The 72,089-nt window shown below is 43.9% G+C and overlaps 1 protein-coding gene across 6 annotated transcripts; it reads left to right on the forward strand.

Moving 5' to 3' along the window:
• Window positions 1-4,178: 4,178 nt before the first annotated feature.
• On the forward strand, window positions 4,179-39,480 carry TNFAIP3 (TNF alpha induced protein 3). Of its 6 annotated transcripts, none has more exons than XM_073575908.1 (9): window positions 4,179-4,457; window positions 24,058-24,359; window positions 28,533-28,723; window positions 29,665-29,812; window positions 30,350-30,520; window positions 30,640-30,820; window positions 31,576-32,063; window positions 34,180-34,388; window positions 35,381-39,480. In XM_073575908.1, exons 2-9 carry the CDS (start codon window positions 24,062-24,064, stop codon window positions 35,624-35,626), a joined length of 1,932 nt encoding a protein of 643 aa, XP_073432009.1. In that variant the 5' UTR covers window positions 4,179-4,457; window positions 24,058-24,061; the 3' UTR covers window positions 35,627-39,480. The 6 variants fall into 6 exon arrangements, with proteins under 6 accessions (XP_073432009.1, XP_073432004.1, XP_073432006.1 ...); XM_073575903.1 differs by having other exon boundaries at window positions 4,180-4,457; window positions 31,576-32,453; XM_073575905.1 differs by having other exon boundaries at window positions 4,180-4,457; window positions 24,062-24,359; window positions 31,576-32,453.
• Window positions 39,481-72,089: the final 32,609 nt, after the last annotated feature.

Raw genomic sequence — 72,089 nt, forward strand, 5'->3', positions numbered from 1 at the left:
GGTTGCAGGTCTACGTCTTTCTCCTTCTCTTCTCTTTCCCGTGCCAGTTGGCTCAGATCACTGAGGCAGCTGCAGCACTCTTTCTAAACTGAACTCAAACTAACTTCAGAACTGAACTCCTTCTCGCCTGACCTCCTGTCAGACTGACCTACAATTCTCTACTTTCCCCCTCTTTTATTCTAACTCCACCCACCTCCCAGCACATCTCGTGTTACGAAGCAGGGTTCCACGAAGGATGCTCTGCTACCCCCAGCCTGAAGCTGCTAGGCGGAACTACTGAACTATCCTGTGTGTGGGATGCAGGTGTTGGAGTGTGGAAAGGAGTTCCCAACTCACCTAGTCGGTGGGGCACTACACCTTAGGAGAAGGTGCAGTACCTCTGTGGCGACTGAGCCTCAGGGGCGCCACATATATGTATATATATATATATATATATATATAATATATAAAGCTCAATGTGGGTATGTATGTATGTGTGTATGTCCGGGATTGGCTTCCGCACCTTCGCAGCTACAGCCACAAAATTTGGCACAGTCACACGTCTGGACCCCGAGAGCATCATAGGCTATGTTGTGAGGCAAAATTTTAACCCCGCGCGTTCCAATTCCCCAAACAATTTTGCCACCATCTACATAATGGGGAAAAAGTGAAAGGAAAAGTGTTGGAGGCAAATTGACAGCTGCCAGATGTGAACAAGGGGGACTTAAAGAATGAGAGCGATGGCGCCAAAGAGTATATACCGTACAGTTGCTAAGGTCGGGCCCTGACATGGGATACTCACCACACACGGGGATATGAACACACACATAAAATGCGCCACACATTACCATGTGCTTCAACACATTTACCACCCTCAGCACACATTTCACCACACATACACCAACCTTGCCACATAAAAGTCGAAACACAAAAGTCGCCACTCAAAACTCGCCACGCTGTCCCAGAGATGTTTAAAAGATGAAAAATGAGCTGTGATTGGTTGCTATCAGCAACAGTTTTCTTTGTAGACAGTTGTGGTAACTGAGGCCTATTATTCTTATCATTTCTATGGTGTTATTGTCCTTCTGTAAAGCTGGAAATAACACAATTTATTACCATGCCAACACAGACCACCCTCTGACACAGACTGCAGGGGGAGCCCAGTATCACACAGGATAGGATTAGATACACGGCTCAACAGTCAATATCACACAGGATAGGATTAGACACATGGCTCAGCAGTCAGTATCACACAGGATAGGATTAGATACACAGCTCAGCAGTCAGTATCAAACAGGATAGGATTAGATACACAGCTCAGCAGACTGTATCACACAGAATAGGATTAGATACACAGCTCAGCAGTCAGTATCACACAGAATAGGATTAGATACACGGCTCAGCAGTCAGTATCACACAGGAGAGGATTATGATGAATCCAAAGGGAGTTTGTAGCTATATTCCGCGCTGCCGCTTTAGACAAATTCCAGGAGAATGCTGTATGATTGCAGTGGTTTTATTCTACGCGTTTCAGGGGTCTCATGCCCCCTTCATCAGGAAATACCACAAATACATACAGGTATCACAGACATAAATAGGTTTGTAAGGATGCTGGATTTCAAAAAAATGAGCGCCAACAAGTCAGATGATGCAGTGTCAAAGTTCAATGACACCACATGGTTAACAGTTAACCTAAGATATATTACAAAAGAATACGTATTTTAAAAGATTTTTTGATTAAATTTTCGTTTACAAAACAGATAATAAAGTCAAATTTACGATTTAAACAAAAAAAAACAAAAAAAAAAAACAAAAAAAAAAAAAAAAAGGGGAAGGGGGGAGTTTATTCCTGTTTAGAGGTGGATACCTTACAAGTGGACTATCGTATGGAAACAGCAAACCGCTTTTTTTTCATTGAAAGCATAGTCCACTTGTAAGGTATCCACCTCTAAACAGGAATAAACTCCCCCCTTCCCCTTTTTTTTTTTTTTTTGTTTTTTTTTTGTTTTTTTTGTTTAAATCGTAAATTTGACTTTATTATCTGTTTTGTAAACGAAAATTTAATCAAAAAATCTTTTAAAATACGTATTCTTTTGTAATATATCTTAGGTTAACTGTTAACCATGTGGTGTCATTGAACTTTGACACTGCATCATCTGACTTGTTGGCGCTCATTTTTTTGAAATCCAGCATCCTTACAAACCTATTTATGTCTGTGATACCTGTATGTATTTGTGGTATTTCCTGATGAAGGGGGCATGAGACCCCTGAAACACGTAGAATAAAACCACTGCAATCATACAGCATTCTCCTGGAATTTGTCTAAAGCGGCAGCGCGGAATATAGCTACAAACTCCCTTTGGATTCATCATTTCTTTGGTCACTGAAGACCTCTGGATCTGCAGCAGCCGCTACCTACACGCTCTTATCTCATCCTAACCAGGTGAGCATATTTCATGATATACTGTCTTTTGTAACGTGGATAAGACCCTATTGCGCTTTTTTGTCTCCCCCTTTTTTTGCAACAGGAGAGGATTAGACACACAGCTCAGCAGTCAGTATCACACAGGATAGGATTAGATACACAGCTCAGCAGACTGTATCACACAGAATAGGATTAGATACACAGCTCAGCAGTCAGTATCACACAGGATAGGATTAGATACACGGCTCAGCAGTCAGTATCACACAGGAGAGGATTAGACACACAGCTCAGCAGTCAGTATCACACAGGATAGGATTAGATACACAGCTCAGCAGACTGTATCACACAGAATAGGATTAGATACACAGCTCAGCAGTCAGTATCACACAGAATAGGATTAGATACACAGCTCAGCAGACAGTATCACACAGGATAGGATTAGATACACAGCTCAGCAGTCAGTATCACACAGAATAGGATTAGATACACGGCTCAGCAGTCAGTATCACACAGGATAGGATTAGATACACAACTCAGAACACAGTATCACACAGGATAGGATTAGATACACAGCTCAGCACACAGTATCACACAGGATAGGATTAGATACACAGCTCAGCAGTCAGTATCACACAGAATAGGATTAGATACACGGCTCAGCAGTCAGTATCACACAGGATAGGATTAGATACACAGCTCAGCACACAGTATCACACAGGATAGGATTAGATACACAGCTCAGCACACAGTATCACACAGGATAGGATTAGATACACAGCTCAGCACACAGTATCACACAGGATAGGATTAGATACACAGCTCAGCAGTCAGTATCACACAGGATAGGATTAGATACACGGCTCAGCAGTCAGTATCACACAGGATAGGATTAGATACACGGCTCAGCAGTCAGTATCACACAGAATAGGATTAGATACACGGCTCAGCAGTCAGTATCACACAGGATAGGATTAGATACACAACTCAGAACACAGTATCACACAGGATAGGATTAGATACACAGCTCAGCACACAGTATCACACAGGATAGGATTAGATACACAGCTCAGCAGTCAGTATCACACAGAATAGGATTAGATACACGGCTCAGCAGTCAGTATCACACAGGATAGGATTAGATACACAGCTCAGCACACAGTATCACACAGGATAGGATTAGATACACAGCTCAGCACACAGTATCACACAGGATAGGATTAGATACACAGCTCAGCACACAGTATCACACAGGATAGGATTAGATACACAGCTCAGCAGTCAGTATCACACAGGATAGGATTAGATACACGGCTCAGCAGTCAGTATCACACAGGATAGGATTAGATACACGGCTCAGCAGTCAGTATCACACAGGATAGGATTAGATACACAGCTCAGCAGTCAGTATCACACAGGATAGGATTAGATACACGGCTCAGCAGTCAGTATCACACAGGATAGGATTAGATACACAGCTCAGCAGTCAGTATCACACAGGATAGGATTAGATACACGGCTCAGCAGTCAGTATCACACAGGATAGGATTAGATGCACGGTTTTTAAGTGCAATATAATCATTATAATTTGTTATAGCTAACCACAGTTGGTTACTATGCCCAGGCAACGCCGGCTCTTCAGCTAGCATATATATGTCTCTCACATGTGCATAGCTGTGTGTATATCCATAGATGAATAAACCTATAGGCTTGCTATTTCCATCCATAGCGATCGCTGCCTGGCGCGCCCTCTGCTGGTGAACATTACTACTACTGGAAAGTCCCGGGCCTGGGAAATCCCCACAGGGAGGCGGCGCAGGGACTTCGCGTCTAACCCCGAAGTGCAAGAGCTATTCGAGTGCAAACTCTTCGATTGTGACTCTTGTGAGGTGACAGGGCGCACTCAGTATCGGCGCAGGGAGCGGAGAGCAGGCTGCACCGTGTGTCCTCCATGGAGCTGAGAATTCGCTACTCCTTTTCCTGGAAGTAATGTGAGCTCTGCGGCCTCCTGACGGCTGTGGACCCGCCAGTGACCCGCTCGTTTACACTTGTGCAGGTAAGACGGCGCCTGTGTGTGTGTGAAATGCACGATAACTACATGTTGTTTATGGTGGTGTGTGCGCTTATTACTGTACCGTGACTGAGGAGGCCCAGCTGGGCGCCACACACCTGTCCCCGTAGTCATTTGCTACAGATCATGGTGGGGGGTTCCATGCTGTCCAGCCCATGCAGTATGGCCCCTCATTACAGAGAGCTGGGGCTGCTGTGAGATGCCATCTTGCTGGACAGCTCCTTCTGGCCCCTCCCCCATCTCCCCAGCATGCCTTGATTGACAGGTCTCCCCTGTGTGGAGAGAAGCAGGTGAGCTGGGGCCACAGTCTCAGGTAGTCCGTTTCTTTGTGTCCTGGACTTCATGCTGCCATTGTGAAACTGCTGATGTTTTCCCTTAAAGGGGTTGTCCTCTTTCACAAAATCTGGGTCCCTGTGCTCATTTTGTTCTAAAAAGGAATTAAACTGTGCTTTACTCACTGTCCCCGGGTCCAGCTTTGAGTCTCTGCTGTTGCTCCCAGGGTTGGCGGTGGTGCGGACATCATGTTGACAGTGCAGCAGCCAATCAGTGAGCTCAGTCCGCGTAGACGGGAAGCCGCCCTTACAGTAGCTGCGCTCACTGATTGGCTTAGCGCTACAACTAACCGAGAAGAACCGTGGATCGTCAGTGCCGGAGGTGGTAAGTAAAGCGTGGTTTGCTGCACTCGGGGATCAAGATTTTCTGAAAGGGGACGTCCTCCTTTGCTGCGATATAGCCTGCATGGGCAAAGATCGATGTACGCTGCCTCCACGTCTCCGTACAGTGCAAGTGATTGGGCCGGATTAGGTCCCACAAGGTACCGCGATAAGCAACAAAAAATCCAGCTAGTTCTGGCCTTTGTGACTTGTGGTGGTACCATTCCCTTCCACCATACTGTCATACAGCGGTGGTGTACAGTGATCTTTGGCTGTGTGACCAGCTGCTGTTTCCCCATGGCAGATATTGCTTTGTTTGGCAAATAACCTTTAGGGCTATAGGAAGAAATGAAGGCCAGGTTTCTACATAGTGAAAATATTTCATCGGTAAACCAGCCTGCAAATCCAGCCCAAAATCTGCAACAAAGACAGCGTGTGCTACATGTGGACATTCATATGGGTGTGGTGCTGATATTGCCGCGGGTTTTCACACATTGCCCCGAATGAAAGCCATGGTGAAAATCTCGGGCATTTCCCCTACAGACAGGACGTGTGGCATATTTGTAAAATCCACACAATCGGAAAAGGTTATCTCGATGAAGCATGGCCTGTAAATTCCTTTTGGACTTTTAGAATGTTTAATGACGCAGATTAGTGTTACCATTGTCTTTATGTTTATTTTTCTGTTTTTGAGATTTAGGGCTCATACTCATTTGCAAGAAAAACGGACAGGTGCAATCCGATAAAAAATCGGATTGCACGCTGACCAATGTTATTCAATGGGTGACATCTCATCTGCAATTTTTTTCTCTACTGAAATCGGACTGAGAAAAAAATCACAGCGTGCTGCGTATTGCTGCGTTTCTCGGACGAGACTCGGCAATGCAAGTCAATGGGTGTGAGAAAAAAAAATCGCACAGCACTCGGACCATGCAAGTGCTGTCCCATTTTTACGCACCGGTGTTCTTTGAAAAGCCCGCAATTCAAATGTTTTTATATTACATAGATAGATAGAAGAAAAGCCAGTAATAAAGCAGCCACAGTACAGTAAAATCACAGCAGGAGCTGACAGGATAGAAGAGATGGTTTACATACAGTAAATACATACAGAATAGGTAGATATATACATTTGTGTGACAAATACAATTAGTGCAGTACAGTGTCTAATTGACACCTCTCCATTACTAAGTCACCAGACAATACAAAGGTGACAGCAACCCCACTACTATTACTCCACTTGCCTCCACTACAGGGCAAGTAGGATGAGCAAGGTTAAGTGCCAGAACTGACACATCTTATAGATGCGCAAAAGTTTTTAGCCGGGGGGGAGCAAATATCCACGGCCCTTCCTAGGCTATTAATATCAGCCCCCAGTCGCTAGCTTGGAAAATTGCACGGGAGCCCATGCCATTTTTTAACCCAAAATAACCTTTTATTAAATACATGTCCAGTAATTTGTACATACTGTACTAATTGTATTTGTCACTGACATGTATATATCTACCTATTCTGTGTGTATTTACTGTATGTAAACCATCTCTTCTATCCTGTCAGCTCCTGCTGTGATTTTACAGAAGCCAGCAAATAATTACCGGCTTTTCTTCTATCTATCTCTCTATGCAATATAATTACACACACACATATATATGACACTGACATATATACATACATCTTTTCTATGTGTATATATCTATTCTAACTTGTCGCTCTGTGATTACCGTATTTTCCGCTTTGTAAGACGCACTTTTTTTCTCCCAAACTTGGGGGGGAAAATGGGGGTGCGTCTTACAAAGAGGATATACATTACCGGGTGTAGGCCGCAGGGGTGTTCGGCTGTCCGTCGGCGCTGTGGGCGTCTCCGGGTGCCCAGCTGTGTCTCCACGTGCCTAGCGGTGTCTCCGGTTCCAATCCCGGGGCTCTGGCGACATTCTACGACAGGCCAGAGCCCCGGGGCTCCCTCTCGGTTCCCTCTGTTTTGGGCTCCGGCAATATGGCGGCCGCCGCCGGGGGCGGCGCATGCGCTGATGGTGATTTCGGGACAGATCTCGCTGAAATCTCATCTCTCGAGATCTCAGTCCCGAGATCACTATCAGCGCATGCGCCGCTCCCGGGGGCGGCCGCCATATTGCCGGAGCCCAAAACAGAGGGAACCGAGAGGGAGCCCCGGGGCTCTGGCCTGTGGCAAAATGTCGCCAGAGCCCCGGGATTGGAACCGGAGACACCGCTGGGCACGTGGAGGCACAGCTGGGCACCCGGAGACACCCACAGCGCCGATGGACACCCGGTAAATGTGGGCAGAGCCCTGGGCTGCTGCACAGACCCCCCTGGCAGCAGCGCAAGCCCCCCCTGGTAGCAGCATGAGTCCCCCTGGTAGGAGCACGAGCCCCCCTGGTAGCAGCACGAGCCCCCCTGGTAGCAGCACGAGCCCCCCTGGCAGCGTGGCTGAACATCGGAGCACCCTCTCATCCCTTCCTGTGGCCTGCAGTATCACCCCACTCCTGCCTGCCTCCAGCAGCGACCCTGGGACCCCACTTCACTGCAGCCACCATCCCCGGTAAGCAATAAGACACCTGGATTATAAGAGGCACCACCATTTTATTAAAAAAACGTTTTTTCCTATTTTTCTCCTCAAAATTTGTGGTGCGTCTTATAATCCGGAGCGTCTTATAAAGCGAAAAATACGGTATACTGTATGCGGCAGACCATGTTCTATCTACTGATATATACTGTATTTTTCGCTTTGTAAGATGCCCTTTTTTCCCTCAAACTTGGGGGGAAAATGGGGGTGCGCCTTACAATGCATACATGCCTTACCGGGTGTAGGCCGCAGGAGTGTCTGGGTGCCCGGTGGTGCTGTGGGTGTCTCTGGTGCCCAGCGGTGTCTCTGGTGCTCAGCGGTGTCTCCCGCACTACCCGGGGCCCTGCCGACAGTTTGCGACAGGCCAGACCCCTGGGGCACTTTTTCGGTTCCCTCTGCGTGATGGACTCCGAGGGCGGCACATGCGCTGATGGTGATCTCGGGACTAAGATCTCGAGAGATGAGATCTCAACGCTGAAATCTCATCTCTCGAGATCTTAGTCCCGAGATCATCATGTGCGCATGCACCGCTCCCGATGGTGGCTATATTGCCGGAGTCCATCACACAGAAGGAACCGTGAAAGTGCCCCGGGGCTCTGGCCTGTCACAAAATGTAGGCAGAGCCACGGGCAGTGCCGGAGACACCGCTGGGCACCGGAGAGACCGCTGGACACCGGAGACACCCACAGCGCCGCCAGGCACCCGGAGACACCCGCCAGCAGCAAAAACCCCCTGGTAGCAGCACAAGCTCCCCAGCAGAAGCACTGCACATCGGAATACCCCCTCATCCCAGCCTGTGGCCTGCAGCATCACCCCACTCCTGCCTCCTCCAGCAGCAACCTTGGGACCCCGCTTCACCGCAGCCGCCACCCCTGGTAAGCAATAAGACCTATGGATTATAAGAAGCACCACCATTTTTTCTTATTTTTCTCCTCAAAATTTCGGGTGCGTCTTATAATCCGGAGCATCTTATAAAACGAAAAATATGGTGTATATATATATATATATATATATATATATATATATATGTGTGTGTGTGTTTTGAAGCATATTTGAATATTTCATTTTAAAACGATGTGTAAATGACAGAGAACTGCTGTATGTAAAAACTCATGTTAAAATCGCATTGCACTACAATCGCATGGCACTTGTCTGTTATTCGGTCTGGAAAATGGGCCGTTTTTTTCTCGCATATGGGTATGAGCCTGTACTGTGAAATACAAGCCAGGGCTATGAGCAGAATTGTAAGAATTTATTGTTGCATTTTACATCTATTTTTTAACGTCTACTTTTTAACACATTGTCAGGCTGGCCTTTTTTGAGGAGCACTCAGTTGTTTCTTATTTCAGTCTTTCTGTTCCCCGTTGGCTTTTTGCACTACTGCTGTGAGCGCGGTCTTGGGTCTGGTTCTGAGTGTACACAGTCCTGTGATTAGCGGGGGTGAGACAGGATGCGGCTCCTCCGTGTGTCATTCTTTCTGTGCAGCATTCAGGTGACTGAGGAGGCAGAAGACAGAAAGAACTGACAGTGAGGTGCAGACACCAGTGTGAAACCAGTTTTATGTGGGACAGAAGAGTTGTTGCTCCCATGTCTTGCTATGTATATGGCTCATATTTAGGCCTTACACACATTTTCTGTTAGGCAGAGGTATGTTTTATTACATCCTTTTAATAGTGGAGAGTTGATTTTTTTATGCAAGCTCTGAATTCCCTGACTTCAGTCTATGCAGTCAGTGTAAAGAAAACACTTTGTGCCATGATTATTGCAATATCATGTGCGTGGCATGTACTAGTTTTATCATTTAGCGTTTTTACGTAGGCTGTATTACTTCAGTTCACGTAAATAATAAATGAACAATCATTATAAGATGCCATTTTTGGCACTTGTGGAAGTCTTTTATTTTATATTAGTTTAGGTAGCTCCAAGGGTAATAAATAATACACCCTTCATGGTATACCGTACCTATCTTTCAAATGCTCCTCCCAATGTAATGACATCACGTGTCCGCAGTTTGCCATACGGGAAACTTTTCTGCTTAAGACAGTTTTAGGGGTTCTCCAATTGTCAGAAAACCCCCTCAAGTAGCTATTATTATTTCTAAAGCGCTATCATATTCTGTGGCGCAGTACAATATGATACTAAATTCACAAATACAATTTATAAACACAGATAAGGAAATAGATATGGTGATGGCCAGAAGCTTTCTGGTCAAACTCACTTGCCTACCTGGCTGATTTGTCCAGATGTGCTTGTTAGTCTTTACAGGGGGCTAAATGAGTAGGGAACTGCCAGAAACCTTTGGCTCAGGTTATTTTTGTGGAAAACCATAGTAACCGCTAGGAGAATTCATCCTTGGCTATCTAAAAACAGCATGGTGTAATATAAATCCCACCCATCCCTCTCTCACATCTGATGAAGTTCTGCAGGGTTGGTTTACTCCTATGGCATCTGCACTTGACAGTCAAAATTATTTGTTTCTCATGTAGCAAACACTTCAGGAAGACTCTCGTTTTTTTTCAGGAGACTCTCCTTTTTTTTCAGGAGACTCTCCTTTTTTTTCAGGAGACTCTCCTTTTTTTTCAGGAGACTTTCCTTTATTTTCGGCATTTTTTAAACACTTGAAGCATCTTTTTTGTAGTCAGTCCCTAAGCACTTTTTCGACCACCATCGCTTTCTTTAGTGTTTTTCTGGCTTTTTTGCAGTGTTTTTTTTTCCTCTTGACATCTTTATAATCATAATAAACTACTGCTAGCAGTTTCTGAAGCAAAAACACTGACAAAATGCTCAAAAAGCATCGTTTGAGCCGTCCCATTGACTTGTTTTCTTAACTATATAGCATCTTCAATTTGAAAGATGCCAGCAGAACAGCCAGACACTTCTTTTAAGGGCCTGTCACACTAAGCGATATCGCTAGCATTATCGCTATAACTTGTGACGTTATAGCGATATTGCTAGCGATATCGCTATGTCTGATACTTACCTACGACCGGCTCCCCCGCTGGTTATCGCTGATCGCGCGAGAACGTCCTGGACCGCTTCTCGTCGTCAGCTTCCTGCTGGGCTTCCTGTGGAGAGACGAGAGACGAGCGTGGAGCCGGGTGGGAGGACGCAGGATCGCCTAGTGTAACAGGTAAGTAGCGACCCCCGTCCCCTGTGATGTCGCTGGTGAGATCTGTCTATGTGGCAGCTCACTAGCGACCACTTAGCGATGTACCAGCGATCCTGACCACGTCATATCGCTGGTCGGGATCGCTGCTACATCGCTAAGTGTGACAGTACCTTTAGAACATGAAAAGAGAGGAAATCAGAAAGGGTGGCACTCACCAGTCCTTTTAGGTCCATCCAGGACTCGTTGAAGCACAGACAGACGCAAAGTGGCTGTTGCCCTTTCTATGTACCGCACTTGTCCCTGCCACCAGTTTTAATGCGATGTTGAAATAAAACTTTGGATAGTGAGTGATAGCTTTCCTGCTTTCCTCTCATTTCATGGACTAATTCTGGTGGAGCACCCGGTTCCTACTCTTTGGCAATCACATATTCACATTTGATTATGGTTCCAATTTTTTTCCTCTTTTTCATTTCTTTCAGCCGCTTGGCATCTTTGGAAACTTGAAGGAGGTAAATGAGGCTCAGAAGTCTGAACATAAGAGCAGCACGTCTTTTTTTACATAGACATGAATATGTTCATTCTTCAGAGCGTTTTCTTAGCGCTTTTTCTGCCAAGGTTCGTGGTGGTCCTACTCCAAACCCACCTGAAAAAAGCATGGTGTAAACATACACTTAGATGTTATAAGGACTCACATCAACAACAGAAAACCAGCCTATAATATAAAAAAGCACTAATAAAACTGATGCTGTCTAAGGCTGTGTTCACACACAGCGTTTTTTTAGCGGTTTTTACCGCGGTTTTCACTATAAAACCGCTATAAAACCGCTAAAAATAAGCTTCCCAGTCATTTGTATGCATTTTGCACTATTTGTGCACATTGATGCGTTTTTTACCGCGAAAAAAACACATTGCGGTAAAAAACGCAGCATGCACATTAATTTTGCGGATTTTTCCGCGGTTTAGGCTTCTTCCATGCGGTTTGAAAGCGCTGCGGAAAAAACCGCATCAAAACCGCGCAAAAACCGCCGCAGAAAAATAGGTGCGTTTTCTGGGAAGGGATTCAGGTTTTTGAGCAGAAATTTTCTGCAACGTGTGCACTTAGCCTACCTGTTTTATTACCTGCTCTTTCTAGCTGCACAGTTGACTGCTCAGAAACATATTGCACCTCCACCTGCATATATACTTGTATGCAATACAAGCAGCAGGATTCCGGTACATGCAAAGGAAAAAACATAGTCATTGATAGTGTGGTGATTCAGCTGTTTTTAGAGGTTTTATGTGTGAGGAGCTTGTGTGAATAAACAGATTTTTCCCCCCTTTGCCTTACTGGAGTATTATTGTTCTCTTGATATTTGTTAATAGGGCTGGTTTGCTGTGGTCTTTGCGGCTTGTAGGCTGTCTTTCATTGTAATCTCACTCTGCTTGGGTCTTCAGTCTCATATTTACCTGACAGATGATTTATGCCACTCCTGGTTCAGGCACCATCAATCAGCTTTCAGGTTCCATTTACTGGGTTTAACCAAGGCTATGTGCCCACGTTGCAGAAATGCTGCGGAATTGTCCGCAGCATTTCCGCAACTCCCTGCCGCGGGTAAAACACATGCGTAATTCGCATGCATTTTCCCGCTAAACACAAGCAATTTGCAAGTGTTTTTAGCTTGCAGAATGCTTGCGCTTTTCCAAGCGATTTGAAGCATCGCTTGGAAAAGTGATTGACAGGTTGGTCACACTTGTCAAGGATAGAGCTTGACAAGTGTGACCAACTTTTTATTATTGATGCTGCCTATGTGACATCAATAGTAAAAGATAGAATGTTAAAAATAATGAAAAAAAATAGGGATATACTTACCCTCTGTCGGCCCCCTGGAGTCCTCTCATTCCTCATTGGCGCTGGCGGCAGCTTCCGTTCCAAGGGATGCTTTGCGCGAATGACCTGATGACGTAGCGGTTTCACAATACCGCTACGTCATCAGAGGTCGTTAGCGCAAAGCATCCCTTGGAACGGAAGCTGCCGCCAGCGCCAATGACGACTCCAGGGGCTGACAGAGGGTAAGTATATCCCTATTTTTTATTTTAATTCTATTTTTTACAGGAATATGCTACCCAGGGCCTGGAGGAGTGTTTCCTGTCCTTCAGACCCTGGGTACCATCCACACATGAAGCACTCACTTTACGCATGGTGGGCATAGCCACATGCGTAAAGTGAGCATTTCAGTGCAATCCTATGGCGGCAGAATCGCCGCGATTCCGCAGAATTAATGGACATGCGGCGGATTTTACCGCTATGTGATTCCACAGCGCAAAAATCCGCAGCATGGGCACAGCAATTGCGGAATCCCATAGGATTGCATGGGGATGCGTTTTATTTGCCTTTTTTTAAAGGGAATCTGTCACCTATTTTTTCGTATATAAGCTGCAGCCACTGCCATCAGGGGCTTATCTACATTCTGTAATGCTGTAGATAAGCCCCCCGATGTAACCTGAAAGATAAGAAAAATGAGTTATATTATAGCCGCCAGCGCCAATGAGGAATAATTATTTTATTGAGGGACAAGTACTTCTATTGCTATACCACAACTTCCATACATAAAATTCCTTTAAGGGAGGAACTGCTGAGATATTTTCATTTAGTATACCTTTAATGCCTAGCACCTTGTGCAAGATTTTATGCTCAGACAGCCCTCCTTACAGAGTTGCTTGTGCTGCTATCAGAAGTTCACTTCGGATTGCCTGTATTTGAGTTGACCACAATTAGAAGCATATTAACCACATGCACACATAGGAAAAAAGTGAAGATCAGTGATTTCTATGAACTTACAAATGCAAACACTTTACATACTGAAGCATTTTTGCTTTAAGTAATTTTAAAAACTAAATAGGGAGGATTGTAATAATTACAAGATTTCAACTGGCTTGGTGCTCCATTTTTGTATTTTGTAGAGTTGAGCAAAAAGATTTGCAGGAACCTGGTCCAGAATAGAATTGAGTAGTCTATGGACACTGGATAAGAGCACAGCACACCTCCTTCTAGCTACTGCCATCCTTAGTGCCTCTTCTGATCACCCGACCCAACGTGATGTTATTGTTGGAGCGTGACACATGCATGACTTTGAGCCAGGAATACTAATTAAGAGAGACGCCAGCAGACAGGAAGAGGCATGTATTCCACTCCAGTGCTCTATTAATTAAGACAGGGATATGCCGGCCTTATTAAATGTCCCCCATACTGTTTAAAGAGATTGAATTTAAAGAGAACCTGTCATGGGCCTAAATGCTATTAACCTGCAGAGACAGGATTACTGTGCAGGTTAAGAGTATTCCAAAGCCATGCAGCTGAAATACAGCAGGCCACAAGGGGGAAGCAAACTTTATTCCTCCGGCTTTCAGTCATTAGACACGTGTTGGTGAGACTTCAGTCACAGCTCAGTGAGTGGCAGCTCTAAGTGCGCCCTGGAACATTAACTTACAGCTGAGTGCAGAGCTGGCTGTCAGGCAGTGTGCCATAGTGCAATTAGAACCACCGCTCGCTATGTACGGAGTAGTGACTGAAGCCACTCTGGCACAACTCTATAACTGAAAGCCGGAGGAATAAAGCTAATTTCCTCCCAGTAGCCAGGCTTTCAGTTTGGCGGCCATACAGCTTTGCAGTGCTATTATATCTGTAGGTTAATTGCATTTTGGGACATGACAGACTTCCTTTCATAAACTAAAATGTGTCATTTTTTTTCTGCAATATATTTTCTATGTTTTGGAGATGCATAAGTGTTGAATACTATATGATGCTCATAACCGCCAAGATGCTCAGTTAAGGCCCCCATATACAGTGCAGCCATTTGGTAAATTTAAAAAAGTTAATTTTTTTCTCATTAATGTACACTCTGCTGTTATGATTGGGTCACCGAGGAGGAAAGCAAGACCAAGCAAAGCCACAGAAAATTAGAGAGGTTGGTAGCTAAGCGGATTGCAGACCCCTGATCCTATCCACACAACTAGCAGTAGCCGTGGAGCGTACCTACGATGATCCTAGACGCCTCGACACAGCCGGAGAACTAAATAAGCCTAAAGCAAGAAAGGGGAAATCTAAACTGCCCAAGAGCAGACCCCAAAGGAATAGATAGCCCCCAAACATATATTGTCGGTGAGACAAGATGAAAACACAAACGCAGATAGGAAAATAGTCTGAGCAAACGATGGGATCCACACTAACTAGACAGGACAGGAAAGGAAAGACTGCAATCACGCAAAAAACCCTGCAAAAAATGCCCAACACGTCTGATAGAAAAATACTGAAGTCACTAGACTTCGCCCACTATATCAGCACTCTGGTATATTCTGAAAGCATAGCAAAAAAGAGGCCAATCTAATAAGAGACAAAAACAAACTGGCACAAGCAGTAACATAAGGATGGAAATACAGCACAGCCCCTGCCGGAGCTGGCTGAACACACAAAACTGAAATAGACAAAACCAGATCAAATGTCAACAATAGCAAAAGAACACTTAGCTGAGCATGCAGGGACTGAGCTGGAAACTTAAGACCTCAGGAGGCAGGAAAAAATCACCAGCAGTGATAGAGGGAGTCGGCTGTCTTAAATCCAGTCAGAAACTCCAGATCTCCAGTCATCCTCCTCATTATCAGGTGGCAGGCTTCTGTTAAATAGATCAGTTCCATTACCTCCAGTAGCCACCAGAGGGAGCCCGGAAAGAGAACTCGCGACCCCGCTGTCAGTACAACCAGCTCCACAACCTTCACTAGTAACAAGAGGTAGGCCAGAAAGAGAATTCACAACACTCAGCACCCCATCTTGACTGAAAAAAACGGAAATGTAGAAATGTTTTCAAATTTATTGAAAAAAAAAAATATCACATGGTCATAAGTATTCAGATCCTTTGCCCAATATTGAGTAGAAGCACCCTTTTGAGCTAGTACTGCCATGAGTCTTCTTGGGAATGATGCAACAAGTTTTTCACACCTGCATTTGGGGATCCTATGCCATTCTTCCTTGCAGATCCTCTCCAGTTCTGTCAGGTTGGATGGTGAACTTTGGTGCACAGCCATTTTCAGGTCTCTCCAGGGATGCTCAATTGGGTTTATGTCAGAGCTCTGGCTGGGCCAGTCAAGAATGGTCACAGAGTTGTTCTGAAGCCTCTCCTTTGTTATTTTAGCTGTGTGCTTAGGGTCATTGTCTTGTTGGAAGGTGAACCTTCGGCCAAGTCTGAGGTCCAGAGGTTTTCATCCAGGATATCTCTGTACTTAACCGCATTCGTGTGTCCTTCAGTGGCAACCAGTTGTCCTGTCCCTGCAGCTGAAAAACACCCCCATAGCATGATGTTGCCACCACCATGTTTCACTGTTGGTATTGTATTGGGCAGGTGATGAGCAGTGCCTGGTTTTCGCCACACACACTGCTTACAATTAGCATCAGAAAGTTCTATCTTTGTCTCAACAGACCAAAGAATCTTATTTCTCATAGTCTGGGAGTCCTTCGTGTGTTTTTTTAGCAAACTCTATGCAGGCTTTCATACAGTTGTGGCCAAAAGTATTGACACCTTTGCAATTCTGTCAGATAATACTCAATTTCTTCCTGAAAATGATTGCAAACACAAATTCTTTGCTATTATTATCTTCATTTAATTTGTCTTAAATGAAAAAACACAAAAAAAATTGTCCTAAAGCCAAATTGGATATAATTCCACACCAAACATAAAAAAGAGGGTGGACAAAAGTATTGGCACTGTTCGAAAAATCATGTGATGCTTCTCTAATTTGTGTAATTAACAGCACCTGTAACTTACCTGTGGCACCTAACAGGTGTTGGCAATAACTAAATCACACTTGCAGCCAGTTGACATGGATTAAAGTTGACTCAACCTCTGTCCTGTGTCCTTGTGTGTACCACATTGAGCATGGAGAAAAGAAAGAAGACCAAAGAACTGTCTGAGGACTTGAGAAACCAAATTGTGAGGAAGCATGAGCAATCTCAAGGCTACAAGTCAATCTCCAAAGACCTGAATGTTCCTGTGTCTACCGTGCACAGTGTCATCAAGAAGTTTAAAGCCCATGGCACTGTGGCTAACCTCCCTAGATGTGGACGGAAAAGAAAAATTGACAAGAGATTTCAAAGCAAGATTGTGCGGATGTTGGATAAAGAACCTCGACTAACATCCAAACAAGTTCAAGCTGCCCTGCAGTCCGAGTGTACAACAGTGTCAACCTGTACTATCTGTCGGCGTCTGAATGAAAAGGGACTGTGCGGTAGGAGACCCAGAAAGACCTCACTTCTTACCCCGAGACATAAAAAAATCAGGCTGGAGCTTGCCAAAACTTACCTAAAAAAGCCTAAAACGTTTTGGAAGAATGTTCTCTGGTCAGATGAGACAAAAGTAGAGCTTTTTGTGCAAAGGCATCAATATAGAGTATACAGGAGAAAAAAAGAGGCATTCAAAGAAAATAACACGGTCCCTACAGTCAAACATGGCGGAGGTTCCCTGATGTTTTGGGGTTGCTTTGCTGCCTCTGGCACTGGACTGCTTGACCGTGTGCATGGCATTATGAAGTCTGAAGACTACCAACAAATTTTGCAGCATAATATAGGGCCCAGTGTGAGAAAGCTGGGTCTCCCTCAGAGTTCATGGGTCTTCCAGCAGGACAATGACCCAAAACACACTTCAAAAAGCACTAGAAAATGGTTTGAGAGAAAACACTGGAGACTTCTAAGGTGGCCAGAAATTAGTCCAGACCTGAATCCCATAGAACACCTGTGGAGAGATCGAAAAATGGCATTTTGGAGAAGGCACCCTTCTTATATCAGGGACCTGGAGCAGTTTGCCAAAGAAGAATGGTCTAAAATTCCAGCAGAGCATTGTAAGAAACTCATTGATGGTTACCGGAAGCGGTTGGTCGCAGTTATTTTGACTAAAGGTTGTGCAACCAACTATTAGGCTGAGGGTGCCAATACTTTTGTCTGGCCCATTTTTGGAGTTTTGAGTGAAATGATCAATGTTTTCCTTTTTGCTTAATTCTCTTTTGTGTTTTTACATTTAAGACAAATTAAATGAAGATAATAATACCAAAGAATTTGTGTTTGCAATCATTTTCAGGAAGAAACTGAGTATTATCTGACAAAATTGCAGGGGTGTCAATACTTTTGGCCACATCTGGATGTGTGGCACTGAGGAGAGGCTTCCGTCAGGCCATTCTGCCATAAAGCCCCGATTAGTGGAGGGCTGCAGTGATAGTTGACTTTGTGGAACTTTCTCCCATCTCCCTACTGCATCTGTGAATCTCAGCCACAGTGACCTTGGGGTTTTTCTTTACCTTTCACCAAGGCTTTTCTATGATTGCTCAGTTTGGCTGGACGGCCAGGTTTAGGAAGACTTCTGGTCGTCCCAAACTTCTTCCTTTTAAGTACTATGGAGGCCACTGTGGTCTTAGGAACCTTCAGAAATTCTTTTGTAACCTTGGCCAGATCTGTGCCTTGCCACAATTCAGTCTCTGAGCTCCTTGGCCAGTGCCTTTGACCTCATGATTATCATTTGATCTGTCATGCATTGTGAGGTTTTATATAGACCGGTGTGTGCCTTTCCAAATCAAGTCCTATCAGTTTAATTAAACACAGCTGGACTCCAATGAAGGAGTAGAACCATCTCACGTAGGTTCACAAGGAAATGTACAGGATATGACTTAAATATCAGTGTCTGAGCAAAGGGTCTGAATACTTATGACCATGTGATATTTTGGTTTTTATTTTTTAATACATTTGCAAAGATTTCTACATTTCTGTCTTTTTCAGTGAAGATGGGGTGCAGAGTGTACATTATTGAGAAAAAAAAGAACTTTTTTGAATTTACCAAATGGCTGCAATGAAACAATGAGTGAAAAATTTAAAAGGGTCTGAATACTTTCCGTACCCACTGTACATAAGACTGACCAAATATCTTAGTTCCCCGTCACACATAGCGACGCACCAGCGATCCCGACAACGATATGACCTTGTCAGGAACTCTGGTGTGTCGCTACATGATCGCTGGTGAGCTGCCAAACAGGCAGATCACAGCAGCAATCAGGACCAGCGACGACGCGGGTATCAAGCACGCGTGTCGCTTAGTTACCCACGGTGTACCTTAGATACCAGCGTGCTGGTGCAGGGAGCTGGTATCCAAGGTAAACAGCGGATTTCTAAGCGCCACGCGGCGCATAGAAACCCGCTGTTTACCTTGGATACCAGCTCCCAGCGCCAGCACGCTGGTATCTAAGGTACACAGCGGGTAACTAAGTGACGCGCGCGCTTAGTTACCCGCGGTTTACCTTGGATACCAGCTCGCTGATCGCTGGTCTCCCGCCTGTCACGCGATGTGTGCTGGCCAGCGGGAGACTAATGATCAAAAAAATGTCCAGGGCTTTCGAGCACAATCAGTGATACCCGGTGGGGGGGGCCGGTCGCTGATAGGTGTCACACACAGTGAGATCGCTGCTGAGATCGCTGTTGGGTCACAAAACTTGTGACTCAGCAGCGATCTCGCTAGCGATCTCGCTGTGTGTGACGGGGACTTTACACGCAAGAATCTGGCAGATGATTTTTGTGGAAAGAAGGGTTAGGCTGTTGAATTTAATTGGCTATTGTGATAAACCATCAACAGAGATCACTGGCAATGTCTTGCTCCCATCTCCCTATTGGAAACACTTGTATGCTTGTATATGAGGGAGTTGTGAGACATCACTGTGAGACAGCTGAGTTTGAGCACCTTTAGCTGCAGTTAGGCTTTGTACACACCTTGTGGATTTGCTTGTGCAAATTTCTGCACAGTTTCTGCCTCTCTTTGCAGAAAACGCAGTGGAAATTCTGTGCGTTCTTGATGCGCTTTTTCTTGTGGATTTGTATCTGTTTTGGTAAGCTAAATAAAGATATGTTATTTAAAAAAAAAAGAATTGTGATGTCATTTCTCTACTTTTTCATTCTCCATTGAAGACCATAATATCATTACATACCATGTTCAAATTTATAAGGTTTACACACACAGAACAATTTCAGTTGAATATGTACAGTATATGTAACACCACTCCCAAGGTTTAGTAATGAACAGGTGTCAGCCAGGTACCCTCATTAATAAAAAGGTACATAAAGAGTTAAATGAAGACACACACAAAAAAAAATTGCTTAGTCTCCTGCGTAATTTTCATAACCAGCAGAGGGAAAGCCAAAGACTGAGGGCTGATGTTAATATTCTGGGAAGGAGCCAATAGCCATAAAGGTTTCCAGGCTGTTAATATCAGCTCACAAATGTTTGCTTAGCCTTTACTGGCTAGTTTACAGGGGAATCCCAGAAGAAAATTGACATGGGGTCCCCCTATAAAATCGAACCAGCAAAAGCTAGGTAGACAGCTGCTGGCTGATATTAATAACATCAGAAGGAGCCATGTATATTGGCACCCCCCCCAGGCTAACAACATCAGCTCTCTGCCGCCCCAGAAATGGTGCATCTTATAGATGCACCAAGCCTCGCTCTTCCCACTTGCCCTGTAGCAGTAGCAAATGGGGTTCATATTTGTGGGGTTGATGTCACCTTTGTATTGTCATGTGACATCAAGCCCTCTGGTTAGTAATGGAGAGACACCAATCCATTTCTAATGCTATAGTTATATGGTAAATAAAGACAGCCAGAATAAAGTCCTGTATTTGAAATAATCACACGGACTCCTTTATGGAATCTTTATTAACCATGCTTACTGAACGCCCAATCCCTGACACCCTTGTTCTCCTGCAACAAAAATAAAATAATAAACCAACATTTAATACTCCCTGTCCAATATAGTCCATCTAATACCGAGTGTCCCACGACGATCTCACGTGTAGAACAGTCACATCAGGAGATGTGACTGCTCTACCCGGCATCCAGTGATACACTGACAGGAGGTAATCGCTCCCGCACTGTATCACTGTCTTGCCGTGAGAGTTCACCGGAGTTCACCAGCTCTGGTGCTCTCACTTACGGCACTACCACTGTGTGAGAACTTTCTCACACAGCGGTGCCGTAAGTGAGAGCACCAGAGCTGATCAGCTGATGTACTGCGGTGAAGTCTCATGGCGGCTCAGTGATATACTGCTGGAGCCATTACCTCCTTTCAGTGTATCGCCGGCGGCCGGGTGACTTCGACGTGGGCACTCAGTATTAAATGGACTTCGGCAGACGGGGAGAATATGTTGGTTTATTATTTTTGATTGCTTGCAGGAGATGCGGGTGTCAGGGATTAGGTGTTCGGTGAGTATGCATATTGTATGTGATTATGTCAATGTTTTGATATTTTTTTACAACTGAACTCTGGCGCCGGATGATGAGACTTCTCTCCCATCATCGCCTCATGCGGTCTCTGTTATATGTGACAGCAGACATAGCCGGATGGGAGTAGTAGTCCATCAGACGACGCCTAAGTACAATCACTATGGGCTGTTTGTCGCATGGGTACACAGCTGCACACACATACAGACACGCACATAGTCTCTGCTCATTCACAGTCTCCGCCCACACACATTCTGTGCCCACACACTCTTCCTTTTTCTGACATCATTTCCTTTTCTGCAGCGTTTTTGGCTGCAAATCTGCAGCAAATCAGCGAACCTTTTTACACCTGCGGTTTTGCTGCGGATTTGACTGACTCAATGGAAGTCAATGAGTGCAGAAACACTGCAGATCGGCAAAAACAATTGCCATGCTGCGGAACATAAAATGCAAATAAGGACGGAAATTTCTGTAGCATGTGCACACCGATTCAGGAATTCCATTAATTAACATTGCTTTAATTATCCATTGCGGATTTATAGCATTTCCACATGGAAAAAACGCTGCAGAAACGCAACAAATCTGCAACATGTACACCTAGCCTTATAGAACCAATCAAGCTAGATGATTGTTTTTTAAACTGTTCTGAAAAATGAACACTTTCTTGTGATTGATTTGAGTGATTCAAGCCATATAGCAGCGTACCTGAAACAGAAATATCAGCATATAATATACTGTGTAACTTTGTGGGATCCTGCCATTGTAGAAAAGTAAAAGTACAAATGTGGGAAGTTGTGAAACTAGAACCTTATACTTTTAAGGTTTTGCTCTGAATCACAAATAAGTTTTTATGCCCCCTTATAGATTTGTGCAGACAAGGCGCTGGTTGTAGACTTGAAAAAACAAATTGAAGCGTAAATTAGAAACACAACATTAAAGGGCATTTAGATACATCCTTTATGTTACGCCTCAGGCTGTATTCACATGTGCAAGTCCTACAGAATTGCACTCTCATGGTCCCAAAGGACTCAATGGAGTCCTTTGGAGTTGCAGTTTTTTACAGCAAGAATAATGTAACTGCAGAGCACAATATTCTTTTATAAAAAAAAAAAAAACATCAAAAAGCTCATTGTCAGCTATTTCTGGTAGTGTGAACAAAGCCCAGTCTCCGTTTGTCACAGATAAGTAGAAGTAGTAAGCAGTGTACCTCTTCTGTGACATGGGCTTATACTTTGCTTATTGGGGACTCCTTATAGATGAAGGTACACTCTCTTTTTTAGAGTTCTCCCACACTGCAATATAACATAGCCGAGTGCTATTTGATGTTATAACGGATAGCACTCTGCCCAATGTTATACTGTGGGGAAGTGCAGAACTCTTGCTGATTTGACATGAGAAAACAATCACAGCGTGCTGTTTGTGGCTTTGAAATTCTGATCAGGAGCACCCGTACAAGTCTGTAGGTGTGTGTGAAACATCGGCCTGCACTCGGATGTCGTCGCAGTGCAGTCCGATTTACGCACACTGAGACAACTGAGAAGATGGATTAATTACGTTCTTCAACTTTTCTGCAACTGTATCGCGATTCTCTCATGTTAGAGAATCACATCACACTCAGATGACATTATTATCATGCGCACCGATACAAGTCAATGGGTGTGTGTGTGTGTGTGTGTGTGTGTGTGTGTGTGTGTGTGTGGGTGTGTGTGTGTGGGTGTGTGTGTGTAAAACATCGGACTGCTCTTGGATGTCATCCCAGTGCAGTCAGATTTACACAAAAGAGTCAATTGAGAAGATGGAGAAATTAGGTTCTCAATTTTCTCCGCAACTGTGCTGCGAATCTCTCATGCTAGAGAATCAGATCACACGCATATGACACTCGGATCAAACTTTTGAGAGAGTTGGGCATAATTGGCCCAATTCTCTTGCATAGGCCGGGGTCACACATGTGAGAAACTCGCACGAGTCTCGCATCTCAATGCAGCCGCACACTCCTGTCCCGAGTGCCGGCGGCAGTGCCGGTATTGAGATGCGAGACTCGTGCAAGTTTCTCACGTGTGTGACCCCGGCCATAAGAGAAGCTATGCCAGTGAGAGCAAGCCTTATCAATAGCCACCTCAGGCATAATAGCTTTGTAGCTGTATGAGGCATTTGTGTAGCCCTATAGTCTCATTTCACTGTGGGATTTTGGAACCTGATTTTTAGTCAACCAGTTGGAACTTCCAAAGGTCACTAGACAAACCCAGATGTTTAGGTGTATTGGCTACCTGGCTCTTGGGATTTTCCTGATGTGGACTTTCCTGCACCTGGGTGTACCTACAGCTCCATGAATGGCTCATTTTCCATAAACAGCCAGTAGGCTTTTTTTTTTCATTTTGCAGTGCTTTTCGCAACGTGGGTTTTCCTCCTAATTTTGTGTTTTCAGAATCCTCCACACCCCTACCCTTTATTAATAATTTGAGGGAGTAAATGGCTAATTCCCAGGGGATGGACTGTAACACTGGTGCTTACGGCATGTAAAAACATGCTCGACGACGGTGGAAAATCCCTGTATATAGTTCCAGCTTTATATGCAGAGCTGAGTGGAGTTACGGTATTGACTCGTTATCTGTACATGTGAATGTGCGTCTTCGCGGGGCCTGAACTTACGGTCATCATTACAGGCAGCGAGGGTAACTTGTGACTTCATGAATAATTATAGTTGTGGCAGACTATTAATGAACTGTGTGTAAAGCATGTAGTACTTTCCCTCTACATTCTGTCTTATCTGACTGACCTCAGACCCGTATGACTAAGTCTCTTTTTTTTACTTTGTGAAATCTTGGAAACTTATTGTAACTCTTTTGTAATTACGGGGGACTTTTTTTTTTTTAAGCTGTGCCTCATGTAAAAAAGTAACATTTACAGATTCCAGGGGATGATTGGTACAGAATTACAACTATTTTCTTTCCTTATCACCATTCATCAGAAAGATGGCAACACAGCAGGTCCTTCCCCAAGACTTGTACATGAGCAACATGCTGAAAGCTGTGAAAATCCGAGAGAGGATCCCACAGGACATAGTGAAGCCCAGCAATGGCATCATCCACCACTTCCGGACCATGCACCGATTCACTATAGAACTGTTCATGATCTGTCAGTTTTGCACAAGATTTCGAGAGATTCTGCAAAAGACTCTTTTCAATAGATCAATGCAAGTTGCATTGGAAAGTCACAAGAAGCTAAATGCTTGTAAAGAAGTGAAGAAACTTGCCCCCCTACATACAAATGGTAAGAAACTCTCTTTATTACTCTGTTCAGTAGGTGTACCCACTGTCTGTGTCGCTGTGGCGTCTCGGTGGTCTTGGTGTGTGACTACTATTAGATTATACAGTAGAACGGTGTGTTGTGCAGATTGTACTGTAATTTTCATGAATGATATAGGGGGAGTAGTATCCCAGAGGGTCTTAGGCAAAGCAGACAGTGTGTTTGAGCCTTTATTCAGTATCCTCTGTAATTGCAAATATGGTATACTATGTGTATAAAATATTTTAGGAAGTTTTTCCCCATTGCTATTAAATAATGAAGGCTCAACACAAAACCAGATGACACTGGGGGCTTTTTTTTGTACTTTCTCATGATTATTTCCTGCTATCTCCTGGGTTTTCCAAGTCTCATGTTACAAGTGTGTTTTCTGAGGTTCTCGGTGCCAGCAACATTACAAGATAACACACAGCACCTTCCTAACTCATGTTTGGCTACCCTATTACGATATCTGTGTGTTCTTTTTACTGGAACCCTTTCAAATGTCCATCAGGATACATTTATGTCACAATTTTGAACAACTGGATCCTGACAGATCTTTTTTTTTTATAATGTAAATTTATGATTCTAGAGTATAGGGATCCTGTTTGACAACATTTTTTTTCCCTGACAAAATAAGCTTTTTAATAGGATACAAATATGATATGAATTTAGTCTTATACTCTGAATACAAAATTATCTTTATATGTTGTTGCAAAAATATTCTCCTGTGCATAGAAACACACATCCAGGGTTTTTTTTTTCCCAGTTTGATATCCAATACCTGTATATTGAGAAGTTCCACAACTCTCTACTTTCTGTTTCATTCCTCACAGTTTTCAAACAACGGTCGTTCATTGCTGTGAGTGGATAGAAACTTTCTAGTTGACATCCAGATCTTGAAATCAGAGTATTTTATTATTCATGCAGAGCATTTTTCAGCTTTTTTATTTGAAGCCATTTAGTGTGACTTCATTGCCAGGTGACTGGTGAGACGGTGGTTAGTCAGTCTGTGTCCCTTGTGACTATGATCGGTGTTATTTTCTTGCAGTTGTGGGTCTAATAATACGACTGCTGCTTAGTTACAATGCCTAAGGGAGTCTGAGATTGTCTGTGGCATACACCTACCGTGTCATCCAAAGCGCAGGAAATCTATCTGTCCTCCTCATGCTTTAGGTAGCAGAATGCTGGCTGGGTATAAGCACAAGTAATCTACAAGGGAGAAAACAGTTATTTTGTAACAGTTGCATAAATACTGAGCCAAATGAGCCCATGGAAGGGAACCTGGGGATCTGCTTTAGCTCGGGTCGTAGTTTGCGTCCATTTGCTTAACAGACAGCACACCAGCAATTTTACAGACCGCTTGCCACCCTGATAGAAGCCTAAGGGGTCATACTCACAGGCGAGAAACTCGGACGAGTCTCACACATCAATACCCGGCACTCGGATCGGAACGTTCAGCTGCATAGAAATCGGAGCGGGCGGCTCCATGTATCTGAGTGCCGGAGGCAGTGCCAGGTATTGACGTGCGAGACTCGTCTGAGTTTCTCGCATGTGAGTAAGAGCCCTAAGGCTATGTGCACACGCTGCAGTTTTTGCTGCGGATCCGCTGCGGATTTGGCCGCTGCGGATCCGCAGCAGTTCTGCAGACAGTGTACAGTACAATGTAAATCTATGTGACTTACAATCTGCTGTGCACATGCTGCGGATTTTCAACTGCGGAAAAGCTGCGGTTTTGAATCCGCAGAAAGAATTGACTTGTCAATTCTTTCTGCGGATTCCGCTGCGGTTTACCACCTATTCCATTGTCCAGGTGTCAAACCGCAGGGGAAATCCGCTGGTCAATCCGCAGGGAAAACCGCAGGTCATTTTAGCTGCGGTTTTACCTGCGGATCTACAGATACAAATCTGCGGGTGAATCCGCAGCCTGTGCACATAGCCTAAAGGATAGAGTTTTGGCCTCTTTCAGGTCAAGGAAGACCACTGAGTATATTCAGCCTACAATAGGTACTTGCAGTTTTCCCAATGTATACATCGAACATGCCCACCCTGAAGGAAAAGTGAACAAAGCGGACACTATAAACCAGACGTAATGACAGTGTGCAGTTCCCATTTATACGACCAAGTATAAAACAGTTTGTGACCCTTGCATTTACGCTATTTTACACAATGTTTGCTGTTGGCAATGTAATCAGTGAAAACAGCATTGCCAAGTTAGAAAATGTGGGACTGGGAAATATTTCTAAAAGTCCCTGCAATTCTAAGGCCATTTTCCACTTTTTCACAGTTCAAGCCAAGTGAGTGTATTTTTTGGCTATAGGCTTTTATGAAAAAATGCATGTAAAAAAACGCTTTTGCATTTTTAAGTTCAGAATTGCAGCATTTCTGCATTAAAAACACTTTTAAAAAAATAAATAAAATAAAATGATACATTAAATCTACACCAGAAACATATAAAAAAGGTCTAAGCACATTTAAAAAATGCAATAATCAGAACAGATTGCTATCATGTATTTGGGGGCAAACACCTACAGAAAAATCGCAGTGCTTTTACAGGTGGGAACGTGGTTTATCAATGCCTGAATACCTGCCGTATAAGCTGACAGCTTTAAGGCTACGTTCCCACAATAAGATTTTGGTGATTTTTTTTGTTTACTCTGCGTATTTAATAAAAAAATAAGCAAATTGCCTATTTTATTTAATGGGCGCAGAAAATCTGCAATGTCAAAAACCCTCCAAAAACTCATTGTGGGAGCGTAGCCCAAGAGCTGCAGTGGCAGAATACACTGTCTGAGTGATTCACCCCCATATACTTCAGGATATAAGAATGACGGAAATGAGGAAGATGGTCATATCAGAATTGAAACTCGAGAAAAAGAGAGAAGAAAAACTCCGGCATGAATTGGCTGCACTGATTTCACTTGCCTGATGAATATGCAATCCTGCCAGGCTTGTCCCCACCCTTTTGGAAAGTCCTGTCTGCTACAATGTCGAAAGAACAAAAAAGTACAATAGACTTCAGCCAATTGCTTCTCGCAGAGCCTCTCGCTGGGAAATTCCAAGTGACATGGAATTTTATGCTGCTGGTTCTGTGTGCGCAGAACAACTCGTCGCTTTGTTCTTCTTTTGACAATAGGAGGGAAATTTCCCAATTTGCGAACAGTGGGATTTTGCTGAATTTACCATCTATAGTGGTACAAAGATAGAGATTTTTTCCTGTACCACCTACAGTGGGGAAGACTTTATGCATATGGAGAAATCATGTTGCCCTGTGAGTTGTAGACCTTGTTTCTTATGTCCCATTATTTGATAATGCTCACATGTTCATAACGTGGTGCTAATACTATCAGCATTAACCACTTATTTATCCTAGATAATTCCTACCACTTACAAATGGAAAATCTGTCAGTTCACAATTTTATTTTTTTTATAGACTGCCATTTAACTGACTTGAAATAACGGAGCATAGGTAACACACAAACGAAGAAAAAAAACTGCAATAATTGCCCATGGTGATCAGATTTTCCCCCTCGCTTTTCACAACCCCATAGTAAGGGCATGTGCACACGTTGCGGATTGTGCTGCGGATTTTTCCGCTCGGATTTGGCTAAATTCTCAGGTAAATCCGCAGGTCATGGTTTTCCCCTGCATTTTGACACCTGGTCATGGAGCAGCTAATCCGCGCGGAAAAATCCGCAGCATGTGCACTGCGTTTTTCAATTTCCATTGACTATAAAGGTACTGTACAACGCAGCAGAAACTTCTACCGATCCGCAGGGCCAAATCCGCTGCGGATCCACAGCAGAATCCGCAACGTGTGCACATACCCTAAATGAGCACAAGCACCTGTTTCGTTGCATAACTGTACTTAGATCTCCCCCACAAGGCAAACTCAGCCCTGCTGCATCTATAAATGTATAATTATCAGGTAGAAACCCCTGCTCCGAGCATTAGGAAAGATCTCCAGGGTGGCGATCTCCAGCACTCAGTACCGCAGTGCACTTTATTTTTGGTGCAGACACTGCACTGTGCTGTGCTCTTTAGTGTAGAGTATGACAGAATTTTTTTTTATTTTTATGGGTGTAGTAGTTTATATTTCACAATTCTAACTTTATTTAGTTTCACACAATTTATATCTTCTTTATCTTTACCTCTGTGTAGGTGATGGCAACTGTTTAATGCATTCTGTGTCCATGTATATGTGGGGTGTACAGGACACGGATTTAGTGCTCCGGAAAACATTGCACAATGTCCTGAAGACAACAGATACCCGCAACTTTAAATTCCGCTGGCAGCTGGACTGTGTAAAATCCACGGTGTTTCAACAGACAGAACTGCGTTATGACACACGGGTAAGACGTTCCCTCAGTTTTTATTGAGACAGGTTAGCTTCTAGAACTCAGACGCAGACACAGTGTAAATGCCAGTGTAAATGGCAGATTTTAAGTTTCGATCCCCCAGCAATCCCGCAAACTGTGCACTTTGGGGATTCGCTGATTTTTGAGCTGGGACCAAAAGGTATGTATGAGTTACACATACTCCCGGCCAGTGGGTGCGGCCTCGCTGTCATACACTTGTATGAAGCGAGGCTGCGCCCTCCAGTCTACTACGTCCACTGGACGGCCCCATCACTATACCGGGTGTGACCTTGCTCAATACAAGTGGCCAGGAATATGTATAACTCATTCATACCATCCGGTCCTGGCTTAGAAATTGGCGAATTGCAATCACACAGAGTGACCACAGACTTATCAGTTTAGACCAGACAACCCCTTTAAGAATAAATTTAGTTAAAGGGGCATTCTCATCTTAAATATTTATGGAATACTTACAAAACATGTCATAATATATAATAGATGCAAGTCCAGCAGTGGCACAGACCAGAACCCTGTTCTCGAGTGGGAATTTCATTTACTATACATTTTTACCATATCCCATGTATATAGAATAAATGTATGAGATGGCAATACCCCATTAAAACTACATTTCTGAAATTTCGTTATTGTAAATTGGTCTGTTTTTCTTGGACCATTACGAATACTAGAATGAAACGTCTATATAGAAAGATCAAACCCCTTTGAACTTTTCATAACTTTGTTTGACAGATTTCTCCGATCATTGCCATAGGTTTCAGCGTTCTATAGAGGTCTAAGATCACAGACTTTCACACATGCGTCTATCATTTTGGCTGGGTTTCTTTTTTAATGTTTGTCATTTTAAATGGATTGTATAAATATGATTTTTTTTTTCAAAAAATGAAATATAATTAATTGTATATGTTTTTGAACTATAGAACTGGGATGATGAATGGGAGCATCTTGTCAATATGGCGTCCACGGATACCTCGGTAGGCCACAGTGGCCTCCAGTACAATTGCCTTGAAGAGATTCACATATTTGTGTTGGCCAACATCCTTCGGAGGTCAATAATTGTTATTGCAGGTAACAAAACAAAAATTACAGACTTAAAGATTTATACATTACAAATAGTAAGCTAAAGAGAGTAAATGGCATAAAGAGCAAATGTGCTGGGGCTAATATTTGAGAATTCTGGAAAAACCCTTTAGTAGACAATAGTCTACTAAATAGGTGTTGTCCAGCATTAGGCCGGGATCACACATGTGAGAAAGTCACACTGCCGCCGGGCACTCGGGAGCAGAGCGTGTGGCTGCATAGAAATACATGCAGCCGCACGCTCCGCTCCCGAGTGCCGGTGGCAGTGCCGGGAATTAACATGCGAGACTCGTCCGAATTTCTCACATGTTTGATCACGGTCTCGGAGGGAGAATCTGCTTTACTCACAAAAACAGTGCCACCTCTGCTCAAAGGTTGAAATTGCACTAAGTGATCAACACTGCCAGATACAACCCATCTTAGACGTGGCCCTGTTCTGCATATGAAGCAGAGCCCTAGTCCTTTACAAGTATGTTATATTTTCTGAAAGCATGTTAGTAATTATTCTAAATTCTATCCCAACAGATAATGTGTTCAGAAGTATGGAGTCTGGCTCCAGTTTTTCACCTCTTAATGTTGCTGGAATCTACCTACCTCTTCATTGGCCTGCACAGGAATGTTATAGATACCCCATTATCCTTGGCTATGACAGCCAGCACTTTGCACCTCTTGTCACTATGAAAGACACAGGACCAGGTACGTCCAGCTCTTCTGAACAAGAAAGATTTTAGTTTCTTACATTTTATTTCACTTTGTAGTATTACTGCTTGAATATTATTTAATAGTGATGATAATAGCAATTTTTATGCACACAGAAATCCGAGCTGTCCCACTGGTGCTTAATGAAAAAGGCAGATTTGAAGATATGAAAGTGCACTTTTTAACGGACCATGAAGAGCAATCCAGGGAGAAGCTGACTAAGGAGTATTTGCATGTGCTGGAGGTGCCGGTGCAGTCCTGGGAGCGTGGCACCACTCATCTAGTAAACACTGCCAGGTTGGTTCTTCTTTGTAATCATGCACATTGCTTTACACAGTCAGTGACATACAGCGTTTCTATCAACCATTGTGTACTGGAGCTACGAAATATGCCACCAATACTTAGTTTTACAAATATCTGTTAAATTGTTAAATGAAAAGGCATTTAAAAGGAACTTGTCATGTCTTCAAACATTTTTAACATGCAGATATACGTGCTATTCTACAGGTTAATAGCATTCCATTGCTGTCTGGTTGTCTTTCTGAATGTTTGGCTACTTGGAGAAAATAAACTTTATTCCTCCCAGGAGCTGCTGGCTTTCAGTCATAGAAGAGTGCCCAGATCGGCTACAGTCACAACAGTATTATGAGCAGCAGCTGTAAGCATGTCCACATGCTTTAATTGCCAGCTCAGTTTTGCACAGATGCACTGCAGAGCGGGCTGTCAATCAATGTGCCGGGGTCTGCTTACAGCTGCCCCTCACTGTGTACTGAGCAATGGCTCAAGCCAGCGGCTCCTAAGAGGAATAAAGTTAATTTCCTCCTGGTAGCTGCACTTTTAGTAAGGCGACCTGGTAGCATTATAATGCTATTAACCTGCAGATTAATAATACAGCTGCAAGTTACTAGAGTTTGCCAACTTGACAGCTCCCTTTAATGTTGGTCTTGTCATGTGTTGACAACTGCCCTTGGCCCATAGAATTTAGGGAAAACCGCCTTCAATAGTTTTAAGTTGTCTGAAAATATTTAATAGGTTAATTTAATTTTTTGCAGGCTTGATGAAAGCAATTTACCCAAGGAAATCAATTTGGTAGAAGACTATTTTCAGCTGGTCCAGCATGAACACAAGAGGTGGCAAGAGACCAAAGGTGGAAGAAGCCGATTTGAGATTTCCCTTCCTCAGCTGTCTCTCGTTGAAGTGAAATGTGAAACGTTAAACTGTCCTTTCTTCATGTCAGTCAGTACGCAGCCCTACTGCCATGAGTGCTTCGATAAGAAACAGAAATCCGCTGACAGGACTAAGGCGCAAATACAGATGGGTGAACCCATACATCTCAAGCCTGAATATCATGATCCGTCATGTGAAAGAACAGGCGAATCGTTGTCAGACCCTGCTGCAGCACTGGCAACAGCACCCAGCGTTTTTCTTTTCAGCGAAACGAATGCAATGAAATGTAAAACAGCCGAATGCCCATTTACTTTGAATGTGGAGCTGAATGGACTATGTGAACACTGTCACAATGCCAGGCATCATCAGCTAGGTAACAGCACTGATAGGGTTAGGACTACTGACATAATTAGGTGCAATATATGTTTTCAGCACGCCACTAGAACTTTTAACGGTATTTGCAGTTCTTGCTTTAAACGGACTACAGAACACTCCCACAGTTCCAGCATCCCCCCTTTGCTACATCAGAGGTCTGTCTCTGATCCTGTCAATTTGTCAAGGAGCCTTGTGAATTTATCAGGTCAAGAGGCCATTAGCACTGAGAGGCAGACATCAATTCCTGGGTCACAGTCTGGGACAAATTACAATATAGAAGAGAGGACGGCTTTCCAAAAATGTAGAAAACCTGGTTGCCAATATTTTGGTACACTGCCAAATGAAGGATTTTGCACTCTATGCTTCTTTGAGTATAAAGAAAACAGTGGTAGGTAATTTCTCTGCATTTTTGATCGTTTTCCTAATAAAAAAAATATTACATATTTATTAGTAGTAAAGGTGCAGGTTTATACAGTTGGGTCCTGAAATGTTTGACAGTAAGAGAATTGTCGTGATTTGGGATCTGCAAGCCACTATTTTTTATTTAGAATGAAATAACCGAAATGCAATCAAAGTGTAGACTTTCAGGTTTAATTAAAGGGATTGAACAAAAATATCCTGCAAAACTTTTATGAATTCCATCCATTTATCTACAACGCCTTTTCATTTCAAGGTCTCTAAAGTACTTGGACAAATTAAATTATTATAAATATAATGTCCATTTTTAATACTTTGAAGAGAAACCTTTGCAGGTTTCCTTTAGGTTAGTTTTGTCATGGCTTTACTGCAGCTGACTTCAGTTTGGTGCTTGTTTGTGAATCTTTCTGCCTTGGGGGTATTCCCATCTCAAAGATCCTATCCAACTATGTAGTATGTATAATAATATTAGCAAATATCTACAGTAAGAAATGCAGTATAGTTCTGATTTGCTATGTTGCTTATCTCATGTGCAGGGCATTGCAGTAGCCTGGATATCCATGGTTACAACCACTCATACAATGACAGTGTCTGTAATCATGGAGATGTGCAGACCTTTTTGATTTCCCAAGCTCGGCTGTAAGCTCTTTTTTGTAGAATGAACCAAACTGTTGATTTGGCCACTTCTAACCTTTCTGCTATCTCTATGATGGATTTCTTCTATTTTTTTCAGCATAATGATGGTCTGTTTCTCTTCCATTGAAAGCTTTTTTGACCATATGTTGTGGGTTCACAGCAACAGCTAACTAATGCAAACGCCACACCTGGAATCAGCTCCAATCTGCTTAATTGATGCTGGATTAACAAAGGAATAGCCTATGCAGCCCATTACATAGCTTTTGAGATAAATGTCTAATTACTTTTGGCCCCTTTAAAAATGGCAGCTACATATTAAAGAGTTGTAATCCCTAAACCCTTACTCTAATTAGGATGTTAATGCCCTTAAAGCCCATATTGATAACCCCATTATCTTGAATATAGTTTGGTAAGCAGCTAAAACACCAAAACTTGTATCACTGTCCAAATATTTCTGAACCTAACTGTATATACATAGAAGTATTATACTTTAAAGCTATACAAAATCAGTATATATTCCCACATTGCAATGTGGGGAGCTGCTAACTGAAGCCACTAACTCAATCAGTTGGTCATGAGAGTGAGGAAGTACCAGCATCGTTCTAGCTCGCTGAAAATGAGAAAAATGAAGCTGTGAAATGCTGATTTGTAGATAATGATACAATAGTTGTATATTCAGGTCTGCAAACTGCATTAATGGAATGTATTGCTTACACTGTTGCCCTTTGACAATGGTTTGCCTGCACCTAAAGTTCAGGGTTGCCGTTTCTTAGATCCCCTCCGTTCTCTACTAGGCAGCCTAATATTGAGCATTCACCTCACCCTGAGTGGCATTTGTATAAATCACACAGCAGTCTATATGAAAGTACTGGTTCTCTTGCTTGTTATGGCCGGATTAGGCAGTGGCAGCAGATATTTTTCATGGATCTTCTGAGCTACTAAGTGATTAGATGTAAAGCCACCTCCGTACATGGAACAAGCTATTCTTCTTAGTCTGTACAAGCTTTCCAGATGTTATTTTTGCCACTAATATTGATAATAATGTGACTTATATTTTCCAGGAGTTAAATTGAATAAATCCAACAAATCAGCACAAAGCAATGTCAGTGTGGCTGCCTTCAAGAACATGAGTCGGTGCTTGGGCCGTGAGTGCAGCACGCTAGGCAGCACATTGTTTGAGGGATTCTGCCAGAAGTGCTACATTGAAGCTCAGAGCCAAAGATATCAGGAAGCAAGGAATTCAGAGGAGCGATTACAAAGACAAACAGAGGTAGTGATATGCTGATGTATTAAAAACATGTGTCCCCCTGTATCAGCCGCCTACCATCTGTCCATCATGCCTGTGCGGTGTCTCGGCGCCGCCCATCATCTGTTCATCATGTTGCCCATGTGCGTCGGTGCCGCCTCCTGTTTTGAATGCTGGCGCCTGCGCTGTGACAAGAGTTCTCGGGCATGCGCAGTGCGCGCTGCCCGAGAACCGACATCAGGCTATTGCGCCTGCTTGTTGCGGAGGCCACAGCCCCGCAGTGTGAATACATCATAACACACTGTGGGGCGGGATCTGAGCCTCCACAACACGCAGGCGCAATAACTTGATGTCGGTTCTCGGGCAGCGCACACTGCACATGCCCGGGAACTCTTGTCACAGCGCAGGCGCCAGCATTCAAATCAGAAGGATGCAGCGACGCTCAGGTGCATCATGATGGACAGATGGTGGGTGGCGCCGAGACACCGGACAGGCATGATGGACGGATGGTAGGATACAGGAGGACACACCATACCTACGGGACACATTACAGGTATGAGGAGCTATTTATAAAAGTCGATATTTCAGCGTTACTAGGGGTCAGAAACAGAAGAGCCACCTTCACAGAATGCAGCCTTAGTGCAGCTAAAGGTGGATCTTTAACTGAAAAACGCCCTGGGGGTGACAGGTTCCATTTAACTTCTGCACCATTCCTGTTCCAACAATGTTGGCACTGGTCTTGCGTGACATTGTTATGACACATGCAGCCAATCATTGGTCACTATTGGGCTGCTGTACTCACTGCTTCCACCTGTCAAAGGGAAAAAGGTGCACAGCATCCCAATATTGGCCGCTGAGGCTGCGGGGCTCAAGTGACATAACAATGTCGCTCGTACGTATGTTCTCAGATTACATGGCAAAAATCTGGTGATAGATTCCCTTCAAATAGGAGTAATTATTTTAGGAAATGTTTTGAAGCAGTCCATGTCTGAAATCAAAATAATTTTTATCCTCAGAGATCTGGACAAAATCGAACTGGCAATCACATAAAAATTTGCGCCAGAGATGTCTGCAGAAACCCAGTTACAGGCAAAAATGATGAACTTTGTGAGCAGTGCAAGCACAGAGGAAGCCATCATAAGTTATCTGGAGAAGATACACCTAAGCTGCGGTGTCGGGCACCAGGGTGTGATCACTATGGCAATAACAAGTGCAATGGATTTTGTAATGAATGCTACCAGTTCAAACAGATGTATGGATAACTTGGGGAAAACCTGGACACCCACTAATGGTGCTACCTTTTAAACACTCCATAAAAGACATTGCGGAAGAGACTGCTTTTACTAAATATTTGGTTAAATATATTAATTCGGTATTTATCTCATTAATATGTAATTACGTAAATATACTTTGAAAAACAAAAAGAAATTGTGATTTGTTGAATCACCGTTCTTATTATGCTGCAAATACTACTGTCCATTTAATAGATTTATTTTTTTATGCATGTCTGAAATTACTGTTTTTTTTTTTTTAAATATTTATGCTCTTGCAGTATCGTAATAAATCAGAATAGTTAAGACTCTGATGAACCCAATGACAGTTGATGTCAAGGTACACACTGTGTAAATGATATAATCTTCTGATGCCCAGTAACGATTAAAGTCTTTAAAGTATATGTTCATTTTTGAATGCTACTTTACAGCTAAAGCAAATGGCTGTGTGTACTGTGCACTAGCCCAGAGATACAGCTTGTCTTACAATCTGTTATCATTCAGAGCTGTGTCCCTAATTCTAGTAATTGGCCCTAAAATGTAACATTTAACTGAACTCATGCAATGCGCACTGCAGTCTAAGAGACAGGTTTTCCCACATTGCTGGAGACTAAACTTTCCATTTGGTAATTCACAAGCTTTGTACACAAGCAGGAATTCTGAACATTTTTAGCTGCGAATTGCTTGTGAACGCTCCTGTAGATAGAGATCCCCTATAACATATAGAGTCTTTTTAATAGGTAAAGCAAGGTACCATATTTGCAAAGGTGATCTACTTTCCTCTTTAGGCTAGGATCACACATGCAAGAAATTCGGACAAGTCTCGCATGTTAATACCCAGCACTGCCACCGGCACTCAGGAGCGGAGCGTGTGGCTGCATGTATTTCTATGCGGCCGCACGCTCCGATCCGAGAGCCGGGTATTAAGATGTGAGACTCTTCCAACTTTCTCGCATGTGTGATCCCGGCCCTAGTGAAAGGCTGCAAGTTTTGCCTGCTACTCTACAGGCAAACAAATTTGTAGCTTTTCCAACATGTTGGAAATGTATCAGTGTTTTTTTGTTAGTTTTTCTATGAAAATTTGCGACTTTTTGTGATATTATGTCGCTTTCACCACTTTTAACAAGTAGGTGGAAATGTGGTTATAATTGCCAATTGGACTACACCAGATTTATCAATTTTTAAAGAAAAAGTCACAATAAAGGTTTCAGTTCTCACTCTGATAGAGGAGATAGCTGGAAAAGTGGAAAAACATCTTTATACAAAAGTGTTGTATTTAAAGATGTGTCAACTTGATCAAAAACTGAGAAACACTTTGGCACAAATGATGGCAACGCAACCCCAAACAGAACTGACCCCCATGGTGTTTTACAGACAGGGACTGCTACTGATCCATGGTGTATGGGCAGGAGAAGTGGGACTAATAGGCTTTCTGCAAGGGTCACATATGCACTCTTAGAGGTCTGAGGCTAACATTTTTGGCTATGAAATTTAAGTTAACATTATAAGTTGGGAGGAGAAATTTCTATCATCCCATAGAGTAATCTACAATATAACTGTGTTCTTCCATGTGCTCCCCGTTTAACTATTTTTGCTTTTTAGAAGAGATTATAGGGTTATTCTTAAGTTGACTTTTGAGCTGCTCATAACTCTGCAGTCTTCTTACTGCTTGGTATCTGGGTGAGTGGAAGGGGGATGGCTTCTCCTCCTTGAGTGACAGTTCTGGTGAGTTGCAGAACTAGAGGATTAATAGAACTATAAAGCTCAGCACAAGCTCTGCTGAAACAGTATCAGTGATTTGTTCTGAGTCATCATTGTTATCACTATATTTACACATCAAGATAACAGAAGAAGCCACCTCTCAGGAAAGTAAAAGCCATGATTTGTAGACTAAAGGTCCCGTTACATTTAGCGATGCACCAGCGATCCCAACAACGATGCGACCCCGTCAGGATCGCTGGTGCATCGCTAAATAGTCGCTAGTGAGCTGCCAAACAGGCAGATCTCACCAGCGATGCAGCAACGGTCGGCGGTCGTTACTTACCTGTCACACGCAGCTCTGCTGACGTCTTCCGCCTGAGTCCATGCATCGCTTGTCGGCCCCAGCAGGAAGCCGGCGATGAGAAAATGGACCATCCTGCTCTTGCGCGATCAGCGATATCCAGCGATCCAGCGGGGGGGGGGGTGGGCCAGTCGGAGATAAGTGTCACATGTAGCGATATTGCTAGCGATATCGCTGTTGCGTCACAAAATCGGTGACACTTTAGCGATATCGCTAGCGATCTCGCTGTGTGTGAAGGGGGCTTTACTCTAGAAGCAGTTGATGGTGAGGGACTAGTGACTGCAAGATTTATAGCAGCAGCTTGTCAGAAGCTGAGAGGGAGGTGAGCAGCTAACTGCTGTGTAGAAATCAATGTGCTGGAGACAGGGGGCTGTGATATTAGGAATCAAGTGCTCTTGTGAATGTAACTACTGCGTACACTCAGCCGAAGGATGGGGTCCCGATAACATTGCATCCAACGATTCTCTCCTGAGAGCATCGGATGCTATATGCTAATGACACTCAGCTGCTGCGAGCTGTAGCCGAGTGTCAGTGCTCCGATGCTCTCGCTTAGAGGAACGGAGCAAAGCTGCGGAGGAGACGGAGAAAGTAATTTCTCCATCTCCTCTGCTGCCGGCGTTGGCGGGAATCACACTGCACTAAAGTGATATCCGAGTGCAGTGCGATGTTTCACACGCACCCATAGACTTATATGGGTGCGTGTGATCCAGTTTTTGGGTACAATTGCAGCATGCTACATTTATTTTCACATGCTGAATAGAGAAATATTGGGGCAAGTGCAGTCTGATTTTTTTTTTTTAGTGGATTGCACTCGTCCGATTGCTCTGCATGTGGGAATGAGCCCAAACTCTATTTTTCCAATCTCCTTGGAAACTAGCTGTACATCATGGAAGAGAAAAGCTCTTTCAGAAGGAGAATGACGACAGCTCAGTGAAAAAAGCAAGTCAATTGCAAACTGGCGTATTTAAAGCAATTTAATAAAAAGAATTAAACTCCATTCTACTGAGATGACTAGCAATATCCTTACTTATTCAGAAACCCATGAGAGACAACAGAGTGACATCAAACTTAATGATCCCAGAGGGGAATTTTGCATGGGAAACTATAGTTCTCACAGGAATTTCCCTAAAATCAGTTCTGCAGTGATTTTACTGTACTTCCCTAAAAGTCACATTTAAGTAGATAAAATCCGAAAGCAAGGGACCATTATTGTTGATAAAGAATAGTCACTTAATATCATATCACATCACATCTGATTTGTAGTTTTTTATATGATCGTAGAAAACGTCACGATTACTAAATGATGATGTTCTGTGTAAAAGTTTTGTCATTTTCTAGTCTCTAAGATCTTTCTTAAAAATAGTGTACAATGACCGAAGAAAAAGATTATTTTTTCTCAGTTCTCCCAGATACTGTACCTTCAAGGGTCCAATTAGATGGGCCAATTTATTCTTTTTAATGAGCACCAATCGACTATATACAAATAGATTAGCCCTCGATTACTGGCCTCTTTACAGATGGGAACAGAACAATCATTAATTCAGGCCAGTAATCTGGTGTATTGTAAGAGGGCTGAGCGGGATGAACCTCATAGGCCTTACTAAAACAGCATTTTGTGATAGATGCTTAGTTTATGTTCTTGTTTTCAGCTTTCTTGCAAACTAAACAGCATGTTTTATAATGATATTATTTATTTGCCCACATTATGTACTGAAATTTTATTCTTGCACAATATTGTATATTAAACATTCACTTTAGATTAATAAATTATTTAATACAATAATGTTTATTTCTCTTGTAATAAATAACGTGAAAACTCGAAAATCAATATCAAGTTATATTCAAATTTCTACAATATTGCCCTTATTACTCAGTTTATAGCCTTTTTTTTTAGCATAAACCAAGTCTCAAAAATTTGCAATGTCCAGAAAAAATAATATAAAATATATTGGGTTTACAGATACAACATGTACAGTTGATATAAAAAGTCTATGCGCCCCTGTTAAAATGCGAGTGTTTGACTTGCAAAAAAAATTCTTACCAAGAAGATTCATTTCAGAACTGTACACAGAAGTCAAAGAGTAAACGGAAACCTGTTTGGATCTAAAAAGAAAAAAAAACTGATATAATGTGATTGCATATAAAATGCACACCATTATACCAGTACCTTGTTGAAGTACCCATTGAATTTATGACAGCTACCAGTCTTTTTGGCTAGGAGTCTATCAGCTTGGCACATCTAGAATTGGCAATCTTTGGCCACTCTTCCATGCAGTAGCGTTCCAAATCTGGTAAACCCAAAGACGCAATAGGATTCAGGTCTGGGCTTTGGCTGGGCCATTCCAAAACTTTGATCTTCTTCTGGCAAAGCATTAGTTTGATGATTTCGAGGTACAGTGAGGAAAATATGTATTCGATATACTGCAGATTTTGCAAGTTTTCCCACCTACAATGAATGGAGAGGTTTGTACTTTTTATCACAGGTGAACTTCAACTGTGAGAGACAGCATCTTAAAAAAATCCAGATAATCACATTGTATGATTGTATGATATTTTCTCTTCTCATGGTTGAGGTTAGGTTTAATACACACAAAAAAATAAAGTATTAATAAAGTTACAAAAGATTAAATAACAAAAGTAATACATCCTGGCAAAAACAGTATAAAAATAGAAGGGCTAAATAGACAAACGTCTTATGGTTAGAATTTGTGACACCTTCTGACTGAGGAAATCGCAGCTGAAATTGAGAAGGACAGATCTACAACACACATTGTACATCCTGGTTATGACCATCCCCACCCCTCAGCTCTCTTGGTCAGGTGAGGGGGGATGGCTAATTGTATACATAGAATGATAAGTGCAAGGACATGATTCTTACTTATGTTATATTTTTCCATGGGAACCTCCTAGTGGAATAATATGCCATATTTCTGATCATACTTTAATCATCCTAGGCAAATTAAACACGATTTTATGGGTTAATATTACATTTCTGTGGTTTCCAATGGCTGAAAATTCGGGCGCTTGAACCCACAGAAGCGCATCATAGCTGGTCCGGCCATCTGGCAGTTCTGGTAATTGCACTGATCTGCTCTGTCACTTGGTGTCTCCTGGCATCTTCCGCTGCGCAAGGATGAATGCCGCACCCCTTGTCACACAAGTCCCACGTGACCTCCCTTCACATTCACGTTATGCACATGAAGGATGAAAGAGGTGATGACACCTCAGCCAGTCAGCATGATCATTACCTAAGACCAGCTAGCCTCACAGGAGCAGGCTGAGGTACGTAGTTTCCATACACTGAAGAGCAGCAACAGGTTAGTGCAGGAGCCACCCTTCCTAGTCCAGCTGGTGAGAAGGACATTTTCCAAGTGTGCAGGAAGACATGTTAGGTGAATCACTTGTCCTCAGTCTGTCCCGCAACTTCTACCTCTGATCTGGGTTCTCTGCAATGCAATATTTCAGTTAGACGTGCGCGGTTGATGCGGGACCCCTTCAACCCTGAGCAATATATGTCCACCCCTGCCATTACTGATCCTTGTGGCACCCCACTGTTAACTGTGACTCAATCTGAGTGTGTTCCATTAATAACTACGTTCTGTTTCCTGTTTTCACTGAGCCAGGTGTTAACCCAGTTACACATATTTTCCCCTGGTCCCATTGCTCTAATTTTGTGTACCAACCGTTTGTGTGGCACCATACCAAGTGCCTTTGAAATGTCCAGATAGACAACATACACTGTGTTTCCCTGGCCCAATCTAGAACTCATCTCATCTGATCAGATTAGTTTGCAGGACCGATCCCTCATAAACATATGCTGATATTGGGAAATTAGGTTAATCTTATCAAGATACTCCAGGAAAGCATCTCTTACAAAATCCTCAAACGTTGCCCACAGTACAAGTTAAACTTCCCAGCCTATAAATTTCAGGTGCAGATGTTGTTCCCTTCTTGAATATTGGTACCACATTTGCTATACGGCTATAACGCTGGTGGGTGGCTGTAACTCTGGTCCATATGGACCCACAACACCATGCGCTGGGCTTACTCTGTAGGGATGTGACTAGGTGTTTACTGAGTCTTCACTAGAACCCCTGGTGGTGAGGCTTCCAGTAGACACCAGGTACATCTGCAGGGCGTTCCCCTGGACTGCAGCAGCAGAACGGTGAGGGTTGTCTGTAATCACTCCCATCTCACAATCAGAATTACCCACTAAGGCCGGGGTCACACTTGCGAGTGCAATGCGAGAAACTTGCGCGAGTCTTTCGCCTCAATACCCGGCACTGCCGCCGGTGGTTCGGACAGGAGCGTTCAGCTCCATAGAAACACATTATGTTAAGTTTTTCCTTTCGATGATGATGTGTAGTTTATAGCAAGTTTTATTTAAAACAATGTGACATATACCCAAATCAGCCATAGCCCTCAAGTGCAGGAAAGTATTTCCCATTCGCCACGTACCGGGTGGGCCTGTGTGCTCTCAAATGCCAGGGCCCAGTGTCAGCTCTTGTCTGGCCCTGGAAGCAACTATGTTCATCTATCATAGATATCTCCGTGGTTGGAGTTAATGTCAGATTATTATCGATTTTGAATGGAAATATTGCATTACTAGTGCCATGTGATATTTTTGGTATGCTAGCGATGTGCCATCTAATGTAGGAGTCATTATCTTCTCCAGCATATTTTAGCTTCCATGTGCTAGTGAGAAAAATATAGAGAGAACGTATGTTCTTCCTACCTACCTTGTCAGCACAGGTGTCCAGAGATATTGGATTTTCATTTTTCTAATCCATAATTCCTCCATAACACCTCTCTCTTTTAGAAATGGGATGGGAGGTTGATTTTCAGAATATCTCCCAAGCCCATCTCACTAGTTTCACCCTGGTGAGATAAACTATCTGCATTTCCAGTGAAAGGGGCTAAGAAGTGGTGAAGTGGTATGTAGTGTAGGCTTTTTGTTTTGCAGATAGCTGTGGGTGAAACTGGGTTTCAATGGATCCAACTTCTCAAGCGTCCTCCACGAGATCTACAAGGGCATCTATCACCCTCTCTTCCGGTAAACTGCACACTGGGATGACACAGGCTTATTGGTCTTAATGGGCCTTCATCTTATTTTTTGAGAAAACCTGCTTTTTTCTGGCATGGTGCACAGTGACCACATAAGTGACATGATGTAGGCGTTGAAAGATAAGATATTGGCCCTCCCAAGCAGCTCACAATTACAACAGCAGAAAAGTGACTGCAGCTCTGGGTGTAACTTGCGTACAATACATTAGGTAACAGCAGAAAAGTGACTGCAGCTCTGGGTGTAACTGGAGTACAATATATTAGGTAAGATCTGAACAGTGACTGCAGCTCTGGCTGTAACAGGAGTATAATACATTAGGTAAGAGCAGAACGGTGACTGCAGCTCTGGGTGTAACGACTACAATACATTAGGTAAAAGCAGAACAGTGACTGCAGCTCTGGGAGTAACGAGTACAATACATTAGATAACAGCAGAACAGTGACAGCAGCTCTGGGTGTAACGAGTACAATACATTAGGTAACAGCAGAACAGTGACTGCAGATCTGGGTTTAACTGGAGTACACTACATTAAGTAACAGCAGAACAGTGACTGCAGCTCTGGGGGTAACTTGCGTACAATACATTGGGTAAGAGCAGAACAGTGACTGCAGCTCTGGGTGTAACTTGAGTACAATACATTTGGTAAGATCTGAACAGTGACTGCAGCTCTGGCTGTAACAGGAGTATAATATATTAGGTAAGAGCAGAACGGTGACTGCAGCTCTGGGTGTAACTGGACTACAATACATTAGGTAAAAGCAGAACAGTAACTGCAGCTCTGGGATTAACTGGAGTACAATACATTAGATAACAGCAGAACAGTGACAGCAGCTCTGGGTGTAACTGGAGTACAATACATTAAGTAACAGCAGAACAGTGACTGCAGCTCTGGCTGTAACTAGTACAATACATTAGGTAACAGCAGAACAGTGACTGCAGATCTGGGTGTAACTGGAGTACACTACATTAGGTAACAGCAGAACAGTGACTGCAGCTCTGGGTGTAACTGGAGTACAATACATTAGGTAACAGCAGAAGAGTGACTGCAGATCTGGGTTTAACTGGAGTACACTACATTAGGTAACAGCAGAACAGTGACTGCAGCTCTGGGGGTAACAGGAGTACATTAAGTAACAGCAGAACAGTGACTGCAGCTCTGGGTGTAACTTGCGTACAATACATTGGGTAAGAGCAGAACAGTGACTGCAGCTCTGGGTGTAACTTGAGTACAATACATTTGGTAAGATCTGAACAGTGACTGCAGCTCTGGCTGTAACAGGAGTATAATATATTAGGTAAGAGCAGAACGGTGACTGCAGCTCTGGGTGTAACTGGACTACAATACATTAGGTAAAAGCAGAACAGTAACTGCAGCTCTGGGAATAACTGGAGTACAATACATTAGATAACAGCAGAACAGTGACAGCAGCTCTGGGTGTAACTGGAGTACAATACATTAAGTAACAGCAGAACAGTGACTGCAGCTCTGGCTGTAACTGTAGTACAATACATTAGGTAACAGCAGAACAGGGACAGCAGCTCCGGGTGTAACAGGAGTATAATACACTAGATGGTGGCCTGATTCTATTGCATCGGGTATTCTAGAGTCTCTGTTAAAATAAAAAATAGTTATATACTCACCTTCCGACGGCCCCCGGACTCTGTCCCGCCTCTCACCACGCTCCCGACATCTTCCGGTCCCAGTAATGCTTAGCGAGAAGGGCCGTAGATGACGTCACTCTCACGTGAGCCATTACGTCATCTGCGGTTTCGCGCAAAGCATTACTGGGACTGGAAGATGCCGGGAGCATGGAGAGGAGAGAAAAAGTCCGGGGGCCGTCGGAAGGTGAGTATATAACTATTTTTTATTTTAGCAGAGACTCTAGAATACCCGATGCGATAGAATCGGGCCACCATCTAGTAGTAACATATTTAGTTAGCAAGGCCGAAAAAAGACATTTGTCCATCCAGTTCAGCCTATATTCCGTCAGGATAAATCCCCAGATCTACGTCCTTCTAAAGAACCTAATAACTGTAGGAAACAATATTGTTACGCTCCAGGAGGACATCCAGGCCTCTCTTGAACCCCTCGACTGAGTTTGCCATCACCACCTCCTCAGGCAGGGAATTCCAGATTCTCACTGCCCTAACAATAAAGAATCCTCTTCTATATTGGTGGAAAAACCTTCTCTCCTCCAAACGCAGAGAATGCCACCTTGTAACCATCATCTTCCTTGGTATAAACATATCCTCGGAGAGGTATTTGTATTGTCCCCTTATATACTTATACATGGTTATTAGATCGCCCCTCAGTCTTCCTTTTTCTGGACTAAATAATCCTAATTTTGCTAATCTCTATGGGTATTGAAGTTCCTCCATCCCCTTTATTAATTTCGTTGCCCTCCTTTGTACTCGCTCTAGTTCCATTATATCCTTCCTGAGAACTGGTGCCCAAAAATGTACACAGAACTTCATGTGAGGTCTAAACAGGGATTTGTACAGAGACAGTATAATGCTCTCATCATGTGTATCCAGACCTCTTTTAATGCACCCCATGATCCTGTTTGCGTTGGCAGCCGCTGCCTGGCACTGGCTGCTCCAGGTAAGTTTATCATTACCTAGGATCCCCAAGTCCTTCTCCATGTAAGATTTACCCAGTGGTTTCCCATTCAGTGTGCAATGTTGATATTGATTCCTTCTTCCCATGTGTATAACCTTACATTTATCATTGTTAAACCGCATCTGCCACCTTTCGGCCCAAGTTTCCAACTTATTCAGATCCATCTGTAGCAGAATACTATCATCTCTTGTATTGACTGCTTTACATAGTTTTGTATCATCTGCAAATATCGATATTTTACTGTGCAAACCTTCTACCAGATCGTTAATAAATATGTTGAAGAGAATAGGTCTCAATACCGACCTCTGCGGTACCCCACTGGTCACAGCGACCCAGTTAGAGAATATACCATTTATAACCACCCTCTGCTTTCTATCACTAAGCCAGTTACCCATTTACACACATTTTCCCCCAGACCCAGCATTCTCATTTTGTGTACCAACCTCTTGTGTGGCACGGTATCAAACACTGGAAAAATCAAGATATACCACATCCAATGACTCGCCTTAGTCCAGTCTATAGCTTACCTCTTCATAAAAACTGATTAGATTGGTTTGACAGAAGCGATTCCTCATAAACCCATGCTGATATGGAGTTAAACAGTTATTCTCATTGAGATAATCCAGAATAACATCCATCAGAAATCCTTCAAATATTTTACCAACTATAGAGGTTAGACTTACTGGCCTATAATTTCCAGGTTCACTTTTAGAGCCCTTTTTGAATATTGGTACCACATTTGCTATGCACCAGTCCTGTGGAACAAACCCCATTGCTATAGCGTCCCTAAATTTAAGAAATAATGGTTTGTCTGTTACATTACTTAGTTCTCTTAGTACTCGTGGGTGTATGCCATCCGGACCCGGAGATTTATCTTATTTAGCTGGTTTCGCACCTCTTCTTGGGTTAGATTGGTGACCCTTAGGCTGTGTGCACACGATGCGGATATATAGCAGATCCGCAGCGAATTTTTCCGTGCAGAAACGTTGCATATCCGCATTGTGATGTACAATAGCCTTAAATTCAATGAAAAAAAAACCGCTGTGCAGACCCTGCGGATTTTTCCGCGCGGTTTTCCTGCAGTACAAAATCTGCAGCATGTTACTTCTTTTGTGCGGTTTTCCACCTTCCCTGTCTCCAAATCCGCAGGGGGGAATCCGCAGTGGAAAACCGCACAAAAAACGCAGGAAAACCTCATTAAAAATGGAAGAAATCCGCAGGAAAAATGCAGGTCATTTGACCTGCGGATTTCTTCCATTCTGCGCGGAAAAATCCGCAGGGCAAAAAAGTCCATCTGCACTCAGCCTTAATATAGGGTTTTCTTTGTCTCTCGGCATTTCACCTAGCATTTCATTTTCCATCGTGAATACTACGTGGAGAAGAAGGTGTTTAATATATTAGCTTTTTCCTCGTCATCTACAACCATACTTTCCTCACAATTTTTTAAAGGGCCTACATTTTCACTATTGATTCTTTTACTTTTGATATAGTTGAAGAACAGTTTGGGATTAGTTTTACTCATTCTCTTGCATTGCTTTTACACCATTGTTTGTGGCTGGCATGAGCCTGACCTATGATCTCTTGCACCAATCCAAACAGAGTTTGCCTCTTTTCTCTGAATCACATGACATAATCTCTAAATCTTCTGCAATAGCTTGCGGGAAGTTAAACTCCATTAGAGTATGTGAATACTGTTGTAAAGTGCTGTTACTGCGGTATATCACCAATCAATCAATTCTCAGTCACAGTGAGTGACTATACAGCTACACCACTTCCCTATCTATCACTTAAATCTTTGGATTATTATTCACAGACTGAGACTACCATTTCTATTTTCAATGTGCTTCAGCACGGCAGTAGTACACCACAATCAGATTAGGAATATTTCTATCCATATTTGAAATGTGCTGTGCACTTTGACCTCCTACCTCTAGCATGTAAAATCCTGAAATGACACTCTTTAGTTGGCCTTCATCTTTTATTGTGGTTGTGATAGTCCCCTCCTTTAGTTGTACACAGGGGTGGATTAAGGGTAGCCAGGGCCCCGGGCTGTTCAGACTCTGTGGGCCCCCCGGTCATGTGACGGGGTCGGGAAGTCACTAGTTTTCATGATGCATACTGTGCATCAAGGAGCGGGAAGGGGTTAAATACTGAGGTAAAAAAACTCAGAAAATACACGTGTGCACGAGGCCTCACAAATGCTGAGGTAAAAAACACCAAATACTCAGCGTGTCCATGAGGCCTCACAAATACTGAGTTAAAAAACACCAAATACTCAGCGTGTCCATGAGGTCTTACAAATACTGAGTGAAAAACTCACCAAATACTCAGCGTGTGCACGAGGCCTTATAAATACTGAGGTAAAAACTCACCAAATACTCAGCGTGTGCACGAGGCCTTACAAATACTGGAAGGCTTCCACGCAACATCTAGTCCTGACTCACCTGTACCTAACATCGAAACCAGCTAATAGTCTGCAATCATCTGCTGACCTGGACCCATGACCTGTCAGACAAGTTACTTCACATGAGTCACACAGAAGCTTCTGCTTCATGAACTTCCCAGATAGAAGAAGCAGCCTCCGGTGTGCAGCCTGTGGCCGGATACACAGGAAGAGACGCTCCTCGTCACAGGCTGTGCCCAACATGGCAGCAGAGGGGCTAACGCCACAGACAAGTCACCGTCTCCTCACACACCTGGACACGACGCGGCATCTGCCGATGTACAAGCGCACATTGCGCAATATTAGTCATGTCTCAGATGTTCAGCATGTGGAGGACCAAGGGGGGATAAAAAAGACCCCAGGATTGGAACAGGAGCATGGGAAAGTGAACGGCGGTCAGAGTGGCAGGGTTTATATAGGTGTCGAAGTAAGTAAATATATATATATATACATATATATATATATACACACACACACATATTACTACATGCGGGCCGCACACATATGCACAATCCTCAGGTTGTATAACTTTCAACTGGTCAAAACATTTCTCTCAGTAGGCTAAGAAAGAAAGGTAGCAGGAATAAAGTACACCTCATAGTAACTTATGTGTGAGGCAGAGGTGACAAGACCCACCATCTTGTGCCCACCTTACTAGAGGTGCCCACTTCCCACATATAGCAAAGTTGATGGAAACAGACGACTTCCACTATGATGATTGGTTACCGGCCGCCCGACCACACCCATTTCACAACTATTCACACCCATGTCCACGCCACAACCACACCCATTTAGCACTGCTGATCACACTGACTTGTACTGAGGGCACAGTGGCTGGCATTATGGGCACAGTGGCTGGCATTTTGGGCACATGGCTGGTACTGTGGGCACAGTGGCTGGTACTGAGGAAAAGAAAGAATAGAGAGAGAAAAAAGAAAACAGAGAGAAAGAAAGAAGAGAGAAACAGAGAGAAAACAAAAGAATAGAGAGAAAGAAAGGGGAAAAAAGAAAGAACAGAGAGGGAAAGAAAGAGGGGACAGAAAAAAAGAACAAAGAGAGAGAAAAAGAAAGGGGAAAGAACAGAGAGGGAGAGAGAGAAAGAAAGGGGAAAGAAAGAATAGAGAGAAAGAAAGAAAGAACAGAGAGAAAGAAAAAGGGGAAAGAAAGAAAGAACAGAGCAAAGGAAAGGAAGAACAGAGAGAAAGAAAGAGGGGAAAGAAAGAGAAAAAGAAAGAGCAGAGAGAAAGAAACAGATAGAAAGAAAGAAAAATTCTATAAAGATACCATACCAGTCTGGCTCACATTGTAGTGCCCACCTGAGCCTCCTGGTGCAGAACATATGATCCACTCACATGGCCGACATCCCCGAGTCCAAGGCGATCCCTCTGTCCGCGCTGTCGGAGGAGGACACGGTGATGGATCTGAAGCATTCCCTGAAGTGCCTGCATGGTTCCGTCACAATCTCCTCCCGAAATTACCTCATTTACGGTCAGCTTCCAGCACGTCACTTCCGATGGAACGTCACGTGGGAGTTTTCAAGTGCTCCTCGGAGCTCCACCATGTACTCCTGTGTCTGCGGGAAAAGTCAGCTCCCGGTCGGGGTAGTGGTGCAGACTCTCAAAATCTGGAACGGTTGGGAGGTATGAATGCTCCCCATCATACATCTTGTACATGCATGGCTCCGCACACCTCATACACACACGGTCCCGCTTTGTATGCCTCGTCCACACATGGCTCCACTTAGTACACACATGGCTCTGCTCTGTAAACCTCGTACACACGCGGCTCCGCTCCGTACACCTCGCACACGAGCGGCTCCGCTCCATACACCTCGTACACGTGCGGCTCCGCTCCGTACACCTCGTACACGTGCGGCTCCGCTCCGTACACCTCGTACACGTGCGGCTCCGCTCCGTACACCTCGTACACGTGCGGCTCCGCTCCGTACACCTCGTACACGTGCGGCTCTGCTCCGTACACCTCGTACACGTGCGGCTCCGCTCCGTACACCTCGTACACGTGCGGCTCCGCTCCGTACACCTCGCACACGAGCGGCTCCGCTCCGTACACCTCGCACACACGGCTCCACTCAGTACACACATGGCTCTGCTCCATACACCTTGTACACACGCAGCCACGCTCTGTAAATCTTGTACACATGCGACTTTGTTCCATACACCTCGTACACACGCGGCTTCGCTCCACTCCGTAAACACCCGACTCAGCTCCGTACACTTTGTACACACACGGCTCTGCTCCGTACACCTCGTAAACACGCGGCTCCACTCTGTACACCTCATACACATACGGCTCCGCTCCGTACACCTCGTACACGTGCGGCTCCGCTCCGTACACCTCGTACACGTGCGGCTCCGCTCCGTACACCTCGTACACGTGCGGCTCCGCTCCGTACACCTCGTACACGTGCGGCTCCGCTCCGTACACCTCGTACACGTGCGGCTCCGCTCCGTACACCTCGTATACGTGCGGCTCTGCTCCGTACACCTCGTACACGTGCGGCTCCGCTCCGTACACCTCGTACTCGCGGCTCCGCTCCGTACACCTCGTACACACGCGGATCTGCTCCGTACACCTCGTACACACACGCAGCTACATCCACCCTGTAAACCCCTCCTGACCCCACACACATACTTGACTGATTCAGCACGATGACAACCAGCAGCACAGCAGAGTCCTGCATAGTTACATGGTTGAGCCTAGAGTGTATGGGCTCCTTCCAGGTCCTAACTGCAGCCCATACAATCTAGCCGGCTCACTACTGAAGATGCTAGACTGTATGGGCTCCTTCCAGGTGCCTGACTGCAGCCCATACAGTCTAGTCGGCTCACTACTGAAGATGCTAAACTGTATGGGCTCCTTCTGTGGCGCCCCCAGGAGTACGGTCGCTACACTGGCTTTGCCTTCCTCCAGGGGAGGGTAATGCCAGGCTTGGAGGCAATGATGGGACTCTCTCACAGTCAATCCATGCATACAACACAGTTCCCCTCCTGACCAGCAGGGGGAGCTCTGACCCAGGATTCAGGGGAGGAGTGATCTCTGAGGGCCAGGAGGAAGTAGAAGGGAGTTAGTCTGCGGAGGGTGAAGTGTGCAGACGGAGAATACGAAGCTGGAGGTTGAGCTGCAGCAGGCGAGCTCCCTCAGCTTGAGAGCGCACAGAACTGGAGTCGGGTCTCCACGGTGGTACGGGTACTAATGGCCCTGCCACAGATACTCGAGGAGTAGGAGGCTGTAGATGCCCTGCTCCCCTAGAAGACTTGAGGCACAACAGCAAAACGGATAGAGAGCCGGGGATTCGGAAAGTGAGAGGAGTCCCAGAGAGAGAGGCTACAGCTGTCTGCTGTGCAAGTAGAAGTCTAGGAACATTTGACAGTAGGAACTTCAGAGTAACTAAGGACTGGAGTGCTTCACACACACAGCGCTATTAGGAAGACTGCACAACCCGTCTGAGAGAGAGAATCCCTGAGTTGCTTCCAGGCTAGCCTGCTCCAATACCATCTGTGATCAGGACCCTGGACTGCAGTTACCAAGTAAAGGTACAGAAATTGCACCCCGCTGTGCTGTGTCTGCTTCCAAACCTGTCAGCAATGCTACATCCCTGTGCCCATCACTTATACACTGCCCTGGGGTTACAGCTTCACCTGTGGGGAGCTACATCATCTAAGCTGCGACACACCATCAGCCCCAGAGGATCTGCATGCAGCGTTGGCTAACACCTCACTTGCCAAATACCACGGGTGGCGTCACAAACTTTATATTACAACCAAACACCACCGCCATTGATATTGGGGCCCAGGGCCACGGACCGGGTCACCGCTGCTGTGACACATCATCCCCCTGACAACGGCCCGGTACCGAGTACCTCACAGCCCTGGGTGAAGCCAGCGAGGGCGACCCAATTTTGGCGTCATGAACGGGATTACAGAGCCCGGTATCCCCGGGTCCTGTGTGCCGTAGACTGTGATTGTGAACTGTGTGAGATTTGGCGCCAGTTGCCGCAATTGCCGCGCTGCTTGGCGCGCGGGAAGAAAGAGACAGGCCTTCGTGGGCAGAGCCTTCCACAGAGCGCGAAGCGGTGAAGTGCCGCGTGGGAAGAGAGAAGAGCGCGTGAGAGGAGGAGGAGCTGAGGCCTACAGCCCAGAGGATCGGGCCTACGAAGCGGCCGCCGGTGAGCTCCTACAACCCCCCGGCCCTGGCTAACGTTCACTAGGGGGGGAGAAGATGTCCGCGCCACAAGCAGATGCAGCGGTGGACGCCTCCGCCAACCCTGCAGTCCCACCAGGAGGTGCACCCACCGCAGTGGTTCCCATCATGCCGCTGTCGATGCCCTACATACCGGGAGTGGCCTGGCTACCGCAGTACTCGGGTGAGTCACACAACCTGAGTTAGTTTAAAGAGAGACTGTGCAGCTTGTTTAAAGTTTACCCCCTGTCTGAAAGCCAGAAAGTAAATATCCTGATTGGACAGCTCATGGGTGCAGCGCTGAGAGAAGTGAAAGCCTGGCAGGACACGGATAAAGAGACTGTTGCAAAGGTCCTGGCCAAGCTGAAGAGCACTTTTGACACCCGCACTGCCGCTGAGATCAAGATGAGGTTCTTTGGCTGCAAGCAGAGGGCACAGGACAGTATCAGGGACTATGCTCTCAACCTGCAGGAGGCGCTGTGAGCAGTCAAGCAAGTTGATCCTGACAGCGTAAAGGAAGAAGATAAACTGTTGAAGGAGCAGTTCATTGAAGGCCTCTTGTCCAGTACCCACCGAGGACAGTTGCGTATAATAACCCTGCAAAACCCTGATCTGGACTTTGCTGAATTCAAGGACAGGGCTATCTGGGTACTGCAGGAATCCACTGACAGCCGTCCAGCGCCCCCTAGACGCCCGGCGATCACCTATCATCAGGAAGCAACGTCTTTTCCTTCCATCCCTGTGGAGGCCGATGCACAGACTTTGGACAAGGACCCCACTGAGGAGCTGCGTCTACAGGTCCAGGAGTTGACCAAAGGAATGGCTGCACTCACTAAAGCCGTGCAGTCCCTACAGATGTCCTACAAAGACAAGATCCAGCTTGCATCCAGTCCAGAGGATGTCCCGTGGCTCCGGAGAAGGAGAGCCCCACCACTTCGAGGAAGGACCAACGATCGCTATGACCAGGGCGGACGTCCCATCTGTCGTCGCTGTCACAAGGCAGGTCATCTTGCCAGGTACTGTCCTTTAAACGAGCAACCCCTGGGGCAGAGGGCCAACCCCCAGGAGTAGGATCCCCAGGCCCAAGGAACCGGAGAGCCAAGTATGTGGGAGGGAGACCTATCCTTCCTGTGGTGATTGATGGTATCCCCATTAACGCTTTGCTGGACACTGGCTCCCAGGTGACCACCGTGCCCTATACTCTTTACAAGAGGTATTGGGCTGATTCCGAACTCACCCGTGGTCCCACTGATGAACTGACGGTAGTTGCTAGTAATCGTCAGACCTTACCGCAGATTGGATGTTAGGAGATTCCGGTCAAAGTGGGGAGGGTGGAATTAAAGTCTCAAGGTCTGATAATTGTTAATATTGATAGACGTGAATGTAACCCTATGATGACTCTTGGTACCAATGTAATTGAAAACTGTCTGTCCGAGGTTATTGTCTTGTTGCAACATGTGGCTGAAACTGCTGGTTCCGGAGAACAAAGAGTCCTGCAGAAGGAGATCCGAGCCCTGATGCAAAGGCAATAAGTGGAACTCGCTGGTGGTGAGATTGGCAGCGTCAGAGTGAGTGATGCCTTCCCCATTGCAATACCCCCCAGAGGTGAAATGTTGGTATGGTGTCGGGCAGCCATAGGTCTTAGAGGGAGAGATTACCAGGCATTGGTAGAACCAGTATACTCCGAAAGTAGGCCCACTGTCCTGACAGCCAGAGGGGTGGTTGATGTACGAAAGGGGGAGAGTACCTGTACGCCTTTTGAATTGTGGGGAAGAGGAAGCCACAATACCTTGGTACGCCCAGTTGCTAAGCTGCTCACCGTTAACAACAACTCTTTGCAGGCAGCAGAGCCTTTGGTCTCATCTGATCAGGTGGAAGACAATGGTTCTGTGAAACAGCGAGAGGAGTGGTGCCAGCAACTGCAGGTGGGAACTGACTCTACACTTTCATACCAGAGAAATGGGGTCTACAGAGTCACACAAGAGTATGAGCGGGTATTCAGCAAACACCCACTAGATTTTGGGCAGGCAAAAGGGGTCCAACATCATATCCCCACAGGAGACCATCCACCCATAAAGGAGAGGTACAGACCAATACCCCCAACACAGTACCAGTGTGCTAAGAGTATGTTGAGGGAGATGAAGGAGGCTGGGGTTATCAGAGACAGTTGTAGCCCCTGGGCAGCTCCCATTGTGTTTGTAAAGAAAAAGGATGGTACCATGAGAATGTGTGTTGATCACAGAAAGATTAATAGCATTACACATAAAGATGCCTACCCATTACCAAGGATTGAGGAATCCTTAGCTGCACTTAAAACTGCTAATTACTTTTCCACCTTGGATCTTACCAGTGGGTATTGGCAGGTTCCCGTGGCAGAGGCAGATAAAGAGAAAACCGCATTTACCACTCCAATGGGTCTCTGTGAGTTCAGTTATATGCCATTTGGGCTCTGTACTGCTCCAGGGACATTTCAACGGCTGATGGAGTGCTGCCTGGGACACATGAACTTTGAAACGGTCCTGCTGTTCCTGGATGATGTCATCGTGTTCTCTAAAACCTATGAAGAGCATCTGGAACACTTGGCTGAAGTGTTTGAAGGTTTGTCCAATTTTGGCTTGAAGGTGAAGCCCTCCAAATGCCACCTCCTGAAGCCCAAAGTACAATACCTCGGTCATGTGGCCAGTGCAGAAGGTGTGGCACCAGATCCGGACAAGATCACAGTCATCAGGGACTGGCCGAAGCCCAGCAACCTCCATGAGGTACGCCAATTCCTTGGACTAGTAGGCTACTACCGAAGATTCATCAAGGGCTTTACTGAAATAGCTACCCCTATGCAAAACCTTTTGGTGGGGCAGTCCAAGAAGACCAAGCAGAAGAATTCCACCATTGAATGGACTGAAGAGTTAGAGGGGTCCTTCACCCGATTGAAAATGGCTCTCACCGGTGACAAAGTGTTGGCCTACCCAGACTATGAGAAACCCTTTGTGCTGTACACAGATGCCAGCAATGTGGGACTAGGAGTGGTACTGTCTCAGGTACAGAATGGAAGAGAAAGAGTGATCTCCTATGCCAGCAGGAAGTTGCGTCCCACCGAAAGGAACCCTGATAACTACAGTTCTTTCAAGTTGGAGTTCCTTGCTATAGTCTGGGCTGTCACCGAAAGATTCAAGCACTACCTAGCCTCTGCCAAGTTTACAATCTTCCCAGATAACAATCCGTTAACCCACTTGGATACTGCAAAGCTAGGTGCCCTGGAGCAGCGATGGATGGCTCGGCTGTCCAATTACGAGTTCACTATCAAGTACCGAGCGGGGCACAAGAATGCCAATGCTGATGCGCTGTCCAGGATGCCGAACCTACCAGATGCAGGAGAAGACCCTGAGGCTCTGGAGGAGATCGAACTGCCTCCCATCCACAGGCCACTGGCGGCCCAACGTGCTCAAGGAGTGAGAGACAGATGGTCTGGCTTGAAGGAGGTCACCCTGAAACCTCTGCCCCATCATGACTGGGCAGAAACGCAAGATAGTGACCCTGCAGTCCGCCTGGTGAAAGAGCTTTTGATACGAGCTGACTCACGTCCGGAGTCGGATGCTCCTGAAGAAACCCAGCAGCTGTGGAAGGAGAGAGGCCGGCTGTTTATCTACGAAGGGAAGCTGTGTCGGAGGAGTATCAATGCCTGCACACATGAGCTGGTCTGGCAGGTAATAGTCCCAAAGAGAGAGGCATCAATGGTCCTGGAAGCATACCACCAAGGAGCTGGACACTTCGGATGGAAGAAGTTGGAAGCATTGCTTCGAGAGAGGTTCTACTGGGCTGGTATGAGGAAAGCCATTGAGAGGTGGTGCCGGGAGTGTGGACGATGTAACCTGCGCAGAAAGGATCGCGACAGCCAGAGAGCTCCCCTACAACCAATCATTACCAAACAGCCCCTCGAGTTGGTAGCCCTGGACCATGTGAAGCTGGTTCCAAGCCGGTCGGGCTACAGCTATGCTCTCACCATTGTGGACCACTACTCAAGATTCCTGGTAGTTGTACCCGTCAAAGATCTAACTGCCAGGACAGCAGCCAGAGCTTTCCAACAGCACTTCTGTAGGCCACATGGGTATCCTGAAAGAGTACTCACAGATCAAGGTCCAGCTTTCGAGGCAGAAGTGTTCCATGAGTTCTGCAACTTGTATGGTTGTAAGAAGATCCGGACAACACCTTATCACCCACAGACCATTGGCATGTGCGAGAAGATGAACCAGGTAGTGATTGACCTGCTGAAGACGCTGCCCCTGGAGGAGAGGAATCTGTGGCCTGAGAAGTTGCCAGATCTGGTAGACCTCTACAACCATATTCCAGTGAACTCTACAACTGTACTCCAGCATACCGGATGAGAGCCAGACCGGGTAGGCTACCTGTGGATTTGGACATGGGAGTCCTCACACTGGAGGCCACATCGCCAGATACTGACTGGGACAGAGAGGCAGCAGCAGTACAGAAGGGTACAGGAGTGTGTGGAGAAGAGTCTGGCCCAGGCAAGGCAAAGGCAGGAGAAGCTTTACAATCAGAATGCACCTGCTGTCCCCTTTTCGCCGGGAGAAGTAGTCCTCAAAAGGAAGAGGAGGTTGCACAAGCTGGATGATCAATGGGAGGCTGAACCTTACACTATTCTGCCCTCGAACTTTGATAACGCTAAAGTATGCCTTGTGAGTCAAGATGGAGGAAATACTTCAGCAGCGGTGTCCAGGGACCATTTGAAGTTATGCCCTGACCAGTTGAAAGCAAGAGCAGAAGAGTCAGAGGACATCCAACCTGTAAAGGCAGAAGAGAAGGTCAGCACAGTGCTTGGGGAGTTCCCTGCGAATTGGACTAGAATTAATGATGCAATAGTGGTACCAGTGTTGTTATTCCCTCAAGTGGAAGCACAGGAGGACGTGACTTGAGAAGATCAGGAGAATCAGGTAGCAGAAGCCATTTCAGCAGTGGAGCCATAGAACCCTCGCCCTGCCAGTGGTGAACCTGTTGTACCCCTGGAGAGTCCAAGAGTCACTAGACAATCACATATCCCTGTGCCATGTAGAATCCCTAGTAGAGTACCCAGTACTTCACACACTACAGCACCAGTGTTACGTAGATCTACACGTACCACACAGGGAATACTACCAGTTAGATACCGCATCTAAAGTAAATGTGAATGATGAAACTGTTGAAATGTAAATATGTAACTGTTTTCAAGCTTTTGTGCCTACAGGTAACCAGTAAGAGTTCCCTTTTAACTTTTGTGGACACTGAACCACAGGACTTGTGTGTGGTCAAAAACTTTATTTATAAATAATTTACCATTCGCCCAGGAATGGACCATGGACATTGATGCTGGACTTACGATCATAGGACCATTTTTGGAAACACTTGGTTTTTGTACATTTTTCCTTTTTCAAATCTTGTACAAATATTATTGTTCAAATGTTTATATGTTATCTATGTTTTCTTTTGTTCAGCCCAGGAGTGCTGACTTTCACTAGGAGGGAATGTGGCACCCCCAGGAGTACATCACCACACTGGCTTTGCCTTCCTCCAGGGGAGGGTAATGCCAGGCTTGGAGGCAATGATGGGACTCTCACATTCAATCAATGCATACAACACAGTTCCCCTCCTGACCAGCAGGGGGAGCTCTGACCCAGGATTCAGGGGAGGAGTGATCTCTGAGGGCCAGGAGGAAGTAGAAGTGAGTTAGTCTGCAGTCTGCAAAGGGTGAAGTGTGCAGATGGAGAATACGAAGCAGGAGGTTGAGCTGCAGCAGGCGAGCTCCCTCAGCTTGAGAGCGCACAGAACTGGAATCGGGTCTCCACGGTGGTACGGGTACTAACGGCCCTGCCACAGATACCCGAGGAGTAGGAGGCTGTAGATGCCCTGCTCCCCTAGAAGACTTGAGGCACAACAGCAAAACGGATAGAGAGCCGGGGATTCGGAAAGTGAGAGGAGTCCCAGAGAGAGAGGCTACAGCTGTCTGCCGTGCAAGTAGAAGTCTAGGAACATTCGACAGGAGGAACTTCAGAGTAACTAAGGACTGGAGTCTTCACACACACAGCGCTATTAGGGAGACTGCACAACCCGTCTGAGAGAGAGAATCCCTGAGTTGCTTCCAGGCTAGCCTGCTCCAATACCATCTGTGATCAGGACCCTGGACTGCAGTTACCAAGTAAAGGTACAGAAATTGCACCCCGCTGTGTTGTGTCTGCTTCCTAACCTGTCGGCACTGCTACATCCCTGTGCCCATCACTTATACACTGCCCTGGGGTTACAGCTTCACCTGTGGGGAGCTACACCATCTAAGCTGCGACACACCATCAGCCCCAGAGGATTTGCATGCAGCATTGGCTAACACCTCACTTGCCAAATACCACGGGTGGCGTCACGAACTTTATATTACAACCAAACACCACCGCCAATGATATTGGGGCCCAGGGCCATGGACCGGTCACCGCTGCTGTGACACATCATCCCCCTGACACCGGCCCGGTACCGAGTACCCCACAGCCCTGGGTGAAGCCAGCGGGGGCGACCCACTTCCAGGTGCCTGACTGCAGCCCATACAGTCTAGCCGGCTCACTACTGAAGGTGCTAGACTGAATGGGCTCCTTTCAGGTATATATTCTTGAAGATAGCAGACATTATGGGCTGCTGCCTGACCCTAACTGCAGCATACATGACACTAGAATGTATGTGCTCCTTCAAGGTATAAATTATTAAAGCCAGCCGAATATATAGGCTCTCTCCAGGTCCTAACTGCAGCCCATACAGTCTACCTGGCTCACTACTGAAGATGCTAGACTGTATGGGCTCCTTCCAGGTCCTAACTGCAGCCCATACAGTCTATCTGGCTCACTACTGAAGAAGCTAGACTGTATGGGCTCCATCCAGGTCTATATTATTGTAGATACAGACTATACATGCGCCTGTCAGGTATATATTATTGTAGATACAGACTGTACGGGCTCCAGCCAGGTATATATTATTGTAGATATAGACTGTATGGGCTCCTGTCAGGTATATATTATTGTTGATATAGACTGTATAAGCTCCTGTCAGGTATAAATTACTGTAGATACAGACTGTCATGATCTGAATTTGATCTGACAGTTTTAAATTGCACAGGGTGAACTTTTTTAATGTCATGGTCAACGTGTGTCTGGACACAGATGTTACCGCAAGGCGAACCCATAACACACGTGACCCAGGATACAGCGCCTCCAGTGGCGAATTTAAATAATAATACGTGCAGATGGATACACCGCCTCCACCTGGCGAATTTAGGTATTACACGTTAATATAAATTCTGGAAACCCCGCCTCCAGTAGGCGAATTAAATAATAAGGGGGACCTGGGTAACATTAATAATGGTGGGCCCTGCGATAGGGAATAGGGAAGTGGAGACCTCCTGAGCTCCCCTGAGCCAGTGTCCCTGCACTCCTAACGTTCCCTATGCCGGTTCCCCACCGGGCGCCGCACGCGTACCTCAAAACCCTTGCTCGCTCTGACCCTAAACCCTCACTAGGGAATTGGTTGGTGAGGAAACTAATCCCACCACTGCACTAACAACACACATGAGGAAAGAAGACAATTCAGGGGGAAAAACCACTTAGCTTTGCTCTGTTGCGTACGCTCCTAGCAACAGAGCTCACCACCTGCGTGCATCTTCTCCTCCACCTGGATCCATCACCATCCTGGATCCTTCACCACAATGCAGCCTTGGAGCAGAGTCCACCACCAATTGCAGCAGTCCAGTAACAGAGTCCCAAGGATGAGTGAGCCTCTGCCAAGAATCTAAGCATGCTTGAGTCCAGCTCTCGGCAACCAAGTCGAGCATGCCGAGTGCAACTCTCTCCATAGTCGCCACTCCACCAAGCCATGCACGCACTTCCCGCCGACACCATAAACTGCGACTCCTCCACGCCATGCCAGCAATTTCTGCAGACACCATTAGCTGCCACTCGTCTCCTCTGGCTGACTGCGCAGGCCTCCTCTTCAGCTCCATGTTCACCCAGGCTTCACAAATTCAGAATGAATCAATCAATATCACCAGAAGTGATTGCACACCCTGAGACTCACTTATAGAGCCCCACACCTGATTCATAATTACGTGCACATTAAACCTAAAGTGCGATACCACTAACCACCACCGGGGACAGTCAAGTCACTTGGCACTTACCAAAGTAAAAAAAGTTCACCCTGTGCAATTTAAAACTGTCAGATCAAATTCAGATCATGACACAGACTGTACGGGCTCCTGTCAGGTATATATTATTGTAGATACAGACTGTACGGGCTCCTGTCAGGTGCATATTATTGTAGCTATAGACTGTACGGGCTCCTGTCAGGTATATATTATTGTAGATATAGACTGTATGGGCTCCTGTCAGGTATATATTATTGTAGATATGGACTGTATGGGCTCCTGTCAGATATATATTATTGTAGATACAGACTGTATGGGCTCCTGTCAGATATATATTATTGTAGATACAGACTGTATGGGCTCCTGTCAGGTATATATTATTGTAGATATAGACTGTATGGGCTGCTGTCAGGTATATATTATTGTAGATACAGACTGTACGGGCTCCTGTCAGGTATATATTATTATAGATGCAGACTGTATGGGCTGCTGTCAGGTATATATTATTGTAGATACAGACTGTACGGGCTCCTGTCAGGTATATATTACTGTAGATACAGACTGTACGTACTCCTGTCAGGTATATATTATTGCAGATACAGACTGTACGGGTTCCTGTCAGGTATATATTATTGTAGATACAGACTGTATGGGCTCCTGTCAGGTATATATTACTGTAGATATAGACTGTACGGGCTCCTGTCAGGTATATATTATTGTAGATATGGACTGTACGGGTTCCTGTCAGGTATATATTATTGTAGATAAAGACTGTATGGGCTCCGGTCAGGTATATATTATTGTAGATACAGACTGTGCGGGCTCCTGTCAGGTATATATTATTGTAGATATAGACTGTACGGGCTCCTGTCAGGTACATATTATTGTAGATATAGACTGTACGTACTCCTGTCAGGTATATATTATTGCAGATACAGACTGTACGGGCTCCTGTCAGGTATATATTATTGTAGATACAGACTGTATGGGCTCCTGTCAGGTGCATATTATTGTAGATATAGACTGTAAGGGCTCCTGTCAGGTATATATTATTGTAGATATAGACTGTATGGGCTCCTGTCAGGTATATATTATTGTAGATATAGACTGTATGGGCTCCTGTCAGGTATAAATTACTGTAGATACACACTGTACGGGCTCCTGTCAGATACATATTATTGTAGATATAGACTGTATGGGCTCCTGTCAGGTATAAATTACTGAAGATACAGACTGTATGGGCTCCTGTCAGGTATATATTATTGTAGATATAGACTGTATGGACTGCTGTCAGGTATATATTATTGTAGATATAGACTGTATAGGCTCCTGTCAGGTATAAATTACTGTAGATACAGACTGTATGGGCTCCTGTCAGGTATATATTATTGTAGATATAGACTGTATGGGCTGCTGTCAGGTATATATTATTGTAGATACAGACTGTACGGGCTCCAGTCAGGTATATATTATTGTAGATACAGACTGTACGGGCTCCTGTCAGGTATATATTATTGTAGATATAGACTGTATGGGCTCCTGTCAGGTATATATTATTGCAGATATCGACTGTACGGGCTGCTGTCAGGTATATATTATTGTAGATATAGACTGTATGGGCTCCTGTCAGGTATATATTATTGTAGTTACAGACTGTGCGGGCTCTTGTCAGGTATATATTATTGTAGATACAGACTGTATGGGCCGCTGTAAGGTATATATTATTGTAGATATAGACTGTATGGGCTCCTGTCAGGTATATATTATTGTAGATACAGACTGTGCGGGCTCCTGTCAGGTATATATTATTGTAGATCTAGACTGTACGGGCTCCTGTCAGGTATATATTATTGTTGATATAGACTGTATAAGCTCCTGTCAGGTATAAATTACTGTAGATACAGACTGTACGGGCTCCTGTCAGGTATATATTATTGTAGATACAGACTGTACGGGCTCCTGTCAGGTGCATATTATTGTAGATATAGACTGTACGGGCTCCTGTCAGGTGCATATTATTGTAGATATAGACTGTACGGGCTCCTGTCAGGTATATATTATTGTAGATATAGACTGTATGGGCTCCTGTCAGGTATATATTATTGTAGATACAGACTGTGCGGGCTCCTGTCAGGTATATATTATTGTAGATATAGACTGTACGGGCTCCTGTCAGGTATATATTATTGTTGATATAGACTGTATAAGCTCCTGTCAGGTATAAATTACTGTAGATACAGACTGTACGGGCTCCTGTCAGGTATATATTATTGTAGATACAGACTGTACGGGCTCCTGTCAGGTATATATTATTGTAGATATAGACTGTACGGGCTCCTGTCAGGTATATATTATTGTAGATACAGACTGTACGGGCTCCTGTCAGGTATATATTATTGTAGATACAGACTGTACGGGCTCCTGTCAGGTATATATTATTGTAGATATAGACTGTATGGGCTCCTGTCAGGTATATATTATTGCAGATATCGACTGTACCGGCTGCTGTCAGGTATATATTATTGTAGATATAGACTGTATGGGCTCCTGTCAGGTATATATTATTGTAGTTACAGACTGTGCGGGCTCCTGTCAGGTATATATTATTGTAGATACAGACTGTATGGGCCGCTGTAAGGTATATATTATTGTAGATATAGACTGTATGGGCTCCTGTCAGGTATATATTATTGTAGATACAGACTGTGCGGGCTCCTGTCAGGTATATATTATTGTAGATATAGACTGTACGGGCTCCTGTCAGGTACATATTATTGTAGATATAGACTGTACGTACTCCTGTCAGGTATATATTATTGCAGATACAGACTGTACGGGCTCCTGTCAGGTATATATTATTGTAGATACAGACTGTATGGGCTCCTGTCAGGTGCATATTATTGTAGATATAGACTGTAAGGGCTCCTGTCAGGTATATATTATTGTAGATATAGACTGTATGGGCTCCTGTCAGGTATATATTATTGTAGATATAGACTGTATGGGCTCCTGTCAGGTATAAATTACTGTAGATACACACTGTACGGGCTCCTGTCAGATACATATTATTGTAGATATAGACTGTATGGGCTCCTGTCAGGTATAAATTACTGAAGATACAGACTGTATGGGCTCCTGTCAGGTATATATTATTGTAGATATAGACTGTATGGACTGCTGTCAGGTATATATTATTGTAGATATAGACTGTATAGGCTCCTGTCAGGTATAAATTACTGTAGATACAGACTGTATGGGCTCCTGTCAGGTATATATTATTGTAGATATAGACTGTATGGGCTGCTGTCAGGTATATATTATTGTAGATACAGACTGTACGGGCTCCTGTCAGGTATATATTATTGTAGATACAGACTGTACGGGCTCCTGTCAGGTATATATTATTGTAGATATAGACTGTATGGGCTCCTGTCAGGTATATATTATTGCAGATATCGACTGTACGGGCTGCTGTCAGGTATATATTATTGTAGATATAGACTGTATGGGCTCCTGTCAGGTATATATTATTGTAGTTACAGACTGTGCGGGCTCTTGTCAGGTATATATTATTGTAGATACAGACTGTATGGGCCGCTGTAAGGTATATATTATTGTAGATATAGACTGTATGGGCTCCTGTCAGGTATATATTATTGTAGATACAGACTGTGCGGGCTCCTGTCAGGTATATATTATTGTAGATCTAGACTGTACGGGCTCCTGTCAGGTATATATTATTGTTGATATAGACTGTATAAGCTCCTGTCAGGTATAAATTACTGTAGATACAGACTGTACGGGCTCCTGTCAGGTATATATTATTGTAGATACAGACTGTACGGGCTCCTGTCAGGTGCATATTATTGTAGATATAGACTGTACGGGCTCCTGTCAGGTGCATATTATTGTAGATATAGACTGTACGGGCTCCTGTCAGGTATATATTATTGTAGATATAGACTGTATGGGCTCCTGTCAGGTATATATTATTGTAGATACAGACTGTGCGGGCTCCTGTCAGGTATATATTATTGTAGATATAGACTGTACGGGCTCCTGTCAGGTATATATTATTGTTGATATAGACTGTATAAGCTCCTGTCAGGTATAAATTACTGTAGATACAGACTGTACGGGCTCCTGTCAGGTATATATTATTGTAGATACAGACTGTACGGGCTCCTGTCAGGTATATATTATTGTAGATATAGACTGTACGGGCTCCTGTCAGGTATATATTATTGTAGATACAGACTGTACGGGCTCCTGTCAGGTATATATTATTGTAGATACAGACTGTACGGGCTCCTGTCAGGTATATATTATTGTAGATATAGACTGTATGGGCTCCTGTCAGGTATATATTATTGCAGATATCGACTGTACCGGCTGCTGTCAGGTATATATTATTGTAGATATAGACTGTATGGGCTCCTGTCAGGTATATATTATTGTAGTTACAGACTGTGCGGGCTCCTGTCAGGTATATATTATTGTAGATACAGACTGTATGGGCCGCTGTAAGGTATATATTATTGTAGATATAGACTGTATGGGCTCCTGTCAGGTATATATTATTGTAGATACAGACTGTGCGGGCTCCTGTCAGGTATATATTATTGTAGATATAGACTGTACGGGCTCCTGTCAGGTATATATTATTGTTGATATAGACTGTATAAGCTCCTGTCAGGTATAAATTACTGTAGATACAGACTGTACGGGCTCCTGTCAGGTATATATTGTTGTAGATACAGACTGTATGGGCTCCTGTCAGGTATATATTATTGTAGATATAGACTGTATGGACTGCTGTCAGGTATATATTATTGTAGATATAGACTGTATAGGCTCCTGTCAGGTATAAATTACTGTAGATACAGACTGTATGTGCTCCTGTCAGGTATATATTATTGTAGATATAGACTGTATGGGCTGCTGTTAGGTATATATTATTGTAGATACAGACTGTACGGGCTCCTGTCAGGTATATATTATTGTAGATACAGACTGTACGGGCTCCTGTCAGGTATATATTATTGTAGATATAGACTGTATGGGCTCCTGTCAGGTATATATTATTGCAGATATCGACTGTACGGGCTGCTGTCAGGTATATATTATTGTAGATATAGACTGTATGGGCTCCTGTCAGGTATATATTATTGTAGTTACAGACTGTGCGGGCTCTTGTCAGGTATATACAGTATTATTGTAGATACAGACTGTATGGGCCGCTGTAAGGTATGTATTATTGTAGATATAGACTGTATGGGCTCCTGTCAGGTATATATTATTGTAGATACAGACTGTGCGGGCTCCTGTCAGGTATATATTATTGTAGATCTAGACTGTACGGGCTCCTGTCAGGTATATATTATTGTTGATATAGACTGTATAAGCTCCTGTCAGGTATAAATTACTGTAGATACAGACTGTACGGGCTCCTGTCAGGTATATATTATTGTAGATACAGACTGTACGGGCTCCTGTCAGGTGCATATTATTGTAGATATAGACTGTACGGGCTCCTGTCAGGTGCATATTATTGTAGATATAGACTGTACGGGCTCCTGTCAGGTATATATTATTGTAGATATAGACTGTATGGGCTCCTGTCAGGTATATATTATTGTAGATACAGACTGTGCGGGCTCCTGTCAGGTATATATTATTGTAGATATAGACTGTACGGGCTCCTGTCAGGTATATATTATTGTTGATATAGACTGTATAAGCTCCTGTCAGGTATAAATTACTGTAGATACAGACTGTACGGGCTCCTGTCAGGTATATATTATTGTAGATACAGACTGTACGGGCTCCTGTCAGGTGCATATTATTGTAGATATAGACTGTACGTACTCCTGTCAGGTATATATTATTGCAGATACAGACTGTACGGGCTCCTGTCAGGTATATATTATTGTAGATACAGACTGTATGGGCTCCTGTCAGGTGCATATTATTGTAGATATAGACTGTAAGGGCTCCTGTCAGGCATATATTATTGTAGATATAGACTGTATGGGCTCCTGTCAGGTATATATTATTGTAGATATAGACTGTATGGGCTCCTGTCAGGTATAAATTACTGTAGATACACACTGTACGGGCTCCTGTCAGATACATATTATTGTAGATATAGACTGTATGGGCTCCTGTCAGGTATAAATTACTGAAGATACAGACTGTATGGGCTCCTGTCAGGTATATATTATTGTAGATATAGACTGTATGGACTGCTGTCAGGTATATATTATTGTAGATATAGACTGTATAGGCTCCTGTCAGGTATAAATTACTGTAGATACAGACTGTATGGGCTCCTGTCAGGTATATATTATTGTAGATATAGACTGTATGGGCTGCTGTCAGGTATATATTATTGTAGATACAGACTGTACGGGCTCCTGTCAGGTATATATTATTGTAGATACAGACTGTACGGGCTCCTGTCAGGTATATATTATTGTAGATATAGACTGTATGGGCTCCTGTCAGGTATATATTATTGCAGATATCGACTGTACGGGCTGCTGTCAGGTATATATTATTGTAGATATAGACTGTATGGGCTCCTGTCAGGTATATATTATTGTAGTTACAGACTGTGCGGGCTCTTGTCAGGTATATATTATTGTAGATACAGACTGTATGGGCCGCTGTAAGGTATATATTATTGTAGATATAGACTGTATGGGCTCCTGTCAGGTATATATTATTGTAGATACAGACTGTGCGGGCTCCTGTCAGGTATATATTATTGTAGATCTAGACTGTACGGGCTCCTGTCAGGTATATATTATTGTTGATATAGACTGTATAAGCTCCTGTCAGGTATAAATTACTGTAGATACAGACTGTACGGGCTCCTGTCAGGTATATATTATTGTAGATACAGACTGTACGGGCTCCTGTCAGGTGCATATTATTGTAGATATAGACTGTACGGGCTCCTGTCAGGTGCATATTATTGTAGATATAGACTGTACGGGCTCCTGTCAGGTATATATTATTGTAGATATAGACTGTATGGGCTCCTGTCAGGTATATATTATTGTAGATACAGACTGTGCGGGCTCCTGTCAGGTATATATTATTGTAGATATAGACTGTACGGGCTCCTGTCAGGTATATATTATTGTTGATATAGACTGTATAAGCTCCTGTCAGGTATAAATTACTGTAGATACAGACTGTACGGGCTCCTGTCAGGTATATATTATTGTAGATACAGACTGTACGGGCTCCTGTCAGGTATATATTATTGTAGATATAGACTGTACGGGCTCCTGTCAGGTATATATTATTGTAGATACAGACTGTACGGGCTCCTGTCAGGTATATATTATTGTAGATACAGACTGTACGGGCTCCTGTCAGGTATATATTATTGTAGATATAGACTGTATGGGCTCCTGTCAGGTATATATTATTGTAGTTACAGACTGTGCGGGCTCCTGTCAGGTATATATTATTGTAGATACAGACTGTATGGGCCGCTGTAAGGTATATATTATTGTAGATATAGACTGTATGGGCTCCTGTCAGGTATATATTATTGTAGATACAGACTGTGCGGGCTCCTGTCAGGTATATATTATTGTAGATATAGACTGTACGGGCTCCTGTCAGGTATATATTATTGTTGATATAGACTGTATAAGCTCCTGTCAGGTATAAATTACTGTAGATACAGACTGTACGGGCTCCTGTCAGGTATATATTGTTGTAGATACAGACTGTATGGGCTCCTGTCAGGTATATATTATTGTAGATATAGACTGTATGGACTGCTGTCAGGTATATATTATTGTAGATATAGACTGTATAGGCTCCTGTCAGGTATAAATTACTGTAGATACAGACTGTATGTGCTCCTGTCAGGTATATATTATTGTAGATATAGACTGTATGGGCTGCTGTCAGGTATATATTATTGTAGATACAGACTGTACGGGCTCCTGTCAGGTATATATTATTGTAGATACAGACTGTACGGGCTCCTGTCAGGTATATATTATTGTAGATATAGACTGTATGGGCTCCTGTCAGGTATATATTATTGCAGATATCGACTGTACGGGCTGCTGTCAGGTATATATTATTGTAGATATAGACTGTATGGGCTCCTGTCAGGTATATATTATTGTAGTTACAGACTGTGCGGGCTCTTGTCAGGTATATACAGTATTATTGTAGATACAGACTGTATGGGCCGCTGTAAGGTATATATTATTGTAGATATAGACTGTATGGGCTCCTGTCAGGTATATATTATTGTAGATACAGACTGTGCGGGCTCCTGTCAGGTATATATTATTGTAGATCTAGACTGTACGGGCTCCTGTCAGGTATATATTATTGTTGATATAGACTGTATAAGCTCCTGTCAGGTATAAATTACTGTAGATACAGACTGTACGGGCTCCTGTCAGGTATATATTATTGTAGATACAGACTGTACGGGCTCCTGTCAGGTGCATATTATTGTAGATATAGACTGTACGGGCTCCTGTCAGGTGCATATTATTGTAGATATAGACTGTACGGGCTCCTGTCAGGTATATATTATTGTAGATATAGACTGTATGGGCTCCTGTCAGGTATATATTATTGTAGATACAGACTGTGCGGGCTCCTGTCAGGTATATATTATTGTAGATATAGACTGTACGGGCTCCTGTCAGGTATATATTATTGATATAGACTGTATAAGCTCCTGTCAGGTATAAATTACTGTAGATACAGACTGTACGGGCTCCTGTCAGGTATATATTATTGTAGATACAGACTGTACGGGCTCCTGTCAGGTGCATATTATTGTAGATATAGACTGTACGGGCTCCTGTCAGGTGCATATTATTGTAGATATAGACTGTACGGGCTCCTGTCAGGTATATATTATTGTAGATATAGACTGTATGGGCTCCTTTCAGGTATATATTATTGTAGATACAGACTGTGCGGGCTCCTGTCAGGTATATATTATTGTAGATATAGACTGTACGGGCTCCTTTCAGGTATATATTATTGTTGATATAGACTGTATAAGCTCCTGTCAGGTATAAATTACTGTAGATACAGACTGTACGGGCTCCTGTCAGGTATATATTATTGTAGATACAGACTGTACGGGCTCCTGTCAGGTATATATTATTGTAGATATAGACTGTACGGGCTCTTGTCAGGTGCATATTATTGTAGATATAGACTGTACGGGCTCCTGTCAGGTATATATTATTGTAGATACAGACTGTATGGGCTCCTGTCAGGTATATATTATTGTAGATACGGACTGTATGGGCTCCTGTCAGATATATATTATTGTAGATACAGACTGTACGGGCTCCTGTCAGGTATATATTATTGTTGATATAGACTGTATAAGCTCCTGTCAGGTATAAATTACTGTAGATACAGACTGTACGAGCTCCTGTCAGGTATATATTATTGTAGATACAGACTGTACGGGCTCCTGTCAGGTGCATATTATTGTAGATATAGACTGTACGGGCTCCTGTCAGGTGCATATTATTGTAGATATAGACTGTACGGGCTCCTGTCATGTATATATTATTGTAGATATAGACTGTATGGGCTCCTGTCAGGTATATATTATTGTAGATACAGACTGTGCGGGCTCCTGTCAGGTATATATTATTGTAGATCTAGACTGTACGGGCTCCTGTCAGGTATATATTATTGTTGATATAGACTGTATAAGCTCCTGTCAGGTATAAATTACTGTAGATGCAGACTGTACGGGCTCCTGTCAGGTATATATTATTGTAGATACAGACTGTACGGGCTCCTGTCAGGTGCATATTATTGTAGATATAGACTGTACGGGCTCCTGTCAGGTGCATATTATTGTAGATATAGACTGTACGGGCTCCTGTCAGGTATATATTATTGTAGATATAGACTGTATGGGCTCCTGTCAGGTATATATTATTGTAGATACAGACTGTGCGGGCTCCTGTCAGGTATATATTATTGTAGATATAGACTGTACGGGCTCCTGTCAGGTATATATTATTGTTGATATAGACTGTATAAGCTCCTGTCAGGTATAAATTACTGTAGATACAGACTGTACGGGCTCCTGTCAGGTATATATTATTGTAGATATAGACTGTACGGGCTCCTGTCAGGTATATATTATTGTTGATATAGACTGTATAAGCTCCTGTCAGGTATAAATTACTGTAGATACAGACTGTACGGGCTCCTGTCAGGTATATATTATTGTAGATACAGACTGTGCGGGCTCCTGTCAGGTATATATTATTGTAGATATAGACTGTACGGGCTCCTGTCAGGTATATATTATTGATATAGACTGTATAAGCTCCTGTCAGGTATAAATTACTGTAGATACAGACTGTACGGGCTCCTGTCAGGTATATATTATTGTAGATACAGACTGTACGGGCTCCTGTCAGGTGCATATTATTGTAGATATAGACTGTACGGGCTCCTGTCAGGTGCATATTATTGTAGATATAGACTGTACGGGCTCCTGTCAGGTATATATTATTGTAGATATAGACTGTATGGGCTCCTTTCAGGTATATATTATTGTAGATACAGACTGTGCGGGCTCCTGTCAGGTATATATTATTGTAGATATAGACTGTACGGGCTCCTTTCAGGTATATATTATTGTTGATATAGACTGTATAAGCTCCTGTCAGGTATAAATTACTGTAGATACAGACTGTACGGGCTCCTGTCAGGTATATATTATTGTAGATACAGACTGTACGGGCTCCTGTCAGGTATATATTATTGTAGATATAGACTGTACGGGCTCTTGTCAGGTGCATATTATTGTAGATATAGACTGTACGGGCTCCTGTCAGGTATATATTATTGTAGATACAGACTGTATGGGCTCCTGTCAGGTATATATTATTGTAGATACGGACTGTATGGGCTCCTGTCAGATATATATTATTGTAGATACAGACTGTACGGGCTCCTGTCAGGTATATATTATTGTTGATATAGACTGTATAAGCTCCTGTCAGGTATAAATTACTGTAGATACAGACTGTACGAGCTCCTGTCAGGTATATATTATTGTAGATACAGACTGTACGGGCTCCTGTCAGGTGCATATTATTGTAGATATAGACTGTACGGGCTCCTGTCAGGTGCATATTATTGTAGATATAGACTGTACGGGCTCCTGTCATGTATATATTATTGTAGATATAGACTGTATGGGCTCCTGTCAGGTATATATTATTGTAGATACAGACTGTGCGGGCTCCTGTCAGGTATATATTATTGTAGATCTAGACTGTACGGGCTCCTGTCAGGTATATATTATTGTTGATATAGACTGTATAAGCTCCTGTCAGGTATAAATTACTGTAGATGCAGACTGTACGGGCTCCTGTCAGGTATATATTATTGTAGATACAGACTGTACGGGCTCCTGTCAGGTGCATATTATTGTAGATATAGACTGTACGGGCTCCTGTCAGGTGCATATTATTGTAGATATAGACTGTACGGGCTCCTGTCAGGTATATATTATTGTAGATATAGACTGTATGGGCTCCTGTCAGGTATATATTATTGTAGATACAGACTGTGCGGGCTCCTGTCAGGTATATATTATTGTAGATATAGACTGTACGGGCTCCTGTCAGGTATATATTATTGTTGATATAGACTGTATAAGCTCCTGTCAGGTATAAATTACTGTAGATACAGACTGTACGGGCTCCTGTCAGGTATATATTATTGTAGATACAGACTGTACGGGCTCCTGTCAGGTGCATATTATTGTAGATATAGACTGTACGGGCTCCTGTCAGGTGCATATTATTGTAGATATAGACTGTACGGGCTCCTGTCAGGTATATATTATTGTAGATATA

This window comes from Dendrobates tinctorius, unplaced genomic scaffold (genome assembly GCF_039654945.1).
Source record: "Dendrobates tinctorius isolate UK_male_01 unplaced genomic scaffold, ASM3965494v1 ptg000046l, whole genome shotgun sequence".
In the NCBI taxonomy this organism is placed as follows: Eukaryota; Metazoa; Chordata; class Amphibia; order Anura; family Dendrobatidae; genus Dendrobates; species Dendrobates tinctorius.

Bases quoted from the DNA above. Each gene is read 5' to 3' on its own strand.
- TNFAIP3 (XM_073575903.1), top strand. From the start codon at position 24,062: ATGGCAACACAGCAGGTCCTTCCCCAAGACTTGTACATGAGCAACATG. The intron at 30,821-31,575 runs GTTGGTTCTTCT...AATTTTTTGCAG, and splicing joins CATCTAGTAAACACTGCCAG to GCTTGATGAAAGCAATTTAC. The intron at 32,454-34,179 runs GTAGGTAATTTC...TATATTTTCCAG, and splicing joins TGAGTATAAAGAAAACAGTG to GAGTTAAATTGAATAAATCC.